General features: G+C 41.3%; 7 protein-coding genes and 1 long non-coding RNA gene across 9 annotated transcripts; all 8 read right to left on the bottom strand.

Moving 5' to 3' along the window:
- Nucleotides 1–2,740: 2,740 nt before the first annotated feature.
- Nucleotides 2,741–10,592, bottom strand: LOC111845382 (uncharacterized). The gene is made up of 19 exons (XM_072702189.1): nucleotides 10,505–10,592; nucleotides 7,654–7,793; nucleotides 7,333–7,537; nucleotides 7,152–7,256; nucleotides 6,869–7,062; nucleotides 6,657–6,798; nucleotides 5,916–6,572; nucleotides 5,752–5,814; nucleotides 5,431–5,594; nucleotides 5,207–5,326; nucleotides 5,042–5,089; nucleotides 4,873–4,956; nucleotides 4,447–4,544; nucleotides 3,822–3,882; nucleotides 3,674–3,724; nucleotides 3,542–3,586; nucleotides 3,386–3,450; nucleotides 3,166–3,274; nucleotides 2,741–3,059 (listed from the first exon to the last, which is right to left on the bottom strand). Exons 2-19 carry the CDS (start codon nucleotides 7,753–7,755, stop codon nucleotides 2,784–2,786), a joined length of 2,589 nt encoding a protein of 862 aa, XP_072558290.1. The 5' UTR covers nucleotides 7,756–7,793; nucleotides 10,505–10,592; the 3' UTR covers nucleotides 2,741–2,783.
- A 12,119-nt stretch (nucleotides 10,593–22,711) lies between these two features.
- On the bottom strand, nucleotides 22,712–22,946 carry LOC140579511 (uncharacterized). Its single transcript, XR_011983505.1, has 2 exons — nucleotides 22,825–22,946; nucleotides 22,712–22,755 (listed from the first exon to the last, which is right to left on the bottom strand). It is a non-coding gene; the product is annotated as an uncharacterized lncRNA (long non-coding RNA).
- Nucleotides 22,947–30,382: 7,436 nt separating this feature from the next.
- Nucleotides 30,383–32,340, bottom strand: LOC140579597 (tryptase beta-2-like). Its single transcript, XM_072702266.1, has 5 exons — nucleotides 32,199–32,340; nucleotides 31,834–32,005; nucleotides 31,421–31,680; nucleotides 31,052–31,185; nucleotides 30,383–30,757 (listed from the first exon to the last, which is right to left on the bottom strand). Exons 1-5 carry the CDS (start codon nucleotides 32,248–32,250, stop codon nucleotides 30,554–30,556), a joined length of 822 nt encoding a protein of 273 aa, XP_072558367.1. The 5' UTR covers nucleotides 32,251–32,340; the 3' UTR covers nucleotides 30,383–30,553.
- A 2,728-nt stretch (nucleotides 32,341–35,068) lies between these two features.
- On the bottom strand, nucleotides 35,069–37,037 carry LOC140579585 (serine protease 27-like). The gene is made up of 5 exons (XM_072702252.1): nucleotides 36,899–37,037; nucleotides 36,520–36,691; nucleotides 36,107–36,366; nucleotides 35,738–35,871; nucleotides 35,069–35,443 (listed from the first exon to the last, which is right to left on the bottom strand). The coding sequence occupies exons 1-5, from the start codon at nucleotides 36,948–36,950 to the stop codon at nucleotides 35,240–35,242; spliced, it is 822 nt and encodes a 273-aa protein (XP_072558353.1). The 5' UTR covers nucleotides 36,951–37,037; the 3' UTR covers nucleotides 35,069–35,239.
- A 2,767-nt stretch (nucleotides 37,038–39,804) lies between these two features.
- Nucleotides 39,805–41,354, bottom strand: LOC140579704 (tryptase-2-like). Its single transcript, XM_072702378.1, has 4 exons — nucleotides 41,330–41,354; nucleotides 40,802–40,876; nucleotides 40,433–40,566; nucleotides 39,805–40,138 (listed from the first exon to the last, which is right to left on the bottom strand). Exons 1-4 carry the CDS (start codon nucleotides 41,352–41,354, stop codon nucleotides 39,935–39,937), a joined length of 438 nt encoding a protein of 145 aa, XP_072558479.1. The 3' UTR covers nucleotides 39,805–39,934.
- A 370-nt stretch (nucleotides 41,355–41,724) lies between these two features.
- Nucleotides 41,725–51,439, bottom strand: LOC140579583 (uncharacterized). 2 transcript variants are annotated; one of them, XM_072702251.1, is made up of 5 exons: nucleotides 50,216–51,439; nucleotides 49,125–50,126; nucleotides 47,516–47,674; nucleotides 42,361–42,456; nucleotides 41,725–42,283 (listed from the first exon to the last, which is right to left on the bottom strand). In XM_072702251.1, exons 1-5 carry the CDS (start codon nucleotides 50,237–50,239, stop codon nucleotides 41,963–41,965), a joined length of 1,602 nt encoding a protein of 533 aa, XP_072558352.1. In that variant the 5' UTR covers nucleotides 50,240–51,439; the 3' UTR covers nucleotides 41,725–41,962. The 2 variants fall into 2 exon arrangements, with proteins under 2 accessions (XP_072558352.1, XP_072558351.1); XM_072702250.1 differs by having other exon boundaries at nucleotides 41,725–42,456.
- A 2,249-nt stretch (nucleotides 51,440–53,688) lies between these two features.
- Nucleotides 53,689–54,575, bottom strand: LOC140579703 (serine protease 27-like). Its single transcript, XM_072702377.1, has 3 exons — nucleotides 54,433–54,575; nucleotides 54,062–54,233; nucleotides 53,689–53,908 (listed from the first exon to the last, which is right to left on the bottom strand). The coding sequence occupies exons 1-3, from the start codon at nucleotides 54,482–54,484 to the stop codon at nucleotides 53,689–53,691; spliced, it is 444 nt and encodes a 147-aa protein (XP_072558478.1). The 5' UTR covers nucleotides 54,485–54,575.
- Nucleotides 54,576–57,615: 3,040 nt separating this feature from the next.
- On the bottom strand, nucleotides 57,616–59,543 carry LOC111852912 (trypsin-3-like). Its single transcript, XM_072702142.1, has 5 exons — nucleotides 59,401–59,543; nucleotides 59,046–59,217; nucleotides 58,633–58,892; nucleotides 58,284–58,417; nucleotides 57,616–57,989 (listed from the first exon to the last, which is right to left on the bottom strand). The coding sequence occupies exons 1-5, from the start codon at nucleotides 59,450–59,452 to the stop codon at nucleotides 57,786–57,788; spliced, it is 822 nt and encodes a 273-aa protein (XP_072558243.1). The 5' UTR covers nucleotides 59,453–59,543; the 3' UTR covers nucleotides 57,616–57,785.
- Between the last annotated feature and the right edge of the window lie 1,405 nt (nucleotides 59,544–60,948).

Here is a 60,948-nt window from a genome sequence, read left to right as displayed (position 1 = left end):
ATACGGTTTCAGCATTCGTGCCGGAGCACGCTTACGTCATTATGGTGCGACGGTTTCAGGGTAAACAGGAAGAGCGGCGCTCCCGCTGAACGCAATGTAATCCATCGCTCTGGTTACTTTGCAGGGTTCCAAGTACGATTTTCAACTTGATTAGAAGTTTTGCTAATCAAAATTTTCAAAAGTTGCAATTTGATTAGCAGTTTTGAAATTTGATCAGCAAGTTTTAAAAATGACCATCGGAAGCCAACTACTACATGAGCGTCGTAAAGTACTCACACACGTTTAATTTTTTGTATTAAAATGAATTAGATAACACTTTGTTGTTCAGTTTCAGAACTTTTTTTCAAATGTAATGCTCTGGATAGTCAATTTTATGAATAAAGAATAAAAAGTTAAAATTAAACATTTCTTTATGTTTCTTTACCCCGACTGAGAATAGCGAGTAGAGCGTAACCCCTGATTTACACTGGATGCGTATCCGCTGCGGTGCGACTGCGCTGCATTCGCATTCCGTCCGAGGCCGTCCGCCAATTCACACTGGACGCGTTTGTGGTCCGTATCTGATCCGGCGCGCCGCTGGTTTGCGAGATCACATGACCACGGGAGAATAACATTTAACATAACATGTATCTATGTTTCTATGGATAAAATAATGTGTCACTCCCATATAGGTTACTGAACACTTTATTAGGAGTTTACAAGTACTTCAAAGTACAGGTTACTTTCATTAAAAATCAAGTATATACATAGTTAATTGGAAGATTCAACTTCTGAAGTTTCACTCCACGCCTTCTCCTTTCTACTATTATCCTTGTAAAAAGGATGTCTGGGGTCGTACACAATTCCGTGTTTCTCCACCTCCAAAATTAATTTTTCCTCGTCCATGATGTGACGGAGAATTGGCGCATGCGCTCTGTGTTGCGTTCTTGATCCGTATCCAAAAATAGGAGCAGGTGTCACTACCGAAAATGTTACACCTACCGAAAATGTAACTTCCGCTACTACGCATGCGCACGCTTGCGACTTCTGGAAGGAGGCGTGCTATTTTTACGGCATCGCGTCACATTTCATCGTCTGTTGATTTTTGATAAGAATGTCGACAACGAGAAGAAAGAGAAGATTTAACCGGATAATGATGGAGTCCTTCGACTTTAAAAGATTTTATTTCGCATAGGCCTTTAATGCCCAATGTGCTTCAGAAGGAGCAACGTAAAATACAGGGTATGGCCATCAATTTTACAGTCAAAGGTGACATTACTTTAATGTTACCATTATGTACTTCTCCCAGTTCGATGTGCTGTGAAGTTACTTAAACTAAGCCTGCTTTTTTTCTCCTTAGTTTTCATTTCTTAATTGTATCAGTGTAATTACCACACACTCGTGTCAGTTATGGCAGCTGTGTCTTGTGGTGCTAAATAAAGCAAATTATATTTGTTTCTGACAGACGACCGATTGTTTTTTCTTGGGCCAAACCGCACAACATAAACATTGTTTATGTTGTGCAAATAGAAGTTCTTAACTATTATTTTGGTGTGATTTTTTTTTTTTAGAAAATGCTGTACATATATCACAGCCCCTTGATAAGCAATATGGGTACACAAGATTGATATACACCACAATTTTATTACGTTTTCTAAAGAAAAGGCATCTATTCAGCAATACCCTTGGGAAAAACCTTATGTAAGATTACTGTCAGGCACTACAAACAACGCACACACAGATGCAAATATTACAATCGGCAAAGCAATATGGTTTAAATACCACACTAAAGTGACGGCTGAACTACAAATATAAACATCAATGACCCATCTCACAATACAGTACGTGACTAATGAATGATGATACACGACGTCCACGCCCTGAATCACGCAATCACGGTCTGCCGCAAAATGTGAATACATGCGCAGTATCGGGCCTGTGGAAGTGTACATTACGCATGCGTAATAAAGAAGTGCCAGAAAATGTGGTTTCGTGGACGCATGCGTGATGAATGTGCGCATGCGTAGTAGCGGAAGTTACATTTTCGGTAGGTGTAACATTTTCGGTAGTGACAAGGTGTAACATTTTCGGTAGTGACAGACGTAAAGTGGATCTCATCTTTACGGACGTAAAGTGGAGCTCCACAGGAAACACGTGACCAAACTGTGTGTTACAGCGGAATTTCAGTTGTAAAATTCTCAAAAGTTATGTTTTTGTTCATTTATACGCTAGAGAAATTATATATATATATATCTCTGGTCTGATCTAGTTTGTGGAATATATATATTGGTCATAAGATGAGCAGTTATAAACATACCATACATACGCAATTGCTATTATGTTACTTTCCATACGCATTACTAATATATATATTGGTCTTGCCTTAACTGTTATAAACATATACTATATACGATTGCTGGAACAGCGCAAATGCGTACGTATTTTATGTGCATTTGCGCTGATATGACAAGAAATTATTGTGCATTTTAACCTGTATATGCTAATTCGTACTTCATTTGCGGTATATAGGTTGAAATGCACGGTATTTTCTTGTCATATCAGCGCAAATGCACATAAAATACGTACGCATTTACACTGTCACGGCAATCGATTGCCGCACGTATCGCTTTTAAAGGTGAATGCGTACTTGCGTACCAGTTATATGCAGCCCTGTATGTGTGTGTGTACACACACTAGTTGTATAAATGATCAACATGTAACAATTATATTCAATCAACTGCTAAATTTATTTAGACAGCAACAAACAGAATGAAGAAGAAAAAAAAATCAATCAACACAGTAATTTAATCTTTCTTGTAACAGACAGCATTAACCCGGAGGCCCCGCTGGTCAACACAGGCCTGTAAAAATATTTCCATGTCCTCTTGAATCTGAAAACCAAAGAGGAATGGCTCCTTGAACTCTATGTTGTCTCCATCAAGCACATCCCTTAGGGCCTCCTGGCGGTGCTCTTCCGTCATGGTCAAATATTTGGGAAAGGTTATTTGCCCACTGAATAGAGCCTCATTCCCCTCAATCCACTCCATAGCGACATGTAAATCAGAGATGATTGCTGGTTTCTGTCAGAAGCATAGGAAGAAACGTTATTATATGTATATTATTATAACACTTTTTCAGAAATAAAACAATTTACTGTTAAAAGTAAGGTTTAATGTGTACACTGACCAGACTGAGTTCCACAGACTTGCGCTTTCTTAGTCTGAATACAGGTGCATGTTCACCTTTCAGCACAGCCTCTGATTCTTTTGTCCAGTGTGCAAAAACCTTCCCATAACTTATAATGGAGAAATACTGATATTGTTAATGTGTCTTAAATTTGTTTGAAACATGAAATCAAACAGATACACACACACACACACACACACACACACACACACACACAGACCTTCGGAGATCGAAGTTTTCCATTAGCAGCAGGCACCACCACTTCCGCAATGTCGGCATGTCTAACTATTAAAAATAAATTTTGTGTATTTAGTGACATTAGTGACTTCTTTGCACACATACTTTATTGCTCTCTAAAAAAAAAAAAGCTACTTACTATGGTGTAATCAAAGGGAGCATCCAGCACCACATATAAAGCAGACTGTTAATAAAAAATAAATGTCAATGTTCATTACTTATCTTCAAAAGCATGTTGACAGTCCAAAAATATCTGAATGACGAATCTTACCATCAACATGAAGATGCCACAGTCAACCCCGAACTCTTGGCTTGGAAACCCCTTTATTATCACAATGGGATAAAACACTCTTTAATCACATTTCATCAATATAACTATATAAGTAAATCACGATATAAGCACACACATGATCACATACCTCCAACTCAAAGCCATTAATTTCAGACCACTCCCCTGGACTGATGTTCTCTGCAAGCTTCCTATTATTTTAAGATATAACATACAGAAATTACAGCTAGTACAAATAAAATATTCATTGTTAACAACTGTTCTTAACAACAGCACTCTCTTTACAAACAGGCTTAGAAACACAGCCTGCACACAATTAACAAAATCTGAAAGTATATTCATATGCTTAGTGTTGATCAACCTGTATCTTATAAAGTTCTGTAATTTCTGATTGATCATATTGTAACGTTTACAGCATTCAGCTGACACGTTTATTCAGACTGAACTGCATTGCCTAATTATAATAACAATATAATGACATAATTTGGAGACTATATCGGATAAACCAATTCTATTGTCAGAACTCATCTTCCAGGAATTTTAATACTATTATTTAAATATCTGATTTAACATCTGATGTATCACCTTTTAATCAAAAGGCTGTACTCCACATTACAGGTCTTACAAGTAAGCATGTGAATACACTGAATAAACAACGCATGCTGAACACAAAACAGATCAGAACGTGATCCGAAACGTACTTAACCTGGAACACCGAACAGGTTCCTGAACACTAACATAAACATAAAATTGACCTCAAAAGTGACACATATTGGTGGCCACCAAATCCCGTCCTTTTCTTAGCACATCGTGAGTCGAGAAAGAACATTTCTTTTTTACCTGGCTTCATCACCTAAGAGACAGTTACTCAAGGTGCTAAGCAATTCCATTGCAATAACAGTCAGTTAATGATTCACAGTAGTTGCCCATAGCTTAAATTGAATAAATTAAAGCTGTACCAAGATGTAACTGACACAATTACAAAAAAAATCTTAAAATGACATCCTCAGACTTTTGGGCTTTTATTGGGTTAAGTGTACTGTATGTTATTGATGTGCTCCTACATACACAAAGCTGAAAATGCATCTCTGCATCATTCTGAAATGGAGAACAGTATTTTACATGAGGTACTCTTACACTAGTTCTAAATAATATTGACACCCAGGAAAATTTGTACTTACAGGAAGGGACTGCAGTGGCTCACAGTTGTAGGGAGGAAGCCAAGTCCGGGTGACATAAAGATTACCAATGTATATGCTGATCCTCTATAAAATGGTACATAGCACATTTGTATAAACCATTCAAAAACTCAAAAAGGTAAAAAAAGTAAGGTCAAATTGTACATGATACCTTTGATTCTGCAATTGCCTGAATAATCTCAAAACAGGCATTTCCAATCTGAGATGAAAGGGATGAATATATTAGGCAAATTTAAATTACACGCACACACACACACATATATATATATATATATATATATGGATGAAAAACAAACCTATTAGAAAACAAACTTACTGTAGATTCCATTTCTTCATTCAAACCTAATGTCCAAAAATCTGCCCGTGTGAGACATCCTTTAGATGTTTCAACAATCAGCTCATTTTGTGGCCTGCTGATGTCCAGTACATAGGTGAGCTGACCGAAATACAAAGAAAGCTTTCATTTCACATACTGTATGTCAGCTGTTCAAACCGATGCATATTTAAGAATAGTATGGTGAGAGGTGAAAACAAACGTACAAGCTGTCGTTGACTAAGGTGAGGTTCAAAAGACCATGATGATCGGCTAGGCCAAATGTTCTGAGGGTTGGTCACATCTTCACACAGTGGTCCACATACATCAGACAACATTACAGCCGATGAGCTTGATGGTCGGATCTGGTGGTCGGATGTTTCCATTTGCTCTATATTAATATAGACAATATTTGTTTTTTGACAAATGACACTTTACAGGAAGCATAATGAAGAATACATGCACAAGAAAAAACATTAGCAATAATAAGGAATTAATTTTTAGCCTATAGGGGAGAAAACACTTGAATTCTGAATAAGAAACCATACCAGAGTCACTTGACATTGAAGATGCTTGTTTTAGTGTCATCTCTGTGTTTTCCAATTTGGGAGCTGGGGTACAAAATAACAGAAATAAGTCCCCCCAATATGAACTGCTTTAGATACAAACAGTAATTAATGTCTGCAGGCATGGTAATAAATGTTTTATTTACCTATAACAGCTTGTCCCAATGCAGATAAGGTGATGTTACTCGACTCTCTGAGCCGGTGACCATGTCTTAACTGCTTGTTCAAGAGCTGCTTGTTGGAATGAGTGTTATGGTGATGCAGTATAGTTCTCATCAAAAACACATGCGTGGATGGACTCATATTATTTAAAAAGTAGTTACTTTTGCGCATGTTTGCAAAAAACTGCTCAGCTACTTGACTATTAAGCCATCCTTTTAACTCGGGAACAAGCTGGATCCTGCGAAGTATTTCCTTGGGGTCTTTTGTATTCCCTTCATGAAAGCGATCATAAAGGACGTAATGGTCTGATGATCCAGTGTTTGGATGAGCATTTTCTTTTGCACATTCCATCCTTTCGTGCAGCCATGGAAGACACACCTGCATTTTTCCATCTTGTGCTGCCTTGATATTTTCTTCTGTGGGTTCAGCCAGTCTACCCTCATGTGGTTGGAACGGCAAGGTGTGGGGAACTCCTAAGTTGGTGTGTGCTGCTAAACCTCTTGCAAAGTCATAAACACAGATGTTGGGTATGTGCTTCCAGCAGAGGAGGAGGTCTGCAAAGTCTCGAGGACTTTCAGCACGAAGATTAAATTTAATGCTGTATACAATCCCATGTGGACATAGTATAACTGACCATCCGCCTGGGGAAAAAAAAAATGTGATAAACTGTAAAATGCGTTCAATTACAAAATCCATACAAACTACTAAGAGACACTGTAACTCACCAGAGGCTCCCCAAATGCTTTGAAAAACCTTATCATACACCATGTTTGCTTTCATCCTCTCCCGTAGTCTGGTGATGAGGTCAAACCGAGACCCCTTGGAATCAATTTTACAGGCCCTGCACAGTCTTCTCACAACTCCAACCTATATTTACAAAAACTGTAAACAAAACATTCTTACATACAGTATTCTGACAACTTTAAAGCTATGTTACCTTTTGTTTTGTCAGCTCGTCAATCAGTCGGTCTTCTGTGACACTGCCAAGCTGTGCTTCATCTGAAGAAAGACAGGTCCTCACTTTTTTAAATTCAGTGTTGAGCACAATGTCACTTTTCCGCGTTTCACTGCCAATCCATGGTGCCCAGTGTTCGTAGCTTGGCAAAACAGCAAATGGGTTTTTTGCACTGCCTAGAGATCAATATCACATTTAATTATAATCAAAACTCTATCAAAATGAAAGGTAATTAAATTAACAAAACAGGGTTTCTGTTACTTACTTGAGAAAAAACCACGACTTATCATCTCTAGATGAACAGAGTTCCAAAATTCTTCAATATTATGTTCACCTTCAAAGTCTTCAGGTGGTGCTTTGAGGTCACTCACTAAAATTATTTGCTATATTAGTTAACATACTGATATTCAACAGATGTAACACAAACATACACACAAATAACTTACCTTTCAAGTTGAAAACCCCCTTTCGGTGCAAATCCATGACTACCACAGGGGGGTGAAATCCACAATTAATGCAGGAGAAGGTGTACTCTGTGTCAGTCAAAGCCTCAAAGTGGCAATAAGCATGGAAAATGGCATCCCTGGAAGGAAACTTCTCTTGTCTTAACCCCTCCAATGAGTCGATGACTCTTGACACAGACACGTGGTTCTAAAATACAAATCAAGGATAAAGAAACAATTATGCATAAAACATTCAAATAAGGCAATATTCATAAAAAAGAAGAAACTCAACAACTAAGGAGAACAAACTTGTGACACCCTGACCTGTATATTTTCCCTGAGAAAAAGGCACAGTTCAAGACATAGGAAAATATGGTCATCAAAGTTGTGAAGGCCATCTTTCCACTCCTGGTACCTGTACACCATAGTGCACTGAGGACACCTCCTACAAAAGGATGTAACATCTAAAAGACAAATTACATTTAATTTGTTAGTATGAGTATAGCATTTGTATTAGTGACAAATCATAATAGGAATAAATACATAATGGGCATCTGATTCCCCAGACTTACTCTCAGTAACGCCCATCATGCTGACAATTCGAGCTTTATTAGTGACCTGCACTGCCTTATCGAGTACAGGATTTCCTGGGCATAATTGACACAATGTCTCAACAGGAACAAACTTTTTCAGGTTCCATTTTATTTTTTTGTTCAGTGATCTCTTTTGGCAGTGTCTGAGGAATTTTTTTTTCTTTAAATATGTAGCGCACACTTCGCTCCACAGCAGTATTGTGTAGAGATCCAGACGCATTCCCTGATATCAGCAAAGGTGATCCTGGTGAAGGTGGAACCTTTGTCCTGAAGAGATCTCTTTGTGTTTGAAAGAGAACCCACTTTGAAATGCTTTTGTGAGGACACAATGTTCGTGGCTTGGCACAGGCACAATGCCAGGTGTTCTTCTGTTTGTTGTATGTCACAAATATTCTGCCAAGACGGCAAAAACTGTGTATTTTAGGCTCATGAATGGAAAGACATATCTGTGATGCTGATTCCCCAAACTCCACCATCACTGCAACTGGAACAGGTGCCACCTGAGCAACTTTTTGCCTGTTTATACACGTTACAACCTTTGGCTCGCCAAAGAATTTCAGAGACATCATTTCCCTCAGGATGTCTTCCTTGAGAAATATTTCTGGAACAGTTTTTCTGCAGTAATCTATAGAGCGGACATGCTCACATAAACTATAGCTAAGTCCACTCCTCTGAGCCAGCAAATGATACTGGTGGCATTCCTCTAACTCACATCTGACCTGATGAGTTTTACCCCAGATTTTTCTTTGTACATGTACTGGCACTGAAAACCCATGTCTAGTTTTTTGTACAGCAAATATGCCATTTTTTTCATCAACACATACACTTTGTAAATGATTCACTTGTGTAATATCTTGTGGCATATCTACATGCTTCCTCAGCAAGTGTGTTTTTAAGTTTTTCCGAAGAACAGTAAGGTTACATTGAGTGCATCTGACCAAATTTGTGTTTTTTTCCGCTTCAGTCAGCACAGTTGGAGAAGGCAGCGCATATGAGTGTTCCACCACAACTGCAGAGGGTACAGCGGGTGGCAGGCTCACTGCTGCAGAGGGTACAGCGGGTGGAAGACTCTGACACAGCACTAAATGCCTTTCCATGTCAACCCGGCGAATAACTGTCCTTTTGCACAAAGGGCAGTGATAATGTCCCTTGTCCCGGCATGGTAGTGTGCACCGGCGTATAATTTTGTCTGTAAGCAAAAAATATACTAGTATAAACCAATTGAATGAAATTATATTTAAGCAATTTATTCCACATCATGCATATGAAAAATGTCTAATGAAATATTACAAATCTCTAAAATAAATTGAAAGCCTGTGACTACAGACAAACTACAGCGATCAACAAGCGATCTTTATTAAAAACAATGCTTATTACTATCTGCCTGTCATGCTGGTGAAATTAATAAAAGAATTTGTTATAAAGTTTATCCAAAAAATGTAATAAAAATCAACAAACTTACTGTAACATGAAAACGGACACAACATACCTTGAAAAAGTAAAGGCGTTTTTAAACGTGGATCCATATTTATAATCAGAAGTTCACAAATCAATGTGATCCTGTTAATGTAATGACAAATGTAATCTCAAAAAAACACAATACACAGTGTGAGGATTACTGCACCTACGGCTTCCAACTGAATACACTTAACTGTTAGATGGCTAATAAGACTTTGCAGCATGTCCGAAGAACCGCGAACAAAAAAAAAAGTTTTTAAAGTAAACGTTAAATGTTTTCATGGAAAGCCTGTTCTATATGACAACTAGTGATGTTAAGCTTGACACCGAAGCTCCGAGGCATGTGTCAAAAAAAACGATACAGTGCGTTCTGAAGCAGAGCTTCGATGCTTCTTCCGTTCTACCCTAAACACGTGACCATGGTGATCCGAAGCTTCGTTCTGGGCTCAACCACGTGACTGCTTCAGAAAAGTGAAAATGAGACGCGAACCTCAGTGGCCCCAATATACCACATACTGAAGACCCTTTGAGGTTCTGGGATATGCACCAGGCTGTGTATCCACACTTATACGAACTTGCAGTACAGTTTTTATGCACTACAGCGTCCTCCGTTCCATATTCTCCAAAGCAGGAGAAGTGGTGAATAAAAAACGTAACCAACTTAGCCCCCGCAATGTTGAACAAATACTGTTCCTGAATAAAAATCTGTAGACTAATGGCCCCTCTTCCGTTACAGAAGCACCCCTTCCCAGTTAAGTCAATGGTTTCCCAGTCCACAAGAAGTCACATTCAATTTCACCAGGTCATTAATGTTCATAACGCACTACAGACCGTTTGAATTTTTGCCAATTTATAAATATTCAGATTCACTGCACTCTCAAAATTAAGTGTCATTTCCTTATTTGACCACTTGGTGTCACTAATGGACACCATTTCGGAAGGCTTCGAGTACTGAACCATTTTTCGACACACTTGAAAAGGAAGCTTCAGTGCTTTGGAAAGCTTCGTTTTGCCATCACTAATGACAACAAATGCTAAAACAGCTCATCAAGCAACATAACGTTAGACTCAAATATTGTGTGCACACGAGATTGTTTTAATGTTTGTCGCTTCGCTTAACTTACTTCAGATTCGCAGACTTGCTCCAGACTCTCTTTTCGCTAAGAGTGGTAGTTTCCGGTAGAGGTCACGTGTTTCCTGTGGAGCTCCACTTTACGTCCGTAAAGATGAGATCCACTTTACGCCCCTTAAAATCACGTATTTCCTGTGGAGGTGACGTATTTCCGGTGGAGCTCCACTCTACAGGCGTCTGCAGCTGGACACTCTTGGTACTCTACAGGCGTCTGCAGCTGGACACTCTTGTGAAAAATAGACTTGATGCGCATCTCGACGGACTGCCGGACGTGTGACGGAACAGAGACGTAGCGGAGACGCAACGCAGCGGAACTGGTGTAAACTGATGCGGTGTCGGAAACGCACCGCAGCGAATACGCATCCAGTGTAAGTCAGGGGTTAGCCTGAAAAACAAATTCGGCAGCACCGTTATTTGGACAAGATCGTCAATAGCGCTACCAGCGAGTATCGGGGGATCGGGGCTGGATTTTTTCACTTTTATGATTAAAATTCTAATAAAATGTAAAACTGGATATTGATTAGCAATGGCTGTGAATCATTTTAACGGGAATTAGGCAATTGTTTCGCAGGTGGGTGTTTTTACATCGCAAACTGCGATGCGATACCGGCTATTTCGAACCCTGCTTTGTTGATAGTAATTTTGAGTCGTTTGGTCTGCGATGGTCCACAGCCCTCTCACAGCCTGTTGCTAAACGGGTCTATCGCTTTTGTGGCACGAAAATTTTCACGTTATCTTGCTGCTCGTATGAGGAGGTTTGCAAGGTACCAGCTGAAGTGCAGCAAGGACTTTGCAGCTTTGATTACCGACTACAGTTCCCGACAAGGCAAAAAATAATATACTGAAATGTCATTGAATACAATTGAAAAGTGTATTATGAAATTTGAAATACAATGTTTATAATATTTTTTGTAATGATGACAGTAGCGTTCTATAGTTAATAATCATGTAACTTACTATCACTTGCTGGTTAATATTAGCTACATTAGCTCTTGTATTAAGACACCTGTATTCAATGGGACACATCGCTATTATGTGTGCACTTGAAAACTACTTTGTTGACAGCCGTCACGCGTCCTGTTTCGCGCTCCAGCACGGTTAGCGCTCACACTACATGCGAACCGCGCCCGAGTCCAACTGAACCGCGCTCTGGCACACCTCTTCCAAGCGGGCCAGGGACGGCTAAACGAACCGCGCCCGGGCGCGATTCGGAGCACTCACACTAGTCAAACAAACTGCGCTTTGGTGGTCAATCGCACTCGGGCTGGGTCAAACTGCCTAGGGTGAGTACACCCTAACACGCCAAAGCCGTTTCCCATACATTGTTTTATTTGTGACGACTTGGCATAATGTTAACTTAACATTAACGGCCACAATTAGCATATTGTTTAGCTGTGCATTTACTAAATGAGCACTGTGCTACGTCCGAACTGACCCCACTGTATTTTTTTGTATAATCAATTTCTATTATGCATTTAAAGTCATGTTTAAATTTTATTGTATGTTGATGGAGAAAACCTTTGAAAATAACCATAATGACGCAGTCTCCATGCTACAATGATAATGATAGAAGCAAAGTTTTTCATTGTGGGGACATATCTTCATAAGTACAATTTGATTGTATTATTTGTGTCCCCTTCAAAAATTGCTCATGAGAAATTTTATATTTATTGTCCCCCCCTACTGTTAAATGAAATTTACGCCCATGACTTTGTCTCTAATGCAGAATTCACTATTGTGTCCTTAAAGGCTCCCCGTCTTTGTGTGTTTTCTTAATCTTTAATCTCGTTATTTGTTTTACTGCTGGCTGTTTAAGGACACGCAGTAAAGGTCAGTTAAAGGATGAATTTTCCGGGTACGCAGATGGTTTGTACAAGATAGCACGTCCCACATTCGCTAAGGTTATGGGAACTATTTTTTGCGGAGGCCCGTAAATGTTTCAATAAATAAACAAATTATGCTGTATCTTATTACTGTTGCCTTATAAATGGTACTCGATGAGCTGTTGTATAAAAGCAATAACATACTCGAAACCGTGTGGTTCTACTCGGCCTGTGACCTCGTGCCTGCGACCGAATCAAAGCCGTGATATACTGGAATACATCCGCAGTCCTTCTCATATGTTATTGCGAAAATATTTAAAACGTAGCAGATAGCGAAAAAAATCGCCATACTGAATGAACGACAGAAAACGCTATTGGTACCACAGTGGACTTCCGATCTGTCATTTTACCTGCCTGACAGTTTATCTGCAGCCATGCAGACACAAGGCTAAAGTAGGCTCCTTATTCGCAGCCCCTTATTCGGATTTTCTGGTGTTACGAACCCCAGTGTAGGGTTGGGGCGTAACAGAAAGGAAAGGGAAAGGGGAATGGGAACGAGGGGAACACAAGGTATGATACGAGGGAACACACGTGGACAAAGGGGTATTTTTTTATAGTTTTTATGTTTTTATTCACGCAAGACAGACACAGAACAGCAAACCTGGTGCAAGAGCTTCAGGAGTGATAAAGGCCAAAATAATAAACAAAACCCCAACTACCGAACGAAACCCAAATCTAACTGAACTACCAAAGAACACAGAAACAACAAAACCTATACCTAACTCCCTAACCAAATCAGTGGACACAAAGTATATCAAAACAAAACGGCAACCACTCCCTACGAACCAGATACATACACAAACACACATACAGGCCAAAGCGTAAAGTCCGAGGGGCGCGCGAAGTCGTAAACCAAAAACCGGGCGAAAGATCGAAAACCAGAAAGCAAACAAAACCAGGGCAGAAGTACAGAGAAGGGGCAAAGCGAGAAATCGTAAACCGAGAAACCAAAACCGTCATACACAATAATCAATCAAATAAGCAAACCAAAACACAATCCAAAATATGAGCAGAGCTCTCGAAGACTCTTGCTTCCGGGCTTTTCAGTCCGGGAACCGGAAATGAGCAGGCGAAGGGTCGAGGGGGCGGAGCGAGCAGCAGCAGAACGTAACACCCCCCCCCCCCCCACAAGTGTGAACCTCATAGGTTCCCCAAAACACAGTTAATTACCAACAGGGTATATTACCCCAGTATATACAAAAAGGTCACATACGTGAGAGGGCGTCAGCCACCAAGTTACTGGCACCTTTCTTATGGATAATCCGTAAGTTGAACGCTTGTACAATGAGGGACCAGCGCATTAGTCGTTGGTTGGAATTACACATTTTGTTCAAAAACACAAGGGGGTTGTGATCAGTAAAAACGGTCACAGGCTGGGGACTATCACCTACGTACACTTCGAAGTGCTGCAAAGCGAGTAACATCGCGAGGGCTTCCTTCTCTATCGTGCTGTATCCCAACTGGTGCTTAACGAATTTCTTTGACTAATAGGAGACTGGATGATCTAAACCCGCGGCGTCCTCTTGGAGAAGGACAGCGCCGGCTCCAGTACCACTGGCATCTACCTCCAATTTGAAGGGTTTACCAAAGTCAGGGGCAGCCAACACGGGGGAACTAGTAAGCAGAGATTTTACCGAGTCGAAAGCAGATTGGCATTCAGCAGACCAAACAACTTGGGCATCTTTACGGAGTAGGCTGGTTAGGGGTAACACAACATCCGAAAAATTTCGGCAGAAACAGCGGTAATAACCCGCCATCCCCAGGAAGCGTCGAAGGTCTTTCTTTGTCTTTGGAATGGGGAACGACGTAATAGCTTGGACTTTTGCGTCCATAGGCTTGACTATTCCGTGTCCCACCAGTTTACCCAAGTAAGTGACAGTGCCCTGTCCGAATTCACACTTCTCCAAGTTTAACACTAACAAAGCCTCCTTTAATCTAGTAAAAACTAGGTCTAACACTGTCATATGGTGTTCCCACGAGTCAGAGTAGACAACCACATCATCTAAGTAAGCTTCACAATTTCTAACATCGCCGAGTACTATATTCATTAGTCGCTGAAATGTGGCTGGGGCATTACGTAATCCGAAGGACATAACCGTGTATTGTAGGAAGGTGTCTGGGGTAGCGAAGGCGGAGATCTCCGAAGCACGAGGGGTTAACGGTACCTGCCAATATCCTTTCAGGAGGTCGAGCTTGGTTACGAACCGAGCGGACCCAATGCGGTCCACACAATCTTCCATTCTAGGAAGCGGAAAGGCGTCGGGTTTGGTTACCGCGTTTACTTTCCTATAGTCGGTGCAGAAATGAGACATACCATCGGGTTTTGGGACAAGCAAACAGGGTGAACTCCAGGGACTGGAACTGGGAACGGCGAGACCCGTTTCCAGCAGGTAATCAGTCTCCTTCTTTAATAGCTCCTGCTTATGAGGACTAACGCGATAGGGGTGCTGTTTAATGGGGATATGATCTCCAACATCAATGTCATGCTCTAACACAGGGGTCTGCGAAGGGGTGTCGGAGAATAGAGACGGAAACTTGCGCACTAGGGCCTGGATATCCGATTGGGTGGCTCTGGGTAAGTGAGCAAGCCTTTTCTCGAGGGTTTTAAGGGCTTCTGAATTTGGTAGGCGAGCGCATGGCAAACAATTTCTCCCGAGGTGCAGCTCATCGAGTTCAGGCGAGTACTCGCGCACCGGCACAGTAACCACAGCAGAGGGGAGCAGAACAGGAGCTGGCGAAGGAGCGGGGTCAGCACGATCAACTTAAGGTTTTAGCATGTTTATATGACACAGACGAGTTTTCCGCTTGCGGTTTGGGGTCTCAATGATATAATTTGTGGGACCTACTTTTTCCTGTATACTATAGGGACCTGAAAACCGGGCTTGAAGAGACGAGCCAGGCAAGGGCAAAAGGACCAACACGCAATCTCCCTCTTGGAACGACCGTTCTCTAGCTGTTTTATCGAAACGAGTTTTCATCACCTCCTGTGACGAACCTAACGAGCGCTTGGCCAAGTCCCTGACTGCACCAAGGCGCTCACGCAGAGACTTAACATAGCTTAACACATTCCTAGTCTGAGGAGGTGGATTCGGGGACAACCACTGCTCTTGCAGTACCTTCAAGGGACCACGTAGCGTATGCCCAAAAACAAGCTTGGCTGGGCTGAACCCAGTGGATTCCTGTACTGTATCCCGAATTGCGAATAAAAGCAAAGGAACTCCCTCATCCCTATCTTTTCCTGCCTCTGAACAGTAAGTTCACAACATTGTCTTAAACGTTTGGTGAAAACGCTCGAGGGCACCCTGGGACTCCGGGTGATAAGCACTGGAGACCTGATGTCTAATATTCAATTCACGTAATACCTGCGAAAACAACCGAGAAGTAAAGTTCGACCCTTGGTCGGACTGTACATATCTCGGTAAACCAAATGTGGTACAAAATTTTATTAGCGCTTTCACCACCCCTTTTGTTTTTAAGCTCCGCATGGGTATTGCTTCGGGATAACGGGTGGTGGCACACATTAATGTAAAGAGATAACTGTTACCTGAACAGGTTTTGGGTAATGGACCCACACAATCAACAAAGATGTGTTCGAAGGGCTCCCCAATCGCTGGGACGGGGCGCAGGGGAGCCGGGGGAATCGTTTGGTTGGGCTTTCCGATTAACTGGCAAGTGTGGCACGAACGACAGTATCTCTTTATGTCCGAATTTATCCCTGGCCAATAGAAACACTTTGTTATGCGGGCGAGCGTCTTCCTAACCCCTAGGTGTCCTGAGCACGGATGATCGTGAGCTAAGGCTAATACTTGAGGTCTGAGGGGACATGGAACAACCACCTGAAATACCGTAGCCCATTCCTTGGGAGACTGAGGAGGTGTCCACTTCCTCATTAGCACACTATGATCCAAGAAGTAAGCTACTGAGTGGTCTGCTAAGTCTGCTTTCTCCACGGCCGAATCAAAGTACTCCTTCAGGGAGGGGTCAGCTCCCTGAGCGGAGATTAACTCTCCCCGTGTACACATGCTACCAGTGGCTTGGGGTGGAACAAGTTCTTCTAGTTCAGGTTCTGGACCAGAGCACGGGGCCAAAATGGTGATCTCCTGATCAGCCATAAAGGTGTCAGCTAGCTCAATGTCTGCAAATTTTCGAGCCTGGGACCGAGTGAGAACACAAGTGGGGAATACAGCAGGATATTCAACATCCAAATTGTCAGAGCAGCACCCTGGATCTGACGCTACCTCAGGTAGTGGAACTACCTTTCCTCCCGCTATGTCGTTCCCCAAAATGAATGTAACACCCGAAACAGGGAGACGAGGTCGAACAGCCACTTTAACAACACCACAGAAATCATTGGTTTTCAAATACACTTGGTGCAGAGGCACTCTCACCGTTCCTAACTCTATACCTTGCACAAGAACATCACAACCAGTGTATGTCGAGTCAGTAAAGGGCAACACATTATCCAGTATAAATGACTGAGCAGCCCCAGTGTCACGCAAAAAAGTCACAGGGGTATTTACATCGGCATCATCGAACGAAACAAAACCAGGAAATACAAACGGTTGGAAGGCAGGTTCAACAGAGTGGGCTGGTGGCAGAACATCAACACGATCGGCAACATGTACCTTCCTAACAGCCACACGAGTATTCTTGCGCCGAAGCGCAGGACAAACAGATATAAGATGACCAACTTCATGACAGTAGAAACATTCCCTGGTTTCTACGCGTGGGGTAGAAACAGCCGTTTCAGGAGTCGGCACCGATCTAGGGTGGAGTTTACGAGGCATAGGGGTAGGAATAAACACGGTTCGATGGGTCAGTATGAATTCATCAGCTAGGGTGGCGGCTTCCGCAAGAGACGTCACCTTTTGTTCATTCAAGTAAATAACCACACGATCAGGTACACAGTTTTTAAACTCCTCTAACAAAAGCAGCTCTTTTAGCTGGTCAAAGTTAGTCACACCACTAGCGGTACACCATTTATCAAAGAGGAGTGACTTCTCCCAAGCGAATTCCACGTGGGTTTGCTGGGCGGATTTACAAAGTTTCCGAAAGTTCTGCCGGTATGCTTCGGGCACTAACTCATAAGCCCTTAAGACAGTGGCCTTCACCACATCATAATCTAGACTCTGTTCTAATCCAAGAGCCGAACATACCTCCTGAGCTTTCCCTACGAGTTTGCATTGAAGCAGAAGCGACCAAAGGTGCCTGGGCTAATTCAAAGTGGTCGCGATACGCTCGAAGATAGGGAAATATGCATCCACTTCATTTTCTCTAAATATGGGCACGAGTCCAATATGGCGTCTCACGTCAAATCCAATGTTCTCCCTTTCAGGAGATCGAGTTAAACCCAGCGGAGATTGAGGATTAGGACGCACGTTCTCGTCCGGCGAACCTACACCGGCACGAGCGGTGGAGCGAGCAGTTTCAAGGGGCGAGCTTACCTTCCGCGGCGGAGGAACAGGCTGTGGCTGGCCTACCCTCGCCCTTTGCACGGCAGCGTCCCGCTCTGCTTCCATCTCCAAAGCCCTAACCCGTAAGAGTTGGGCCTGGCAGTCCTGTCTCTTAATCTCCAGCTCGGTTTCTCTAAGCCGAATAGTAAGGAGGAGATCCTCCTTAGACGAACCGGGATCCCTGGGATCCATGCGAGGCCGAGACCCCGGGCCTCCTGCTTCCGCCGTCGTAGGTGACCGGGCTGGGCAAGGTGCAACACCCGAGAGATCTCCAGGCTCTGGCAGGATTCCTTGCATGACCAACTCGTTCTGCAGGACCTGCTTAATCACCTGCTTCGAGGCACCGACAGGGATCACCACGTTGAAGAATCCCGCTATGGCTACCAGGTCAGACTTCCTGCAAGCCTCAAATTGTTCCGCTGTGGGGTTCAGCGTAAACTCAAGTAGGTTGAACGTAGCCAAACTAAACCTAGTTACACAAACTATCCCTACCACAGGTAAACCGCCAAGCAAAGCCGAAAAACACACAGCAACCGAGTGACACAGACAACACAGAGGGATGATGCAAAAAGTTTACACTTAACAGTGAAATCCCAGACAATGGGATCCCGGACGAGCCCCCAATTTCTGTTACGAACCCCAGTGTAGGGTTGGGGCGTAACAGAAAGGAAAGGGAAAGGGGAATGGGAACGAGGGGAACACAAGGTATGATACGAGGGAACACACGTGGACAAAGGGGTATTTTTTTTATAGTTTTTATGTTTTTATTCACGCAAGACAGACACAGAACAGCAAACCTGGGGGGTATTCCAGAAAGCAGGTTATGTGACATACCCGGGTAAGTTTAAGGGTAAGTTAGTGGATAACCTCAACTTTCGGTTCCAAAAACGGAGGTTAACTTTCTGGGTATGTACGTAACCATAGCAGCTTACTCTCTGAAGATAACCTGCTACTGAGCAGGTTATGTTCCAGGGTCAGTTTGTTGCAGAAGGTTACTGAGCATGGTGTGCCCTTTTGATGACGATCCTGTGGACGTGGAGGCATAAATTATACGAGGTTTTTTTCGCCGGGAGAGAGTTATAAGACCGCGTATTGATATCTTTTCATTTCCTAATGATTATTTGAAAAAGCGTTATCAGTTTTCAAAAGAATCGTTCATTTACTTAACATCTCTTGAAACCGCATATTGCAAATGTCACAAACCCAAACCGCGGGTCTGCGCTTAGCACAGAAAACATTCTGTACATAGCGCTTCAGTTTTTTGCGTCAGGGCATTTTTTGTACAATATGGGCGACACAGAGCATGTAGGAAAGGCAACTGTGTGTAGAGCCCTTCGCACAGTATGTCTGGTACTTAAGGCTTCTTACACACGTTTGTACAGTTCCCTGTCCATAAAGCTCTGCGTGTTATTAAAGAGGAATTCCACAGAGTGGTAGGTTTGTCCTTTGTAGTAAAATCTATGATGCATATTTAATATGTAGTCATACTATTTATATCTATAGCCTACATGTATTCATCCTGCACACACACACACTTGATACTTCCATATATGACTTTCTATTTCAGGGTTTCCAAATGTAATTTGGAATACATGTAATACATGTATAGTGACAATAAAAGGCATTCATTCATTCATTCATTCATAATTGGGTGCATTGATGGCACCTACATTCCTATTAAAGTTCCTTCAATAAATGAGGGAGACTATGTTAATAGGAAATCTATTCATAGTATCAATGTGCAGGTAACTTGATTTTGTATCCTTAATTTTTTGCCTTGTTAAAATCATCAAACTCATTACTTTTTTCCACTAACTATAGGTAATCATTACAGGACAGTACAATGCTGGTTACCACTGGTTGCCCTCAGATGGGGTGAGGGGAGGTGGTGGTGAGCCACCGCCAGTTAGACGGGCTTCAGCCTTTTTTCTATTAGCTACATGACAGAAAGAATATACTAAATCGTGTTTAATAAATAGTTCAGTGATCGTGTAATCAAATATTACCTTTTTGCAGAATGTTTTTGTGTTTCATTTTGACTTGGCTCAAAGTTCTTCTGGCTCCAGAAGGATTACACCTTATTAAATAAGAAACCATATATTCCTAGTCGATACACATTGTTATTTTAACCTAAAGAAATGAATGGCAGGACAAGTAAATGCTTTCATAGTGATTTAACAGTCAAAAGGATGCGGAAGGGTTATGTGTTTAATTATTTTGCATTATAATAAAAGGGGAGGCGATGTCAAATTTGCAATTTAATACACACGCATTTACTCTGTCCGTTATTTTTTGCCAAGCCAACTCTTTCTTTAGCCGATGCAGCCGTATTGCTTTTTTTCATTATTATTGGCTTGAATTCCTCATATGCGTGCATTAAAACTTCCAACTCCGCCTCTGTGAAGTATGCCGCTCTCTTTTTTTCACTTTGATTTTCCATTCTGACTCGTGAAATCGGCGATCAATTGAAAACGTCTTTATGTATGCACGGTGCACGCGCATTAACTCTGGGTAACCAATAGGAGGTTGATTGAACTTACTCTTCTCAGGTGTTTTGGAACCGACATACTCATGGTATGCGGGTTTGGGGTATATCAACCCAGAGGTTAAGATTTACCTAGGGTGACCAGATAATCCATGTCAGGGAGGACACTTTGAGCTACTTCGGGTTTTACAAACTACTTCCAAATTAAAAGGCTCCTGTGCTCGGCTAAAGAGTTCAGCTCTTCTTGTGCTTTGACTGGTTTGTTTCCTTGACTGAAAGACTCATCCAGCTGTTTTACATTAGCATTAGTGACACATGCATGCTTATAGGAGACTGACCAATCAACACACAGCAAGAACTCGGTGCTCAAGTGAAATCCAAGTCCGTTTAATTGAAATGGTAATTTACAATTCCTGTCCTAGCTCAGAGTGTCCTCCCTGACATGGATTATCTGGTCACCCTAGATTTACCAAATGGTAAGTTAACCAAGCTTTCTGGAATACCCCCCGTGGCCTGTACTACGAAGCGGGGTAACTGGCTTATCGGGGTAACTTTGCGAGTAACTTGATGACGTGTGGTGTAACTTCGCGATTAACCCGTACTACGAAAGGTGGGTAGGTTTTAGTCGAGACATGTTGCTATGGCAATTTACCCTAAGTCTCAAAACTGCTCCGAGCAGTTTTTGTTCTTGTTTAAGTCGAGGTTTCTGCGTAAGCCAGCCCTATATGAGCACCGCCCCTCCCACTACAATTTCTCCGAAAACAATGCCGGCGTACCTGGATGATCCGTACGACATTGGCGCGCGAATCGTGAGGGGCTCTCTCCGCAGGGCGAGGGTTTTTAGAGATCGCCAGAATCCGCTGGCATACCCAGACGATATTCTCCATGAAAGGTACAGATTTTCATCTGAGGGAATTCGTTACCTTTGCCAGTTGCTCGGTCCAGAGGTCTCTAATTCCACTCGCCGCAGCAATGCCCTCACAATCGAGCATACAGTATGCCTCGCACTGCGATATTTTGCCAGTGGCCAGTTTATGTATTCCATCGGTGATGCTGAACATCTGAGCAAGAATACTGTTTGTCGTACGGTTAGCAAAGTGGTGCTTGCTCTATCTAAACTGTTGGATGCATTTGTGGTTTTCCCTGGTCATTTAAGTGCTCTGCGGAATAAAGAAGGGTTTCATGCAATCGCAGGTAAATCGCAGTATGAAATTATTCTATTGTCATAGGGAAATTGCTTCTGCTGACACAATTTCTCATAGGATTCCCAAGGGTCATAGGCATCATCGATTGCACACACATCCCAATCAGTGCACCCCTGGGAGAGCACGAGGGCGATTATGTGAATCGCAAATCTATTCACAGCATCAATGTACAGGTATTTTTCTCATAATATGCTTTTAGATTTGATATATGGGCTAGTGACTACAAGTGTACCTTAGGTTCACCTTCTCCTCACATAAGGTGGTGATTTGGAATTTGTTGGCTTCTTCTCTAACGTATATTTGTCATGACTGATGCACTATTTTGATAGTACAGTGCTACCTCGGAACACATCCTGTTAGGTATAAGTCCAAGGATATGGAACATACTAAGGATGCATACCGAGGTATCACTGTATTTCTCTTTAAGGAAAAGTTAGACAGGTCCTATAGTTGTTTCCTCACTACACATATGCCTATGTTTAGTCCTGTTGTACATTTGCTTGTGAAACACTGGCTCAACTTGTATTATGTGTCATATGAACATGACTTTAGAATAGCAGAATAAGCTTTGGAATGGCTTTCAATCCTTAGATGACATGTGATCACCAGTTAATGGTCACAAGCCTGGACGCACGGTGGCCAGGCTCAGTACATGACTCTCGCATTTTCAGGGAGTCCATTCTCTCTCAAAGATTTGAAGAAGGTAAGGCAATCAGTATTCTATAGATTTTGTTGCACAAACTTGCATGTGACAGTTGCTCAATTTCTTCAAAGGGCATTTTGATGGCCTGTTGCTGGGGGACTGGGGATACCCATGCCTGAAGCACTTGGTAACTCCTTATCCTGACACTCTAACAAGGCCCCAAATACAATTCAATGCTGCCCACAGCCTAACAAGGGTCAGGATAGAAATGACATTTGGCATTCTAAAGGCACGTTTTACTTGCCTCAAAGGCCTACGAGTACGGCCAGAGAGGGCCTGTCAGGTGGTGTCAGCATGTGTGGTGCTACATAATATTGCAACTATTAGGAAAGAAAAGACCCCTACTCTACTGCCCATGCCTCCAGACATTGTTGACCCTGTGACCCTCGACTACCCCACAGGACGTGCAGTGAGAGATGCAATCACAAACCAGTGTTTCACTCATTAAAATAAAAAACTCAGATCATGACTACATTGAAGTCTGATTGTTTTATTGGTTGCCACTCTCCCTCTCCTACAAAGTAAAAAAGTGATAAATCATGGTACATATATAGATGTAATACTGATGAATATATAGCAATACCCTCTTTTCATGCTCGAGCTGTTGAATTTCAAGCTTCAGTTTCTTTATTTGCAGTTGTTTCCTCCTGCAGTCCAACTCAAGCATGCGCTTGTAAAGGGAACGCACATTGTCTGTTCTAGCCTACACAGGGGGGAAAAAAAACGCATGAAGTGGTGAAGCAGTGCGCATGCAGCTTATGAACCCGAAGAGTCAAAGACAAAGCAAAGGTGCACTTTCCGTGTGGGAGGTCCGAGTGGAGGAAGCCGCAGGAAGGGAAGGGGGTTGCTGAAACGCCTCCTAAGGGAGAATGCAAATTACAACTTAAGGACAGTAGAATGACAGAATCTGTGCAGAGGTCTAAATGCCATGCTATACTGTATTATCCTGGGGGAATCACACATGTGATGCAATGCATCTACCTGGATGTGCGTGTCAGACAATGCCGACAAAGTGTCCTCACCCAAGTCCTCCTGAACAATAAAGGAATATAGGTAAAGATGCATCAACATTGGGCACACCTAGTCATTTCTGCACTTACCTGTACCTGAGGATCACAGGAGGTGCTGGGCTCTGCAGGTGGCTGGAGCACTTGCATATTACCCCCCTCCACTGCACATAACACATGAATTTAAATTTCATGATTGTACAGCATGATAATTTGTTTAATGTTATTGCAATATTACCCTGCACATAAAGGGTGCACATATCTGAGGCACCAGGGTCTGACCGGACACCACCCTCAACCCCCTCCATGATGGGCCGTCCTACGTTGTTGGCTACTGCCAACTCTTCAGCACGACTGAAGGCTTCCGGAGGTGGCCCTCCACCCGTTGCCTTTATAGAGAGCTTTTTCTTATTAGCTGTGACACATAGAAACACACTATTATCTGGAGGCTACACACAAATATTTCATAATGAGTATAAATACATAGCCGTACCACTTGTCATGATGTTTTTATATTTCATCCTGACTTGCTGCCAAGTACGCTGTGCAGTATTACTGCATCTGGAATCATATCAGTTAAGTTACCATTAGGTTTAAATTCTGAGTAACATCACAGTAATGGAACTTTAGAGAGCGTTACATTACTTAGCAGCAAATACTGTAATAGGCTTACTTCTGAATTGTGACGCATTTGTGAGCCTCTGCATTTATTAACAGTATTTCAGTTCTTTTCAGACAACACTTCATAGTCTAATCAGCGATCGTGAGATATTTTAGACCAAGAATTATTGATCATAGAAATGTACTTACGCATTTACGCGGTCGGCAATTCGTTGCCAATAAGCCTGCCTGCTTTTGTTGGCTGCAGAGGTGTTGGACTTCCCTTGTATCGTTGATTTGAACTCCTCGTAACCTTGCATGATTATCACGCACTCTGCCTCCGTAAAGTACGGAGCTCGCGCCATGACTCAAACAGTGCCTTGCACTGCCGATCGTGCTCCATTTATGTGAACGCGCACAAGCACCAATTAAGTTAACACCGATTGAACAAAGCAACTTCTTAACTGGCTTCGTAGTACTGATTAGCCCCGATTGATTCAACCTGATTTTGTCAACCTCGCGTTCGCAAATTACCTTGGGGTTAAGTCTGATTTGGTTAAACCCCCTTCGTAGTACAGGGGGGTATTCCAGAAAGCAGGTTATGTGACATACCCGGGTAAGTTTAAGGGTAAGTTAGTGGATAACCTCAACTTTCGGTTCCAAAAACGGAGGTTAACTTTCTGGGTATGTACGTAACCATAGCAGCTTACTCTCTGAAGATAACCTGCTACTGAGCAGGTTATGTTCCAGGGTAAGTTTGTTGCAGAAGGTTACTGAGCATGGCGTGCCCTTTTGATGACGATCCTGTGAACGTGGAGGCATAAATTATACAAGGTTTTTTTCGCCGGGAGAGAGTTATAAGACCGCGTATTGATGTCTTTTCATTTCCTAATGATTATTTGAAAAAGCGTTATCAGTTTTCAAAAGAATCGTTCATTTACTTAACATCTCTTGAAACCGCATATTGCAAATGTCACAAACCCAAACCGCGGGTCTGCGCTTAGCACAGAAAACATTCTGTGCATAGCACTTCGGTTTTTTGCGTCAGGGCATTTTTTGTACAATATGGGCGACGCAGAGCATATAGGAAAGGCAACTGTGTGTAGAGCCGTTCGCACAGTATGTCTGGTACTTAACGCTTCTTACACACGTTTATACAGTTCCCTGTCCATAAAGCTCTGCGTGTTATTAAAGAGGAATTCCACAGAGTGGTAGGTTTGTCCTTTGTAGTAAAATCTATGATGCATATTTAATATATAGTCATACTATTTATATCTATAGCCTACATGTATTCATCCTGCACACACACACACTTGATACTTCCCTACAGTAGGCCTATATGACTTTCTATTTCAGGGTTTCCAAATGTAATTTGGAATACATGTAATACATGTATAGTGACAATAAAAGGCATTCATTCATTCATAATTGGGTGCATTGATGGCACCTACATTCCTATTAAAGCTCCTTTAATAAATGAGGGAGACTATGTTGATAGATAGATAGATAGATAGATAGATAGATAGATAGATAGATAGATGTCTTTATTGTCACTATACAAGTACAGCGAGATAGCGGAGGAAATCTATTCATAGTATCAATGTGCAGGTAACTTGATTTTGTATCCTTAATTTCTTGCCTTGTTAAAATCATCAAACTCATTACTTTTTTCCACTAACTATAGGTAATCATTACAGGACAGTACAATGCTGGTTACCACTGGTTGCCCTCAGATGGGGTGAGGGGAGGTGGTGGTGGGCTCCCGCCAGTTAGACGGGCTTCAGCCTTTTTTCTATTAGCTACATGACAGAAAGAATATACTAAATCGTGTTTAATAAATAGTTAAGTGATCGTGTAATCAATTACCTTTTTGCAGAATGTTTTTGTGTTTCATTTTGACTTGGCTCAAAGTTCTTCTGTCTCCAGAAGGATTACACCTTATTAAATAAGAAACCATATATTCCTAGTCGATATACACATTGTTATTTTAACCTAAAGAAATGAATGGCAGGAAAAGTAAATGCTTTCATAGTGATTTAACAGTAAAAAGGATGCGGAAGGGTTATGTGTTTAATTATTTTGCATTATAATAAAAGGGGAGGCGATGTCAAATTTGCAATTTAATACACACGCATTTATTCTGTCCTTTATTTTTTGCCAAGCCAACTCTTTCTTTAGCCGATGCAGCCGTATTGCTTTTTTTCATTATTATTGGCTTGAATTCCTCATATGCGTGCATTAAAACTTCCAACTCCGCCTCTCTGAAGTATGCCGCTCTCTTTTTTTCACTTTGATTTTCCATTCTGACTCGTGAAATCGGCGATCAATTGAAAACGTCTTTATGTATGCACGGTGCACGCGCATTAACTCTGGGTAAGCAATAGGAGGTTGATTGAACTTACTCTTCTCAGGTGTTTTGGAACCGACATACTCATGGTATGCGGGTTTGGGGTATATCAACCCAGAGGTTAAGATTTACCAAATGGTAAGTTAACCAAGCTTTCTGGAATACCCCCCAGGCCACTGGAGTGATAAAGGCCAAAATAATAAACAAAACCCCAACTACCGAACGAAACCCAAATCTAACTGAACTACCAAAGAACACAGAAACAACAAAACCTATACCTAACTCCCTAACCAAATCGGTGGACACAAAGTATATCAAAACAAAACGGCAACCACTCCCTACGAACCAGATACATACACAAACACACATACAGGCCAAAGCGTAAAGTCCGAGGGGCGCGCGAAGTCGTAACCAAAAACCGGGCGAAAGATCGAAAACCAGAAAGCAAACAAAACCAGGGCAGAAGTACAGAGAAGGGGCAAAGCGAGAAATCGTAAACCGAGAAACCAAAACCGTCATACACAATAATCAATCAAATAAGCAAACCAAAACACAATCCAAAATATGAGCAGAGCTCTCAAAGGCCCAATCCCAAATTATACCCTCGATACTCCGCCTTCATTTCGAGTCACACTCCCGCCGAGTCACCCTCACAACACGCCCTATGCACTTAAACTGAAGGAAACTGTCACAAGAAAGATTTGAGACAGACTTGCCCTCGCAGCGCGTTTTTACAGTCTTCTTTACCGGAAAGAGGAAATGCATTACGTAGTGATTTGACGAAATGGATCCATCAAGAAGCTGTATTGTATTTTCTTTAATGACATATCAGTTATTTTAAAAAAGCACAAAGTTTATCTAATGCGAGAAGACGACGGCTACATCGTCTTATTGCAACGAGCAATTTTAAGTATGTACACATGTCATATTGACGATTGTACAATTTCTACCATGAGTGTAAACTTAATTAGTTTACACGCATAAAACATTACGCATTACTTCTGTACCAAATACCAGATCCAGATCTGTAGAGGAAAAAACAGGCAAATATGAAACATAAATTGTTATTGCTGGTGTGATGTTGATCGAGTTTGCGTACGAATGTTTCTTCGCGTGGTTTCTAGTTTGAAAAGTACACAAAATCTCTCGTAATCGGATCACGATAAAATCTATCTGTACTGACCAGCTATAAATAACTGCTTTCCTAATTTTTTTTCTGCAGCGATGAATTATAACATGTAACATAGACTTTCTATATGTTTTTCACAGTGCTGTTAGAATCCAATTATTAAATTATCGCGCTGTTCTGTTTCCTGTGCGCTAGGAATTGTGGGATATGGAAGTGGTAGTGGAATCGCGCGAGCCACCATCGTTGCTGACTCGCTAAAGGAGGGCATAATCGACCACTCCCCCATAGCCCTTGCTGCTTTGAGACACACTTCAACATGGCGACGGGTCTCGGGAACGCGCAAACGAAGGCGGAGTGGTGAGGCGGAGTGTGTAGGGACCAGTTTGGGATTGGGCCGAAGAGTCTTTTCAGTCCGGGAACCGGAAATGAGCAGGCGAAGCGATGTCTGGTGGGCGGGGTCCTGGTCGAGGGGGCGGAGCGAGCAGCAGCAGGACGTAACACTGGTCCACCTTAAATGCTGCGCAGCCCAGTGCAATGACGCAATTGCGCCTGTAGGGGTCTCATTTAGCAAGGCTTACCTTCAGAACTTCATTTGGCTTTCGATTCGTAATAACTGAACACCAGATATGTAATTTCTTCAAAGTGGTAACAAATCAGTACAATCGTGTTCAATTAATATGAATCGAAAGCCAAATTAAGTTCTGAAGGTAAGCCTTTTTCGTGACGTATCGTGACGTTTTCATCCGAGTTCCGACTTGGAGAGAAATAATCGAACGCACCATAAGCCTCGCTAAATGAGCCCCTTACAGGCGCAATCGCATCATTGCATTCGGCCGCGCAGCATTTAAGGTGGACCGGAAAATTCTTAATAAGGAGCTGCGAATAAAGAGGCAACTTCAGCCTCGTCAGCCAGACTTTATTGTGGACTAGACGTGACATTGTCTGAAGCAGAAACATTAATTGCATGTAATTTTTATTCATTAATAAAGCTGTTAACAGCTATCCAAATGAACGACGATGATGTCGTATTTGGTCACGGTTCTTCTGAACTGTGTTTTTCAGTGAATCCCATTTTTCAAATGTAAAAGAATCAAACGTTTTGTACATTCACGCATTGCACAGGTCAAAGTCTTGTATTGTCAGTGACAAATTATAATAGAAAAACAAATCAACAGTTTTGGATTCAATTTAAGTTGCCTTCAGTGCCCCTCCATATACTGTAATCCGTTGTTTTATGCTGTGTGCATGCCCGCTGCATTGGTGGCTATGGAGGGAAATCCCGGACATTTTTCAAAAGGAATTGCAAATTGCATTTGCAATTGCATTTTCCATATGTGCACGCATAAAGTGTGACATAATTCAAATGCAATTGCAAATTTTGCATTAACGTTTGCTTTTTCGCTTTCGCGAACGAACACTGACTGCCACATTTCAAATGAAAAAGCAAAGTCCATTTGCAATTGCATTTCCCATGTCTTACAAGAGAAATCCCGGACATTTTTCAAAAGGAATTGCAAATTGCATTTTCCATATGTGGACGCATAAAGTGTGACATAATTCAAATGCAATTGCAAATTTTGCATTAACGTTTGCTTTTTCGCTTTCGTGAACGAACACTGACTGCCACATTTCAAATGAAAAAGTAAAGTCCATTTGCAATTCCAACTACATCTATAAAGTATGAGATCCGCTGGTCCCGTGCGCCTTTAAGAAAATGCAGACAAATCATCGGATATAGCGGACTCGCATATAACAGAATTTCGCTTATAACGGACAAACAATTTGGTCCCCAATGCCGCTTTTAGCTGTAGTTTTGTTCGGCTATAACGGACATGCAGGCTCCGCCTACAAGGCGCGTGGCGTGCCGGTGATGTCCAGCGCAGATACGTAGTCGGGATTATTAATAGTCACGCATTTGGTCAGGTATAGTACAATATAATAATCTATATTGGCATGAGTAAATGATGTCCTGTAGTTGTGTTCTGAGCGTACAGCAACTTTGGATATAATGGACTTTGGAAATAATGGACTGTTTTGCCAGGTCACTTGAAGTCCGTTATAAGTGGATTTTACTGTATATGGTGCTATCTGTTCAAAAAAGGAGTCAAAGCACCATCTAGTGGGATCAGATAATATAGCAAATGGTTCAATCGTTCAGGAGATGTTAATAATATAATTTATTAATATATTCAATTCATCCATTATCGTAACTGCTTAATCCCCACTGGGGTCACGGGGGGCCAGATCGAGCCTATCCTGGGAACAACGGGCGCAGGTGGGATTGTTAATATATTATGATTTCTTATTTAAAATGCATATAATGACATTATTGGCCACTGCTATCACTTGTTTTATTATTTAATTAATTTTGTTTGGCATGCAATACATAACTGCGCCATCATAAAGCCTTTGAAATGTATTCATACAACATTCAGTGCACCTTCATGATGCTTTTATTTTTCATTTGTGCAACATTCAGTGCACATTCATAATGCATTCATAGAACATTCATAAGCAGCAAATAAGTATAACTTAACATCCTAACATACCTAAAGAGCATTGATTTACATTAATAACAAGCATTATGTGATTATACAATTATAATGCTCATTAATATATATATTACAGCTGTCGTTTTGTTCATTGAAAGTATTATTAATGCAATGCTATAAGACTTGTTAAGGTATACTTGTATACTGTTCATTAATATATTATGAATGCATCATGAATTGTGAAGTGTGTTTAGGCAAACAGAATTTTTGAAAGGATCAATAATGTTTGGAATCTGAGGTGTATGTGGTAATGTGCTGGTGGAAACCCTGGTATATTTCATGATGGACAGCCGAAAAAGTTCGATAATTACACTGTTGTGTGCTTGAGGAATAAGCCACAGGAAAGAAAATGGAGGGTTGTTAGCTCACAGTGAGTTTTAAATTAATCCAGTTAAAACTGGATTGGAACTGAAATTATCAATGTGAATTACAGGCAACCCCAGGGATCAGCTTACAGGAGTAGAGACCCAGACTCTGCATCAAGGCTTCCAAGTGAAATGATAGTCTTATTACTTGCTATACTTATATTTATTGATTATGCGTACAAGGACAGCGTTACGTAAACTCAAAGTAACACAAAGTAACACAAATTAACAGGGAAACATCAGGGGGAGCAAAGACAGGTGGAGAGCGTGAGATATGATGATAACTGGAAGAACTGCAGTGCAGTTAACTTTCTAGGCCTTTCTAGACTTCCTGATTCCCTTCCTAAAGCCTTTTATGTTATTGCTGATGAAGTCCCTGTAGCTGGAGACACGGGTGTAGACCCCCGGGAATGCCGCTCGGCCACACCCCCTTCCGTAGCTGACGATTCCAGCCAACTTCCAGATTTCATCACTTCCATCTTTAGAGATGCACATGAGAGGACCTCCTGTGTCTCCCTGTGTGCAGATGTTTGGAGAAACAGACAAGAAAATCAAAGGGCCATTTCTGTCGACACTTTTATTCCTTTGAAACATTGTTACTGGCTGTTTTTACTGAGCTCTAAGATGGTTCTCCATCAGCATTCATGCTGTCTACATGAAACAGATACATCTCAAAATACTGAAAGTGTATAATTATTAAAAGTTTGACTTATAACTTTAATGTATGTTATTACATAATGTGTGTAATGTAGGTCTGTCTTTTGAATGCAATAATTTCACTACAACTAATAGATCAACAAGCAGACTTACCTGGCAGGAATCTTTGCCGGATTTGCCAGCGCAAATCATCTCAGGTTTGAGGTGTGGGTAGCTTTTCTTGCAGGCATCGTTGGGAACAATTGGGACAGCAACTTCCTGCAGGGTCCTTGGTACTGGCAAAGGATCTGCCGAAATAGATAGAGCGGGGATGCAGAATTAATGATTAAGTTAAGTAAGCCACTTAAGTCAGTTACTAGGGACAGTTATGCAGGTTATAGACATAACTGAGCTGTCTGCGTCATTGGCCAAACGTGTCTGATAAATGCAAATTTTAAAAATGAAGAGATTAGGTTGTATGCTTGACATTTTACATTGTAAATGTTAGGTACCTGAAGATTGCAGCCAAAAAGGCAAACTTACCATTTTCTGTAATTTGACCCCAGCCAGCCACATAACAGGGATCGTCATAGTTATCTTTGGAATCTCCCAAGTAGGGATATCGCCCTACGCCGAGGACTCGGACTGGTCTGTCCAGCCGCACCAGTGCAATGTCATAGCCTTTTATGGCATTGTTGTATTTAGGGTGGATGACACTTTTGACGATCTTGAACTTTTTTTCTGCTGTAACATCTTCGGTCAGGCGGTGCACACCCAGCAGAACAGAGTATCGTGATCTTTTCCTGAAAAGCAGAGGGGCATCATTAACCTCTGTGACTCCCTTTACCAGTACTGACTCGCACTGTCAAATACTCTATAACCTGTATTATGACATGTGGATATACATACAAATGTATGCTACTGTGCATAAGCACTGCCCCGCCTGTTATACCTACGTGTTAATGCAGTGCGCAGCTGTCAGCACCCATGTGTCAGCCACTAGGGTCCCACCGCAGTAAATCCTTGTTGGATAGTCATTCATCACTAGGGCAGCAATCCACCACCAGACGCTGTCCTCAGCATCTTCCACTCCAACAATGGAGGAGCGGCTCTGGGGGTGACTGAACACTATGAGAGAGAGAGAGAGAGAGAGAGAGAGAGCAGAGCAACAAGCAGACAAAATGAACAAGAAAAGACTTAAAGAGGGAGGAATGGTCAGATGAACTTGCTCACATTAAATACTCACTAAATGAGAGTGAGTATTTAGTGACCATACTCACTAAATGAGAACGGGATAGAAAGCGGACGACTGCCCTCTTACCTATGGTAGCATCCAGCAGCAGGATCGCAGACAGTAACAGCAAACCTGCCATGTTCACCCTCTCACTCAGTCTCTAAACACAGGTGACTCTGCCTTACAAACAGTGTGAAAGAGGGAGTATTAGTCACAATCTCACCGACTGTCATTCACAGTCCTTGGCCAGAAGCAGGACATGAGCCTTCTTATATACCCATAGAGACACACCCAGCACCATGTTGCATGAGGAGATATCACACTGTGGTTTGTTTGAGATCCGGATATTTAATTAGTGTCTGACACCTCAGAATTTCCAAAATTCATTTATGTATATCATACCAGATGAAGAACATACACATTTATTGTTTTCTACCTACGGAGCCCCTAAAGGGACATAGGTCTGCCAGCTTGATCTTTTTACTATTTTAGTTTTTACTATAATCGGTCTTCTCTGTTTTAACTGCTTCCTTATTGTGTAGTGCAATGAATATGAGAGATGCATGTTACAAAACGATACATTATTATTATTATTTTTATTATTATTATTATTGCCCGTCTGCAGTAGATAATATTTACAAGGTGCTATCTAAATATGTCAGACAATTTATTTTACAATTTCCATATGAAATATAACATGTGTCACATTGACATCTTCATTAGTGTATTAACACTCTTAATTAGATTTCATCCTGATATTTCTTGGCTAATGCATAAAAGCTGTTGCATAATGCTAGAATTTCATGGGCTCGTTTCGACAGAGTGGTTTTTGTTGTTTCCTATTTCACAACCAAAGATAAACGCAAAAAACACTTTATGAAAAATTACTTAATTTTTTTTTTATAAATTCATAATGTAATAGACCATATAACTAAGATTAAGGGGCACCCAATTGAGCCCAGTGGGAAATTCTGGTGCATACAGCACCAAGAACAAAGTGCACAGCTGGCCTGCATATGGAGCCAAAGAGACAAGGTGCATAGACAGCACACATAGTGCAAACAGATTTAACGAGTACAACATACACAAATAAAATATCCTGAAATAAAACAGAATATTGTGATGCTATCCATTTCGTATACCAGTTTATCCTATTCAGGGTCATAGGGGGTCCAGAGCCTATGGGTACAAGGCAGTGAACAACCTAGGGTGGGGCACCAACCCATTGCACGGTACACACGTATTCCACGGATCTGCTGGATAAGCAGGCCCTTCTCCTGCTTGAGGTGCAGGCCATACTGTTCTAGGCTGCCCAAACCTGCATCCAGAGTTTTGAGTTGTGTCTGCTCGTCAGGACCAGTCACGAGGATGTCATCAAGATAACAGTGAGTATACGACAGTTCGAGAAGCACTTGGTCCATAGCCTTCTGAAATAAGGTGGGTGGTGACGCTATACCAAAAGGTATAAGCGATTAAAAGAGAATAGTCCTTTTTGTGTAGAGATAATCAGCACTTTCCTGGACTCCTCTTCTACCTCCATCTGTAGAAAGGCATTTGATAAGTTCAACTAACTGAAATGTTGACCTTCTGCTAGAGAGGCAAAAAGGTCCTCAATGCGTGGAACTGGGTATTTTTCCACACAGAGAGCTGGGTTGAGGGTGACCTTGAAACCCCCACAGAGTCTCACTCTGCCATCCTTTTTATTGACGGGTACCACGGGTGTGGCCCAGTCACTATGCTCCACTGGTGAGATCACGCTAAGCTCAGTCAGGAGTTTCAGCTCGGCCTCCGCTCGTGGTCGAAGAGCATAAGGCACGTTGCGTGGTGGACAGAATTTGGGTACACTGTTGGGTCTAAGATTCAGTTTGGCTTTAATCCCTTTCATTGTGCCTAACGTTTTAGATTCAAGATTCAAGAGGTTTATTCGTCACGTACACAGTTGTACACATACAACATGTAGTGGAATGTAACCCTGGTCACTCCGAGCAGCTGTGCATGATAACTATAGAGAAAAAATAAGGAAAAATAATAATATAACATAAACAATATAAATATGAACTGTTCAGCTGTACATAATCTATACATAAGCGATAGGTAAGAGGTATTTTGCTGTGCAAAATTAAGGCAATGTGCAAGAGGCCTGAGGTATGTGCCAACGATTTGGACAGTGTGAAGCAGCACCTAGAGGCATTGAGTATTGTCCTGGTTTAGGAGCCTTATGACCTGGGGGGAAAAGCTCCTCCTTAACCTTTCCATTCTGATCATAAGGCTGCAGAAGTGTTTGCCTGAGTTCAGCAGGCAAAACAGAGAGTTATTAGGGTGGGATGGATCCTTGGAGATTTTTATTGCTCTGGTCCTAAAGCGGCTGTTGAAGATGTTTTGTAGGGAGGGCAAGGCAGATCTGGTGCAGTGCTCAGCTGCTCTAACCACCTTCTGCAGGGCTTTCTGGTCCTGGGCAGAGCAGTTCCCGAACCACGAGAGAAATCAGCTGAGTGTCTCCACCAAACCGTGAGGGTGTATCCACTTCCACTACGTACAAAGGCAACTCAGCACACTGGTTATTTAATCTAACTTCCATTTTTGACTATTGATCAACCCAACACCATAAGCAGGAATATGATCAAAATATGGCTGAAGTGTGTTTAGGCCCATAGAATTTTCGAAAGGATCAATAACGTTTTGAATCTGAGGTGCATGTGGTAATGTGCTGGTGGAAACCCTGATATATTTCATGATGAACAGCCGAAAAAGTTTGATAAATATATTGTTGCGTGCTTGGGAATAAGCCACTGGAAAGAAAATGGAGGGTTGTTCGCTCACAGTGAGTTTTAAGTTAATGCAGTTAAAACTGGATTGGAACTGAAATTGTCAATGTGAATTACAGGCAACCCCAGGGATCAGCTTACAGGAGTAGAGACCCAGACTCTGCATCAAGGCTTCCAAGTGAAATGATAGTCTTATTACTTGCTATACTTATATTTATTGATTATGCGTACAAGGACAGCGTTACGTAAACTCAAAGTAACACAAAGTAACACAAATTAACAGGGAAACATCAGGGGGAGCAAAGACAGGTGGAGAGCGTGAGATATGACGATAACTGGAAGAACTGCAGTGCAGTTAACTTTCTAGGCCTTTCTAGACTTCCTGATTCCCTTCCTAAAGCCTTTTATGTTATTGCTGATGAAGTCCCTGTAGCTGGAGACACGGGTGTAGACCCCCGGGAATGCCGCTCGGCCACACCCCCTTCCGTAGCTGACGATTCCAGCCAACTTCCAGATTTCATCACTTCCATCTTTAGAGATGCACATGAGAGGACCTCCTGAGTCTCCCTGTGTGCAGATGTTTGGAGAAACAGACAAGAAAATCAAAGGGCCATTTCTGTCGACACTTTTATTCCTTTGAAACATTGTTACTGGCTGTTTTTACTGAGCTCTGAGATGGTTCTCCACCAGCATTCATGCTGTCTACATGAAACAGATACATCTCAAAATACTGAAAGTGTATAATTATTAAAAGTTTGACTTATAACTTTAATGTATGTTATTACATAATGTGTGTAATGTAGGTCTGACTTTTGAATGCAATAATTTCACTACAACTAATAGATCAACAAGCAGACTTACCTTGCAGGAATCTTTGCCGGATTCGCCAGCGCAAATCGTCTCAGGTTTGAGGTTTGGGTAGCTTTTCTTGCAGGAATCGTTGGGAACAATTGGGATAGCAACTTCCTGCAGAGTCCTTGGTACTGGCAAAGGATCTGCGGAAATAGATAGAGCGGGGATGCAAAATTAATGATTAAGTTAAGTAAGCCACTTAAGTCAGTTACTAGGGACAGTTATGCAGGTTATAGACATAACTGAGCTGTCTGCGTCATTGGCCAAACGTGTCTGATAAATGCAAATTTTAAAAATGAAGAGATTCAGTTGTATGCTAGACATTTTACATTGTAAATGTTAGGTACCTGAAGATTGCAGCCAAAAAGGCAAACTTACCGTTTTCTGTAATTCGACCCCAGCCAGCCACACGGCAGGGACCTTCATAGTTATCTTTGGAATCTCCCAAGTAGGGATATGGCACTACGCCGAGGACTCGGACTGGTCTGTCCAGCTGCACCAGTGCAATGTCAAAGCTGAGGTCTTCATCGTTGTATTTATGGTGGATGACACTTTTGACGATGTTGAACTTTTTTTCTGCTGTAACATCTTCGGTCAGGCGGTGCACACCCAGCAGAACAGAGTATCGTGACATTCTCCTGAAAAGCAGAGGGGCATCATTAACCTCTGTGACTCCCTTTACCAGTACTGACTCGCACTGTCAAATACTCTATAACCTCTATTATGACATGTGGATACACATACAAATGTATGCTACTGTGCATAAGTACTGCCCCGCCTGTTGTACCTACGTGTCAATGCAGTGCGCAGCTGTCAGCACCCATGTGTCAGCCACTAGGGTCCCACCGCAGTAAATCGTTGTTGGATAGTCATTCCGCACTATGGCAGCAATCCACCACCAGAGGCTCTCCTTAGCATCTTCCCCTCCAACAATGGAGGAACGGCTCTGGGGGTGACTGAACACTAGGAGAGAGAGAGATAGAGAGAGAGAGAGAGAGAGAGAGAGCAGAGCAACAAGCAGATGAAATGAACAAGAAAAGATACACTTAAAGAGGGAGGAATGGTCAGATGAACTTGCTCACATTAAATACTCACTAAATGAGAGTGAGTATTTAGTGACCATACTCACTAAATATGAGCGGGATGGAAAGCGGACGACTGCCCTCTTACCTACGGTAGCATCCAGCAGCAGGATCGCAGACAGTAACAGCAAACCTGCCATGTTCACCCTCTCACTCAGTCTCTAAACACAGGTGACTCTGCCTTACAAACAGTGTGAGAGAGGGAGTATTAGTCACAATCTCACCGACTGTCATCCAAGTCCTTGGCCAGAAGCAGGACATGAGCCTTCTTATATACCCATAGAGACACACCCAGCACCATGTTGCATGAGGAGATATCACACTGTGGTTTGTTTGAGATCCGGATATTAATTAGTGTCTGACACCTCAGAATTTCCAAAATTCATTTATGTATATCATACCAGATGAAGAACATAAAAATTTATTGTTTTCTACCTACGGAGCCCCTAAAGGGACATAGGTCTGCCAGCTTGATCTTTTTACTATTTTAGTTTTTACTATAATCGGTCTTCTCTGTTTTAACTGCTTTCTTATTGTGCAGTGCAATGAATATGAGAGATGCATGTTACAAAACGATACATTATTATTATTATTATTATTATTATTATTATTGCCCTCTGCAGTAGATAGTATTTACAAGGTGCTATCTAAATATGTCAAACAATTTATTTTACAATTTCCATATGAAATATAACATGTGTCACATTGACATCTTCATTAGTGTATTAACACTCTTAATTAGATTTCATCCTGATATTTCTTGGCTAATGCATAAAAGCTGTTGCATAATGCTAGAATTTCATGGGCTCGTTTCGACAGAGTGGTTTTTGTTGTTTCCTATTTCACAACCAAAGATAAACGCAAAAAACACTTTATGAAAAATTACTTAAAATTTTTTGAATAAATTCATAATGTAATACACCATATAACTAAGATTAAGGGGCACCCAATTGAGCCCAAGGGGAAATTCTGGTGCATACAGCACCAAGAACAAAGTGCACAGCTGGCCTGCATATGGAGCCAAAGAGACAAGGTGCATAGACAGCACACATAGTGCAAACAGATTTAACGAGTACAACATACACAAATAAAATATAATGAAATAAAACAGAATATTGTGATACTATCCATTTCGTATACCAGTTTATCCTATTCAGGGTCATAGGGGGTCCAGAGCCTATGGGTACAAGGCAGTGAACAACCTAGGATGGGGCACCAACCCATTGCAGGGTACACAAGTATTCCACGGATCTGCTGGATAAGCAGGCCCTTCTCCTGCTTGAGGTGCAGGCCATACTGTTCTAGGCTGCCCAATCCTGCATCCAGAGTTTTGAGTTGTGTCTGCTCGTCAGGACCAGTCACGAGGATGTCATCAAGATAACAGTGAGTATACGACAGTTCGAGAAGCACTTGGTCCATAGCCTTCTGAAATAAGGTGGGTGGTGACGCTATACAAAAAGGTATAAGCGATTAAAAGAGAATAGTCCTTTTTGTGTAGAGATAGTCAGCACTTTCCTGGACTCCTCTTCTACCTCCATCTGTAGAAAGGCATTTGATAAGTCCAACTAACTGAAATGTTGACCTTCTGCTAGAGAGGCAAAAAGGTCCTCAATGCGTGGAACTGGGTATTTTTCCACACAGAGAGCTGGGTTGAGGGTGACCTTGAAACCCCCACAGAGTCTCACTCTGCCATCCTTTTTATTGACGGGCACCACTGGTGTGGCCCAGTCACTATGCTCCACTGGTGAGATCACGCCAAGCTCAGTCAGGCGTTTCAGCTCGGCCTCCGCTCGTGGTCGAAGAGCATAAGGCACGTTGCGTGGTGCACAGAATTTGGGTACACTGTTGGGTCTAAGGTTCAGTTTGGCTTTAATCCCTTTCATTGTGCCTAACGTTTTAGATTCAAGATTCAAGAGGTTTATTTGTCACATACACAGTTGTACACATACAACATGTAGTGGAATGTAACCCTGGTCACTCCGAGCAGCTGTGCATGATAACTATAGAGAAAAAATAAGGAAAAATAATAATATAACATAAACAATATAAATATGAACTGTTCAGCTGTACATAATCTATACATAAGCGATAGGTAAGAGGTATTTTGGTGTGCAAAATTAAGGCAATGTGCAAGAGGCCTGAGGTATGTGCCAACGATTTGGACAGTGTGAAGCAGCACCTAGAGGCATTGAGTATTGTCCTGGTTTAGGAGCCTTATGACCTGGGGGGAAAAGCTCCTCCTTAACCTTTCCGTTCTGATCATAAGGCTGCAGAAGCGTTTGCCTGAGTTCAGCAGGCAAAACAGAGAGTTATTAGGGTGGGATGGATCCTTGGAGATTTTTATTGCTCTGGTCCTACAGCGGCTGTTGAAGATGTTTTGCAGGGAGGGCAAGGCAGATCTGGTGCAGTGCTCAGCTGCTCTAACCACCTTCTGCAGGGCTTTCTGGTCCTGGGCAGAGCAGTTCCCAAACCACGAGAGAAATCAGCTGAGTGTCTCCACCAAACCGTGAGGGTGTATCCACTTCCACTACGTACAAAGGCAACTCAGCACACTGGTTATTTAATCTAACTTCCATTTTTGACTATTGTTCAACCCAACACCATAGGCAGAAATTTAATCAAAGTATGGCTGAAGTGTGTTTAGGCCCATAGAATTTTTGAAAGGATCAATAACGTTTTGAATCTGAGGTGCATGTGGTAATGTGCTGGTGGAAACCCCGATATATTTCATGATGAACAGCCGAAAAAGTTTGATAAATATATTGTTGTGTGCTTGGGAATAAGCCACTGGAAAGAAAATGGAGGGTTGTTAGCTCACAGTGAGTTTTAAGTTAATACAGTTAAAACTGGATTGGAACTGAAATTGTCAATGTGAATTACAGGCAACCCCAAGGATCAGTTTACAGGAGTAGAGACCCAGACTCTGCATCAAGGCTTCCAAGTGAAATCAAGTCTTATTACTTGCTATACTCATATTTATTCATTATGCGTACAAGGACAGCGTTACGTAAAATCAAAGTAAACAAAGTAACACAAAGTAACAGGGAAACAGCAGGGGGAGCAAAGACAGGTGGAGAGCGTGAGATATGATGACAACTGGAAGAACTGCAGTGCAGTTAACTTTCTAGGCCTTTCTAGACTTCCTGATTCCCTTCCTAAAGCCTTTTATGTTATTGCTGATGAAGTCCCTGTAGCTGGAGACACGGGTGTAGACCCCCGGGAATGCCGCTCGGCCACACCCTATTCCGTAGCTGACGATTCCAGCCAACTTCCAGATTTCCTTACTTCCATCTTTAGAGATGCACATGAGAGGACCTCCTGAGTCTCCCTGTGTGCAGATGTTTGGAGAAACAGACAAGAAGATCAAAGGGCCATTTCTGTCGACACTTTTATTCCTTTGAAACATTGTTACTGGCTGTTTTTACTGAGCTCTGAGATGGTTCTCCATCAGCATTCATGCTGTCTACATGAAACAGATACATCTCAAAATACTGAAAGTGTATAATTATTAAAAGTTTGACTTATAACTTTAATGTATGTTATTACATAATGTGTGTAATGTAGGTCTGTCTTTTGAATGCAATAATTTCACTACAACTAATAGATCAACAAGCAGACTTACCTGGCAGGAATCTTTGCCGGATTCGCCAGCGCAAATCGTCTCAGGTTTGAGGTCTGGGTAGCTTATCTTGCAGGCATCGTTGAGAACAATTGGGACAGCAACTTCCTGCAGGGTCCTTGGTACTGGCAAAGGATCTGCGGAAATAGATAGAGCGGGGATGCAGAATTAATGATTAAGTTAAGTAAGCCACTTAAGTCAGTTACTAGGGACAGTTATGCAGGTTATAGACATAACTGAGCTGTCTGCGTCATTGGCCAAACGTGTCTGATAAATGCAAATTTTAAAAATGAAGAGATTCAGTTGTATGCTAGACATTTTACATTGTAAATGTTAGGTACCTGAAGATTGCAGCCAAAAAGGCAAACTTACCGTTTTCTGTAATTCGACCCCAGCCAGCCACACGGCAGGGACCTTCATAGTTATCTTTGGAATCTCCCAAGTACACTGAAAAAAAAAAAACATTGCGAAAACTTAAAAACTCAAGGCAACCCACTGCATTTATGTTTTTAGGTTCTGATGGATAACTTATAATTTCAAGTTTAGGAGAAAAGTTGTTTCAGCTGATGTTTTTGTGTTTACAAAATTAATAATTGTGCTTTTTCTTAACTCATATTTTATTGTTTTTGCAATGTATTTCCTAAAGTTTACACAAGGTATTCGTTTTAGTTTTGGCAACGTATTTCCTAAAGTTTACACAAGGTATTCGTTTTAGTTTTGGCAACGTATTTCCTAAAGTTTACACAACATATTTTTTTTTGTTTTGCCAATCAATTTCCTAAAGTTTAGAAAAAGTATCTTTTATAGTTTTCATGAGGTGCTCCCTGTTGTACCAATGAATGTTTACACAGTTGATTTTCAAATAACTTTATTGTGTTCAAACACAACTGCACCACTGACAATGTTGACTTTTGAGATCAGCCATTTTAAACATACTGACAACATTCAGCCACAAATAAAGTCCTTCCAAAAACACAAAAAAAGTCAAATTTTTGTAACAAATGTTACTCATCCAATTTTAAAGGTGTGGTATTGTCAGACAGAATATCAAACCTATCTTGATAGATAGTCACTAACAAACAGATTCAAAACATCAGATGGCAGGATGTGAACAACTTCTATCTGGTTTCCATACAAATTTTTCCACCACTTGTCTTTTAATAGTAATAGTATCAACACTAATTTCCTCTGAAGTTCAGTATCGTGCCACATTTGTTATAAAACTAGTACAAATGTACCTAAAACCAGATTATAAAAATTGTTTAAAACAGTTCAAGTTAGAATAAACCCTTTCAACATTTTATAAAAACTTGTTATACATGAAATCTGCAATCAGCCATGCAAGCTACATTAAGTAAAGTTAGAACAGAAGAGATTGATTCAGAACTTTCTGCACCTTACCGTTTTCTTAAAGCCAGAAATTAACTTTTTTCAGAGCAACTTACCACGAAACCCAAAAACTGTAAATCAAAACAAATTGCTGCATTCTGTTTCACACAAGTTGCATTTGAGTTGAACATGTTGTCAAATAGGTTAGACTTTGGTTAAGAGCTTGGTTTTGAAGCTTCTTACCCTCTGGGAACAGGTAGATGTCAACTCCATAAAAATGTGTTGCACAGCTTCAAATGTGTACTTGAGTTCTTTGGGAAACTCCATGTTGAGCCCATAAAGTAGGCCAAACAGGTAGGCAAAGGCAGTGGGAAGGTCTGGCAGGTCATCAAGAATAATGTCCTCTTCCAAAACAATGGCAGTGTTGACCACTGTGGACTGCGAGTTGGGTCCCACGTAGTCCTCCAGAACAGTGAGGATTCCCACCGTAACACCTCGGGTTGCCCTCTCAACTGGATCTGTATCCTATGCAAATAAAAAACAACAGTACATATAAGTCTCTGAAAACCAAAACTGAAGATTGAGTAGATTTGCATGCTCACCAGACATGTTAGGAAGAGTTTGGTCTCGTCGTCGCGAACTAATATCGGTAACCCTTCCAAACTGATGGTTCGTCGATGCTGGACTATGTTTGAGACCTAAAACAAGGAAATCAAATAAGACTCAGCCTCATTTATAAACCTACCATTTTGTTTTTAAAAACACATTAAGTGTTGTTGCTAAAAATACAGACTTAAGAAATAAGATGTTGAAATTAGTTATTCCAGATAATTGCTCATGGTTTTGTCAGTTTTTGTTTTTTTTTTTTTTTTTAAGTAATTTTGATGTGCAACAAATGTAGCACACTTATTACAACATTTATAACAAAAAGTGCCATGAATGGGATGAGAGTTGAACTGTCTGTCATGACCTGCCATCTGCCAAACACACAGCGCTGCTTGTTATAGCGCAGGGATTGCTGGGATTGCTGCGAGGATTGCTGGGATTGCTGCGAGAGAGTGGTGTTGAGCTGCAGCGATTGTTTGGGATTGTTTTTTTGGAGTGTTTTGAGTGTTTGTGTGCTTTACCTGTTTACGTGGGTGGCTGTTTATTTCTATTTATTGTTCTTATTTCGGTCAGCGTGAGTGCTTGTCTGTCCTGTCTGTTAATCAACAGCGCGATTATTACCGACGGAGAGCTGCGGGTGTCGCGTGCGCGGCGTTTTTCTGTCCGCGTTTAAACTCCGTAACGAACACCCGCGGGGCGATTATAACTAACAACATCTAACGTCGGTATCGCTACCAAGCGTCGGAAAAGGACAGTTGCTCCTGAGCTTTGCTCGGTCGCCAGTCGGGGCCGGGAGGACATTTTCCACTTTTTTCCCGCTCCGGCAGTAGCCTGCTGTGAGGGGGTTTTTGTGGTTTTTCGACCTCCCAAGAGCAACTTCGATTTCGCCTTGTTTTTAGTTCATACTTGGTTCAGGCAGAAGTTCTTCTGGTAAGTAGTAGTAAGTTTATCAGGTTTAAAATTTTTAATAAAATAATAATTAAGTTCCGTTTTAACACAAGTAATAACTTATTTTAGTGTACTCCGCACGTTACTGCATTTATTGTTACGCAAATTAATCTTTATAGTTAAATACACTATATAAATTTACTGGGCTGGGAGTACGGGGTCATAGTGAGTTAGTTAATTATGGGGCCAGCTCAGTGTTGCGTTTGCAAGATGTTTGCCCTTCTGGACGTTAGTGTCCAGTCGGACTTCATCTGCGAGCGATGTAAGCTAGTGGACTCACTCATGGTCAAGGTTCGCGACCTTGAGGAGCAACTGGCTCGCATCCAATGCAACAGTGAGTTAGATGAGCTAGTTGATACGCCGTTTAGGGAGACGGTGTGTACGCCACTAACGGGGGGGAGGGAGAATGAAGAGCAGAGAGGTCGAGAGAGCTGGGTGACCGTAGGTCGTAGACGCAGGAAAAGGCGTACACACGTTACAGAGGCGGCATCACCTGAGGTGTCTGTGTCTAACAGGTTTCAGGTGCTTCCAGCTTTAGAGCCGGAAGGGACTGGGGAAGCAGGTGGGCCCTTGGGCACTGAGGAGCCCCCTCCCCCCAGAAAGAGGGAGGTTGTGGTAGTGGGGGATTCAATTATTAGGGGAGTAGACAGTTATGTGTGCACGCGTGATAGAGGGTCCCGTACGGTGTCTTGCCTGCCTGGTGCCCAGGTAGGAGACCTTCCAGATCGTGTGGACAAGCTTTTGGCCCCAGCTGGGGTGGATCCAGTTGTCGTGGTGCATGTTGGCACCAACGACATAGGCAAGGGTAGAAGGGCTGTTCTGCAGGATAAATTTATAGAAGTCGCCAATAAGCTTAGAAGCAGAACGTCCATGGTGGTATTTTCCGAAATACTCCCCGTGCCACGCGCAAGTGAGGCTAAGTTAGCTGAGATAAGGAGATTAAATGCGTGGCTAAAAGGATGGTGTAGGAAAGAGGGGTTTAGGTTTATGGGGCACTGGAGGACCTTCTGGAACAGGTGGGACCTGTTCAAGCCGGATGGGTTGCATCTGAACCGGAGGGGAACCAGTGTACTGGGAAGGCGTATTTGTAGAGTAGTTGAGGAATGTTTAAACTAGGGACTGGGGGGGCAGGGAGGTTAGTTAAGTATGTAACTGGGGGGAAACGGAAAGCCCAAAAAAATCATATTATAAGTAGGCACTGTAATAAGCCTACCCTTTGTTGTCTGTATTTAAACGCCAGGAGTATTAGGAATAAAATTCATGATTTAGAGGCTCTTATCTCATTGGACTCTTATGATATTATAGCAATAACTGAAACGTGGTTGAGTGATAAGGATGGACAAGAATATAATATGGATGGTTACACATTGTTCCGTAAAGACCGTATAGGTAAGAAGGGAGGTGGTGTTGCAGTATATGTAAAGGAAATCTTGCAGGCAAGGGAGCTTACTGATATAAGTAAAAGTACGGAAGCTATATGGGTAAAATTAGATGCTAAAAACTCAAATAGCCTAATTGTCGGTGTTTGTTACAGAGCACCCAATGTAGCTGCTGAGGAAAGCAGATTGTTATACAGTGATATTAGGATTATGAGCAATAAAAATGATGTGGTAGTTATGGGTGATTTTAATCTACCGGGGATACAGTGGGACATTGTTGCTGGCTCTTCTGAAAATGAACTTGAGATGGTGGAATTAGTACAGGATTGTTTTTTTACTCAGTTTGTTAACACCCCTACCAGGGGAGATGCCATTCTTGATCTTGTTTTGTCTAATAACCAGGACAGGATTGGTAAATTAGATGTTTTAGAACCACTTGACAGTAGCGATCATAACATGGTTAAATTTGAGGTTAAGTTTAGTGCCCGAAGAGCAAAGTCCAAATCAAAAATATATAATGTTAGGAAGGCTAACTTCAATTGTATGAGATTAAAACTAGAAACCGTGAACTGGATGGAGTTAAATAACAAAACTGTTGAAGAGGCATGGGAATTTTTTAAAAGCACATTATTGCAAGTACAAGAGGACTTCATACCTGTTTCTAGCAAGAATAAATCTAGGAAATTGCAACCTAGGTGGTTTAATAGGGACATAAAGTATAAAGTAAGGAGGAAAAGGGCTTTGTTCCAGAGATGGAAAATAACTGATGATGACATAATAAAGCAAGAGTATCTAAATCTACAGGCTGAATTAAAAAATGACATTAGACGAGCTAAAAGGAATGTCGAAAGGAAGATCGCATTGGAGGCTAAGGATGACGTTAAAAGTTTCTTCCAGTATTTTAACTCTAAAAGAGCTCTAAAAGCTGAAATTACTAATCTGCAGGATAGTAAGGGTCTTATAATTGAAAACGACATTGACATAGTAAATGAGTTCAATGATAGTTTTGCACGGGTATTCACTGTCGAGGACACTAGTAACTTACCAGTTCTTATTACTAATTCAACATCGTCTATAACTAATATATATATAACTGAAGCTGATGTTTTGCAAAGCCTAGCTAAGCTCAAAATAAATAAATCACAGGGCCCTGATGGCATCTTACCTATAGTGTTAAAAGAGATGAGGGATATTATTTGCCGACCCTTAACATTACTGTTTCAAAAATCCTTATCTGAAGGTGTGGTACCTTCTGATTGGAAGCATGCCAACATAACGCCCATTTTCAAAAAAGGGGATAGAAGTAATTTGTCAAACTATAGGCCAATCAGTCTAACTTGTATAACTGGTAAAGTTATGGAGGCTATAATCAAAGAGAAAATGGTAGATTACCTGGACTCAAATAACATTTTGAGGGATAGCCAGCATGGATTTAGGAGAGGTAGATCCTGTTTAACAAATCTGTTGGAGTTTTTTGAGGAAGCTACTCAGGAAGTTGATGATAAGAAGGCCTATGATGTCATCTATTTAGATTTCCAAAAGGCTTTTGATGTTGTTCCCCACAAGAGGCTCTCACTTAAACTCAAAGCGACAGGTATTTTAGGAACTGTAGCGACTTGGATTGATAACTGGTTAACGGATAGGAAGCAGCGAGTAGTTATAAGAGGCTCGATGTCACAGTGGGCCTGCGTTCATAGTGGGGTACCGCAGGGTTCAATTTTAGGACCACTTTTGTTCCTAATTTACATAAATGATATAGACACCAATATATACAGTAAACTGGTGAAATTTGCAGATGACACCAAGGTGGGTGGTGTAGCAGATACTGAACTAGCGGCTCAGCAGCTACAGCGGGATCTTAATTTAATTAGTGACTGGGCTGACACCTGGCAGATGAAATTTAACATAGACAAATGTAAGGTACTCCATGTAGGGAGCAGAAATATAAAGTACAGGTATTTTATGGGACCTACTGAAATAAAGGTAGCTGATTATGAGAAAGACCTTGGTGTGTATGTTGATGCTTCCATGTCTCATTCTCGCCAGTGTGGGGAAGCAATAAAAAAGGCCAATAGGATGTTGGGGTACATCTCCAGGTGTGTGGAGTTTAAGTCAAGGGAGGTAATGCTAAGATTATACAATTCCTTGGTGAGACCTCACCTAGAATATTGTGTACAGGTTTGGTCACCATATCTTAAAAAGGACATAGCGGCCTTAGAAAAGGTGCAGCGTAGGGCCACAAGAATGATTCCTGGTCTTAGAGGAATGTCATACGAGGAAAGGTTATTTGAGCTAAATCTGTTCAGCCTCAAGCAAAGGAGACTGAGGGGGGACATGATCCAGGTCTATAAGATTCTAACAGGTTTGGATGCTGTTCAACCGAATAGTTACTTCAGCATTAGTTCAAATACAAGAACTCGTGGCCATAGGTGGAAATTAGCGGGAGAACATTTCAAACTGGATTTAAGGAAGCACTTCTTTACACAGCGTGTAGTCAGAGTATGGAATAGTCTTCCTGATAACGTAGTGCAAGCTGAATCCTTGGGTTCCTTTAAATCAGAGCTAGATAAGATTTTAACAACTCTGAGCTATTAGTTAAGTTCTCCCCAAGCGAGCTCGATGGGCCGAATGGCCTCCTCTCGTTTGTATAGTTCTTATGTTCTTATGTTCTTATGTTCTTAGCTTATAATCCCATTCAGGACACACTTTTTGAAAACTAACAATTTTTACATCAATTTAGTAAATATTTAATAAAGTATCTTTCGTTACAGTGGGAACTTCAGGTTCCTCATAAACCAGACACAAATACATTTTTATATATTACCTGTTCATCAAACTTCTGCAACAGGGAATCCATGTCATTACGGAAAGCAGCTTTTCTAACTCGATACAGCTTAATCAGCCGAAGTGAGTAAGTGTCGAGGGCAGTCATGAAGGTCCCCATGAGATCTTTGGTGGTAATGCGTGAGAATTCCGCACAAATCTACAAAGCAACAAAAAAATATAGAAGAAAACTTTTAAAGGTACATTATATAAAAATGAGATTGTTTTCAAATTTGGTTAAAACAGCTTAATTTCAAAACATTTAGTTAGTCTCGGTTGATCTATTGGTCAGGTCTTGATTGGATTTTTTTTTCTTTTAGTGGTAGTGGTGGTACAAATTCTAACTGATGCATTTAAAAAAAAAAAAAAACAAGAAAAATCTGATCGGCAGATTTTACAGTAAGTCTATAGAATACCAAATCAAATGTTGATAAGACAAAAGAATGGTTACAATTGTTACAGGATGCATTGCAGAAAAGAAATAAATCAATAAATTGTATTTTAAATTCATTGCAAAAATGTCATTAATTTTATAGTTATGTAAGAATGAAGTAAGAATAACATCCTGTGGTCAAATTTGGATACTTTCATAACACGCAAGTGACTTTCTCAATCCTGTTCTGTGAGTTTCATGGCTGTTGCCTGCTAAGGGTCAGCACCAAAAGATTCTAGATGCCCAGTGAAGACAAGTCATTGCGGCGACCGTGGTTCAGGGGGTTGGGAAGCTCATCTGTAACCGGAAGGATGCTGGTTCTATCCCCCGGCTCTCTCTGTCCTGGTCGTTGTGTCCTTGGGCAAGACCCTTTACCCTACCGCCTACTGGTGTTGGCCAGAGGGGCCAATGGCGCAATATGGCAGCGTCGCTTCTGTCAGTCTACCCCAGGGCAGCTGTGGCTACAACTGTGGTTTCCCTGCACCGATGTGTGAATGTGAGAGCGAATGAGTAGTGGAATTGTAAAGCACTTTGGGTGCCCAGAAAAGAGCGAAATAAATGCAATCCATTATTATACACAGTAAGTTGACAAGTAAATAGATTTCACTTCAATAGAGTTGTTGGTAATACCAAAATTAGCTTCATATTTTTAGAGCCAACTACTTTTTTATATTTTACCATTAGCATTGTTAGCTCAACGGTAGCCTTCAACCTTTTCTACAAGATATTGGCGTGCTACAAACAGATGCTTATCAAGGGCACAAGAAATGGATCTCACGTTCATTTACTCACCCAGACAGGTTTCGAGGCATTTGGAGTTGTTCAGAAGAAATTTTAAAGGTCCTATATCATGTAAAATCAACTTTTTGGAGCTTTTAAACACATTTTAATATTATTTCCTTACTGTATGTTAAAAACCCTCCAGAGTGGTTTTTGGCTTAATTCAGGCATTTCTTAGTTGTCTCAGTGAATCCTTTCCCCATAACCGTGGCTCAGCTCTCTCCTGCAAAACGACTGACTCGTAACATTGGGATTAAAATTTCTTTCTAACAACTCCAAATGCCTTGAAATTTGTCTGGGTGAGTAAATGAACGTTTTCCATTCTAGAAATAAGACCACACTGAAAAAAAAATAAAAAACGGAAGTTTTCCTTTATAAATTTAAGAGATTATCTTACCTGTTCTTTCAAGAAGAGAGCTGGCCATCTGAGCTGCATTTCCTTGACCAAGGGCTGCATCTCCACAACTTCTTTCCTCCTGAGAGAGAATGTGATGTCCATCTTTTGGGTGATGAGTGCCATGTTCTTATCCCTCTTCTTCATTTCATCTTCCAAAATGCATCTTTCATTTTCAAGAGACTCATCATTGTAGTTTTCTGGGGCATCAGGGATAAAGTTGACTTCACCTCGCTTTGGTTTCTTTAAGGAAAATCTATTTGAACCACCGTCATCTTCTTCCCCTCTTCTTTTTCGATTGACTGCAACTTCACTACATCCAGCTTGACTTAGCTTGGAACGGTAGTTGCCAAGCTTGAACTTAATGCTTGTTGCCCAACCATCATATCCTGTGCCATTGCCGGGCTCTTTGAGGCAGGGATGTTTGGAAACTAGCTCCTGGGCAACAGATGTTATTTCATTCTTGTCAGGGTAGGCTTTGATTGCAAACATTTCTTGTGCCAGCTTATCTAGAATTTCCATCTTGATGTCTCTTGTTACACTTAAATTTGCCCCTGCTTTCTCATATACCTCATTGCCCTTGCGAAGTTTTAACTCTACATCATAGGAAAAGGTTGGGATAGGAAATGGATTTGGCCACTGTGAAGTGCTACGCATGTAGGTCTGGGTGGATGAGGATGGGCTGAAAGAAGATGCTGAACTCACACTGGCTGTATCAATAGATGAGATGGCGCTATGATCAGATGGAGTCTGTGGTGGCGAGGCTGATGCATTTTCCTCCCAAATGAGGTGCAACACTGCCCGTCCAGCAGGTAGCTCATTAATATCCATCAGGTTGCAAAGTGCGTTCCCAAAATCTGGGTCTTCATATTGTATTGCAAAGTCACCTTCAAGTCCAAGCTTTGCTTGTAGTTCATCTTGAAGCTGCTTCACAGATTCTGGAACAGTGGACAGTTGGATTTTTCTGATAAGTTTTGGACTGACGTGGACTCGCAGTAACAGGGCCTGTGAAGACAAACCAAAAAAGGGCGCAATTCTAAATAATTGACAAATTCAAAGTAATCAACTGAAAACTATTTAAGAATAATACATACCATCACTTTCAATGCAGGAGGCATGTAACAGGTGTCACCATCAGTTGTCCAGCTACGCAGTATTCAGCTAAAGGGTGGTAATCATTCAAATCTTCTGGGTCAAGTATTTCCAGATCTTTGTAGCTGCTGTCAAGCCGATATGATCTGTAATGTTCCATAAACCAAGAGGAGAGCTTTGTAGCAACAAATGACACTTTCCCAGAGTCTACCAAAATGTTCAGTATCTTGTAGAATTCAGGCAGTCCACTCAGTTGTCCTGATGAAATGATCATGCCTTTAACATACTGGGTCCCATACAGATAAACACATTTAGCAAATGACACAGCTTTTACCTGTGGATATTTCAGTTTCAAGCACTTCTGAAGATTTTCATTCAAGAAACAGATGTCAACTGTGTCAATATTATCAACATGCAGACTTGGTTTAAAAAGACTATGACCATCTAAGAAGTATGCCATCATTTGTTGATGCTTTGAAGAAAGTGTTAGTAGTATATTCTTAAAGCATTGGACATCATGCACAGTTTTCTTGAAAAAGTTGTGCTTAGATTCAAATCGAATAGTCCACAAATCAACTAAGGGACCAAAACAACGCACAAGATGACTATAATGTTCAATATAGTGGTGTTTTGGCTTCAAATTAAAATCAGGAAAAGTCTCTATCAGTAGTCGTCGATGATCCAATATTTTGGTGTCCAAGTATGACAATATTTCTTCTGATAGAGTTGTCGAGACAACAATCTCAACAAGCTCCTTAAGGTCCATCAATATTTCCCATGATGGCTCATGTTCTGGTATACGGGTCCCAATGATAAAAGGCAGCAAACGCAAAAGTGTCCAGTTTTCATGTCCATTGCCACTCACTCTTCCTGTTCCAAAACTGGCTTTTGTAATTTGTTGTGGCTTGTTGAGCTTATCAGAGAATTTATATGGAAATGATTTTATACGTTTGTTTAGTCCTTCAAATGTAATAAAACCCTTTCTGATTAAATCTTGAAGACACAAACACAATTCCACAGGGACAACACCTTCAAAGAAATCGTGTAATATATCTGGAGGAAATCCAGTGACTGGATGAAAATAGGACAACGCACTTAAGGCACAGGAACCTTTGACACCACACACACTTTGTCTTTGACCATCCTGAAGATCTTCTAGAAAAATGTTATGCTGTTCCACCGTTCTTAATGGAAATTCTGTAGGATCAAGAGCTGCAATCTGATGTTTATCAATACTACAAAGTCGACAAAACTTGTCGACATTAAATGACTCCAAAAAGCCTGCAAGGCTGTGAGCCCCAAGATTATCTGCACAGACACAAAATACAGTTCCCTTTAAAAAACTATTTAAAGATTCAACATACACCCCTGTGCTTTCAAGACATTTTAAATCCTCAATGAGTGGATAAAGAAAAGCATCATACCCAAACTGTTTAACGTCTACACTTTTACCAAGAAGAGCAAGCTGTATTGAGGGCAATGTAGAACGAAACCTTGCAGATAAGTTGAGTACAACCCAATAGACGGCAGTTATTTTGTGAATTTTTCGAGATGTTCCTAAAGGGTTGCATATTTCAAAGTCGTCAATATACAAAGCTAAACTAATGCAAGTATCTTGCAATCCTAAAAGCTTGTTGTTTTTGAAATACTGCCCATCTCTAAATGATCTGTAACCTTCACTAATTTCTTTATCAAATGCTAACTTTTCAAAGAAACTTTTCTCTTTCAATAAGTTCTCCAAGACCTGGTTTACTGAGACATAAACAAATTTATTTCTAGTTCTGGCTTTGTAGGTGTACTCTGTAGGCTCAATTACATGAAAATTATTCTTGAAATAAATATTTCTCTTGTAATCAGTAGATAATGCACCTTTTGGTTCTGTTGAGATAATTAATGGGTTGGTTTTGAAAAGTGCATCATTTATATTTTTAATTACATCATCATCTGCCTCAATGTTCTGTTCAGCAAGCACCTCTTTGATTCTTTGAAATGAATGAACCTGAGAAAATTTTAAAATGTCACTAATTTCCTCAATAATTCTCTGCAAAGCACTTTTAGAAACATGTAACAATGTTTGCATGCATAGAAAAAGTCTAGCTATTTTATGTTCAAGACATTGGTAATCTACAAACTCATTGTCCTCTTTATCACTTGATGCTACACCTGAACCACTTGGTAATGTCTCTGGCTCCTGAGAGGTATTTAAGGATTTATCAGGGGACCTACTTTCACTAGGACATGCATTTGCATGAGAAATCAGTCTAATACAGTTTTTTATATCTTTTGAGTTTTTGTGCTTTCTGCTTGTGTGTGACGTAAAGGTTGATACATTGTTGGTAGCATAGTCACATTTTTGGAAAGGACAGGATACAGTCTGATGGTTTTTTAAGTGCCTTAAAATATGTGAAATAAATGTATGCTGTGAGCAGTTTTCCTTAAATTCACAAAAATCACAAAAAAATGTTGAGATCTCCTGCCTTTTCTTAGCCCTGTTGTGTGATCTGCTGAGGTGAGACTTCAATGCCCCTCGTGTCCTAAACGAACAGACGCAGTCACTGTAAACACAGGGCAAATGAAATCCTCTGCTATGTCGTAGCTGGTGATGCCTTAAGAGTACTTCTTGGCTTGAACAGACAAAACAGCAGAACTGGCACTGCATACAAAAACTATAATGAGAAGAGAGGAGAGGACAGTGTCAACAATTCAAAAGAAACCTGAGTTAATTTCAAATTACCGCCATTATAAATTGGCGGTTATAAATTGGCGGTTGCTGCCATTGGTCATGAGCGAGCCAGCCTATTTTGTTTCGTTCGGTGGTATGGCGGCCACAGACTGCACTTCATGAAATACACATAGGGGGTGTCGCGGAGGCTTGTCAGATATGAGCGAGCCTCTTTAGTAGCGATGTTTGTCGGATTTTCATTGTTTTGTGACATGGCACATAGTTTGTGACATGGAATCTTAAATGATATAGTAAACACATACCCATAAGCCACAAGGCTTCTTAGCCTAGAAAGTAATGCTATGCTAAGTTTCGGAAAAATACGAAGAACTTCAGTTGTGATATTTCTAAAAGACAAATTGACACTGTTCAAACATATATTGTCTGATATAATAAAAGAAACATTACTTGCCTTTAGAAAGTTGAGATGAACGATCGATCCACCTCCTGGTATAAAAAGCCTCACGTTCGCATTAAGGCAGACGGCCAGGTGGCTTTCAGTCCTTGCAAAAGTGCAAACTAGACCCGTAGTATCCAAAAATATGAGATGCGCATGCGTGCTCAGGCACCGAAAGGCGCCAACCGCTTCAACTCATGTAAAACTTGAATTCGTTCATTTTGCCAGCTATAAATTTCATCTGAGACCAACTTTTGCTCCAAAACGTTAAAAGATTAGTTGAAACCCTTAATGTATTTGAGTTTATAGGGCAACTCAACTTTTATTGTTGAATTGTGAAAGAAATGACTGTAAGCTCAGCAATTGCAAGTTTGATTTTTTACAGTGTAGGGATATGGCCCTACGCCGAGGACTCGGACTGGTCTGTCCAGCTGCACCAGTGCAATGTCAAAGCTGAGGTCTTCATCGTTGTATTTATGGTGGATGACACTTTTGACGATGTTGAACTTTTTTTCTGCTGTAACATCTTCGGTCAGGCGGTGCACACCCAGCAGAACAGAGTATCGTGATATTCTCCTGAAAAGCAGAGGGGCATCATTAACCTCTGTGACTCCCTTTACCAGTACTGACTCGCACTGTCAAATACTCTATAACCTCTATTATGACATGTGAATACACATACAAATGTATGCTACTGTGCATAAGCACTGCCCCGCCTGTTGTACCTACGTGTCAATGCAGTGCGCAGCTGTCAGCACCCATGTGTCAGCCACTAGGGTCCCACCGCAGTAAATCGTTGTTGGATAGTCATTCCGCACTATGGCAGCAATCCACCACCAGACGCTCTCCTTAGCATCTTCCCCTCCAACAATGGAGGAACGGCTCTGGGGGTGACTGAACACTAGGAGAGAGAGAGATAGAGAGAGAGAGAGAGAGCAGAGCAACAAGCAGATGAAATGAACAAGAAAAGATACACTTAAAGAGGGAGGAATGGTCAGATGAACTTGCTCACATTAAATACTCACTAAATGAGAGTGAGTATTTAGTGACCATACTCACTAAATATGAGCGGGATGGAAAGCGGACGACTGCCCTCTTACCTACGGTAGCATCCAGCAGCAGGATCGCAGACAGTAACAGCAAACCTGCCATGTTCACCCTCTCACTCAGTCTCTAAACACAGGTGACTCTGCCTTACAAACAGTGTGAGAGAGGGAATATTAGTCACAATCTCACCGACTGTCATCCAAGTCCTTGGCCAGAAGCAGGACATGAGCCTTCTTATATACCCATAGAGACACACCCAGCACCATGTTGCAAGAGGACATATCACACTGTGGTTTGTTTAAGTTCAGGGTATTCAATCAGTTTCTGACACCTCAGAATTTCCATTATTCATTTATGTATATCATACCGCATGAAAAACATACACATTTATTGTTTTCTACCTACGGAGCCCCTAAAGGGACATAGGTGATTAAAAAAAAAATTACAGTATCTGGTGCGCACCAGATACTAACTGGAATCGCACCAAATACTTTAGTATCTGGTGAGCACCAATTAGTATCTGGTCAGTACCAGTTAGTATCTGGTCAACGTCATTGATATTGTTGATGAAATCACTCTAAATATATATAAAATATATAAATCACCTATGTCCCTTTTGGGGCTCCGTACTATACCTGTCCCTTAGTGTTGAATTGTATTTTTTCCCTTTTCTATGTCTATTATTTAATGTTTTTCTGACCCATAGTTTTATTGACTGAAGCTTCTATTGTATTCCTTCTGTATTGATTTACTGCCAGCTTGATCTTTTTACTATTTTAGTTTTTACTATAATCGGTCTTCTCTGTTTTAACTGCTTCCTTATTGTGTAGTGCAATGAATATGAGAGATGCATGTTACAAAACGATACATTATTATTATTATTATTATTATTATTGCCCTCTGCAGTAGATAGTATTTACAAGGTGCTATCTAAATATGTCAAACAATTTATTTTACAATTTCCATATGAAATATAACATGTGTCACACTGACATCTTCATTAGTGTATTAACACTCTTAATTAGATTTCATCCTGATATTTCTTGGCTAATGCATAAAAGCTGTTGCATAATGCTAGAATTTCATGGGCTCGTTTCGACAGAGTGGTTTTTGTTGTTTCCTATTTCACAACCAAAGATAAACGCAAAAAACACTTTATGAAAAATTACTTACATTTGTTTTAATAAATTCATAATGTAATGCACCATATAACTAAGATTTAGGGGCACCCAATTGAGCCCAGTGGGAAATTCTGGTGCATACAGCACCAAGAACAAAGTGCACAGCTGGCCTGCATATGGAGCCAAAGAGACAAGGTGCATAGACAGCACACATAGTGCAAACAGATTTAACGAGTACAACATACACAAATAAAATATCCTGAAATAAAACAGAATATTGTGATGCTATCCATTTCGTATACCAGTTTATCCTATTCAGGGTCATAGGGGGTCCAGAGCCTATGGGTACAAGGCAGTGAACAACCTAGGGTGGGGCACCAACCCATTGCAGGGTACACACGTATTCCATGGATCTCCTGGAAACCAGGCCCTTCTCCTGCTTGAGGTGCAGGCCATACTGTTCTAGGCTGCCCAATCCTGCATCCAGAGTTTTGAGTTGTGTCTGCTCGTCAGGACCAGTCACGAGGATGTCATCAAGATAACAGTGAGTATACGACAGTTCGAGAAGCACTTGGTCCATAGCCTTCTGAAATAAGGCGGGTGGTGACGCTATACCAAAAGGTATAAGCGATTAAAAGAGAATAGTCCTTTTTGTGTAGAGATAGTCAGCACTTTCCTGGACTCCTCTTCTACCTCCATCTGTAGATAGGCATTTGATAAGTTCAACTAACTGAAATGTTGACCTTTTGCTAGAGAGGCAAAAAGGTCCTCAATGCGTGGAACTGGGTATTTTTCCACACAGAGAGCTGGGTTGAGGGTGACCTTGAAACCCCCACAGAGTCTCACTCTGCCATCCTTTTTATTGACGGGTACCACTGGTGTGGCCCAGTCACTATGCTCCACTGGTGAGATCACGCCAAGCTCAGTCAGGCGTTTCAGCTCGGCCTCCGCTCATGGTCGAAGAGCATAAGGCACGTTGCGTGGTGGACAGAATTTGGGTACACTGTTGGGTCTAAGATTCAGTTTGGCTTTAATCCCTTTCATTGTGCCTAACGTTTTAGATTCAAGATTCAAGAGGTTTATTCGTCACATACACAGTTGTACACATACAACATGTAGTGGAATGTAACCCTGGTCACTCCGAGCAGCTGTGCATGATAACTATAGAGAAAAAATAAGGAAAAATAATAATATAATATAAACAATATAAATATGAACTGTTCAGCTGTACATAATCTATACATAAGCGATAGGTAAGAGGTATTTTGCTGTGCAAAATTAAGGCAATGTGCAAGAGGCCTGAGGTATGTGCCAACGATTTGGACAGTGTGAAGCAGCACCTAGAGGCATTGAGTATTGTCCTGGTTTAGGAGCCTTATGACCTGGGGGGAAAAGCTCCTCCTTAACCTTTCCGTTCTGATCATAAGGCTGCAGAAGCGTTTGCCTGAGTTCAGCAGGCAAAACAGAGAGTTATTAGGGTGGGATGGATCCTTGGAGATTTTTATTGCTCTGGTCCTAAAGCGGCTGTTGAAGATGTTTTGTAGGGAGGGCAAGGCAGATCTGGTGCAGTGCTCAGCTACTCTAACCACCTTCTGCAGGACTTTCTGGTCCTGGGCAGAGCAGTTCCCGAACCACGAGAGAAATCAGCTGAGTGTCTCCACCAAACCGTGAGGGTGTATCCACTTTCACTACGTACAAAGGCAACTCAGCACACTGGTTATTTAATCTAACTTCCATTTTTGACTATTGATCAACCCAACACCATAAGCAGGAATATGATCAAAATATGGCTGAAGTGTGTTTAGGCCCATAGAATTTTCAAAAGGATCAATAACGTTTTGAATCTGAGGTGCATGTGGTAATGTGCTGGTGGAAACCCTGATATATTTCATGATGAACAGCCGAAAAAGTTTGATAAATATATTGTTGTGTGCTTGGGAATAAGCCACTGGAAAGAAAATGGAGGGTTGTTAGCTCACAGTGAGTTTTAAGTTAATGCAGTTAAAACTGGATTGGAACTGAAATTGTCAATGTGAATTACAGGCAACCCCAGGGATCAGCTTACAGGAGTAGAGACCCAGACTCTGCATCAAGGCTTCCAAGTGAAATCAAGTCTTATTATTTGCTATACTCATATTTATTCATTATGCGTACAAGGACAGCGTTACGTAAACTCAAAGTAAACAAAGTAACACAAAGTAACAGGGAAACAGCAGGGGGAGCGAAGACAGGTGGAGAGCGTGAGATATGATGACAACTGGAAGAACTGCAGTGCAGTTAACTTTCTAGGCCTTTCTAGACTTCCTGATTCCCTTCCTAAAGCCTTTTATGTTATTGCTGATGAAATCCCTGTAGCTGGAGACACGGGTGTAGACCCCCGGGAATGCCGCTTGGCCACACCCTATTCCGTAGCTGACGATTCCAGCCAACTTCCAGATTTCCTTACTTCCATCTTTAGAGATGCACATGAGAGGACCTCCTGAGTCTCCCTGTGTGCAGATGTTTGGAGAAACAGACAAGAAGATCAAAGGGCCATTTCTGTCGACACTTTTATTCCTTTGAAACATTGTTACTGGCTGTTTTTACTGAGCTCTGAGATGGTTCTCCACCAGCATTCATGCTGTCTACATGAAACAGATACATCTCAAAATACTGAAAGTGTATAATTATTAAAAGTTTGACTTATAACTTTAATGTATGTTATTACATAATGTGTGTAATGTAGGTCTGTCTTTTGAATGCAATAATTTCACTACAACTAATAGATCAACAAGCAGACTTACCTGGCAGGAATCTTTGCCGGATTTGCCAGCGCAAATCATCTCAGGTTTGAGGTCTGGGTAGCTTTTCTTGCAGGAATCGTTGGGAACAATTGGGACAGTAACTTCCTGCAGGGTCCTTGGTACTGGCAAAGGATCTGCGGAAATAGATAGAGCGGGGATGCAGAATTAATGATTAAGTTAAGTAAGCCACTTAAGTCAGTTACTAGGGACAGTTATGCAGGTTATAGACATAACTGATCTGTCTGCGTCATTGGCCAAACGTGTCTGATGAGAGATTCAGTTGTATGCTAGACATTTTACATTGTAAATGTTAGGTACCTGAAGATTGCAGCCAAAAAGGCAAACTTACCGTTTTCTGTAATTTGACCCCAGCCAGCCACACAGCAGGGACCTTCATAGTTATCTTTGGAATCTCCCAAGTAGGGATATGGCCCTACGCCGGGGACTCGGACTGGTCTGTCCAGCCGCACCAGTGCAATGTCAAAGCTGAGGTCGTCATCGTTGTATTTATGGTGGATGACACTTTTGACGATGTTGAACTTTTTTTCTGCTGTAACATCTTCGGTCAGGCGGTGCACACCCAGCAGAACAGAGTATTGTGACATTCTCCTGAAAAGCAGAGGGGCATCATTAACCTCTGTGACTCCCTTTACCAGTACTGACTCGCACTGTCAAATACTCTTTAACCTGTATTATGACATGTGGATACACATACAAATGTATGCTACTGTGCATAAGCACTGCCCCGCCTGTTGTACCTACGTGTCAATGCAGTGCGCAGCTGTCAGCACCCATGTGTCAGCCACTAGGGTCCCACCGCAGTAAATCGTTGTTGGATCATCATTCCGCACTATGGCAGCAATCCACCACCAGTCACCCTTCTTAGCATCTTCCCCTCCAACAATGGAGGAACGGCTCTGGGGGTGACTGAACACTATGAGAGAGAGAGAGAGCAGAGCAACAAGCAGATGAAATGAACAAGAAAAGTTACACTTACAGAGGGAGGAATGGTCAAATGAACTTGCTCACATTAAATACTCACTAAATGAGAGTGAGTATTTAGTGACCATACTCACTAAATATGAGCGGGATGGAAAGCGGACAACTGCCCTCTTACCTACGGTAGCATCCAGCAGCAGGATCGCAGACAGTAACAGCAAACCTGCCATGTTCACCCTCTCACTCAGTCTCTAAACACAGGTGACTCTGCCTTACAAACAGTGTGAGAGAGGGAGTATTAGTCACAATCTCACCGACTGTCATCCAAGTCCTTGGCCAGAAGCAGGACATGAACCTTCTTATATACCCATAGAGACACACCCAGCACCATGTTGCAAGAAGACATATCACACTGTGGTTTGTTTAAGTTCAGGGTATTCAATCAGTTTCTGACACCTCAGAATTTCCATAATTCATTTATGTATATCATACCACATGAAGAACATACACATTTATTGTTTTCTACCTACGGAGCCCCTAAAGGGACATAGGTGATTAAAAAAAAAATTACAGTATCTGGTGCGCACCAATTAGTATCTGGTCAACACCATTGATGGTATTGTTGATGAAATCACTCTAAATATATATAAAATATATAAATCACCTATGTCCCTTTTGGGGCTCCGTACTATACTTGTCCCTTAGTGTTGAATTGTATTTTTTCCCTTTTCTATGTCTATTATTTAATGTTTTTCTGACCCATAGTTTTATTGACTGAAGCTTCTATTGTATTCCTTTTGTATTGATTTACTGCCAGCTTGATCTTTTTACTATTTTAGTTTTTACTATAATCGGTCTTCTCTGTTTTAACTGCTTCCTTATTGTGTAGTGCAATGAATATGAGAGATGCATGTTACAAAACGATACATTATTATTATTATTTTTATTATTATTATTATTGCCCGTCTGCAGTAGATAGTATTTACAAGGTGCTATCTAAATATGTCAGACAATTTATTTTACAATTTCCATTTGAAATATAACATGTGTCACATTGACATCTTCATTAGTGTATTAACACTCTTAATTAGATTTCATCCTGATATTTCTTGGCTAATGCATAAAAGCTGTTGCATAATGCTAGAATTTCATGGGCTCGTTTCGACAGAGTGGTTTTTGTTGTTTCCTATTTCACAACCAAAGATAAACGCAAAAAACACTTTATGAAAAATTACTTAAAATTTTTTGAATAAATTCATAATGTAATGCACCATATAACTAAGATTAAGGGGCACCCAATTGAGCCCAGTGGGAAATTCTGGTGCATACAGCACCAAGAACAAAGTGCACAGCTGGCCTGCATATGGAGCCAAAGAGACAAGGTGCATAGACAGCACACATAGTGCAAACAGATTTAACGAGTACAACATACACAAATAAAATATCCTGAAATAAAACAGAATATTGTGATGCTATCCATTTCGTATACCAGTTTATCCTATTCAGGGTCATAGGGGGTCCAGAGCCTATGGGTACAAGGCAGTGAACAACCTAGGAAGGGGTGCCAACCCATTGTAGGGTACACACACACACACACACCTATGGACAATTTGGTAATTCAAATTCATCTTAGCATGGATGGTGGGAGATACGGTGGGCATCAAGCTGCACTGTCCTGAGTTTGTTCGCAAATCAGAGAGACTGGATGGTGTTAATGGCCCTGGAG

Source organism: Paramormyrops kingsleyae, chromosome 18 (genome assembly GCF_048594095.1).
Source record: "Paramormyrops kingsleyae isolate MSU_618 chromosome 18, PKINGS_0.4, whole genome shotgun sequence".
NCBI classification, from domain to species: Eukaryota; Metazoa; Chordata; class Actinopteri; order Osteoglossiformes; family Mormyridae; genus Paramormyrops; species Paramormyrops kingsleyae.
The sequence above is the reverse complement of the archived record's forward strand: the minus strand, read 5'-3'. Positions and strand labels throughout refer to the sequence as shown.

Coding starts and splice junctions, on each gene's coding strand:
- LOC111845382 (XM_072702189.1), bottom strand. CDS start 7,755: ATGGTGTACAGGTACCAGGAGTGGAAAGATGGCCTTCACAACTTTGAT. Junction 6,573..6,656: donor AAGCATTTGGGGAGCCTCTG/GTGAGTTACAGT, acceptor TTTTTTCCCCAG/GCGGATGGTCAGTTATACTA. Junction 3,060..3,165: donor AGTCTGTGGAACTCAGTCTG/GTCAGTGTACAC, acceptor TGCTTCTGACAG/AAACCAGCAATCATCTCTGA.
- LOC140579597 (XM_072702266.1), bottom strand. CDS start 32,250: ATGGCAGGTTTGCTGTTACTGTCTGCGATCCTGCTGCTGGATGCTACC. Junction 31,681..31,833: donor GCTGCGCACTGCATTAACAC/GTAGGTATAACA, acceptor TCTGCTTTTCAG/GAAAAGATCACGATACTCTG. Junction 30,758..31,051: donor CCGGCAAAGATTCCTGCCAG/GTAAGTCTGCTT, acceptor ATCTGCACACAG/GGAGACACAGGAGGTCCTCT.
- LOC140579585 (XM_072702252.1), bottom strand. CDS start 36,950: ATGGCAGGTTTGCTGTTACTGTCTGCGATCCTGCTGCTGGATGCTACC. Junction 35,872..36,106: donor GGGTCGAATTACAGAAAACG/GTAAGTTTGCCT, acceptor CTATTTCCGCAG/ATCCTTTGCCAGTACCAAGG. Junction 35,444..35,737: donor CCGGCAAAGATTCCTGCAAG/GTAAGTCTGCTT, acceptor ATCTGCACACAG/GGAGACTCAGGAGGTCCTCT.
- LOC140579704 (XM_072702378.1), bottom strand. CDS start 41,354: ATGGCTGATCTCAAAAGTCAACATT. Junction 40,877..41,329: donor TGATCTCAAAAGTCAACATT/GTCAGTGGTGCA, acceptor TTTTTTTTTCAG/TGTACTTGGGAGATTCCAAA. Junction 40,139..40,432: donor CCGGCAAAGATTCCTGCCAG/GTAAGTCTGCTT, acceptor ATCTGCACACAG/GGAGACTCAGGAGGTCCTCT.
- LOC140579583 (XM_072702250.1), bottom strand. CDS start 50,239: ATGCCTCCTGCATTGAAAGTGATG. Junction 50,127..50,215: donor CTCCTGCATTGAAAGTGATG/GTATGTATTATT, acceptor TTGTCTTCACAG/GCCCTGTTACTGCGAGTCCA. Junction 47,675..49,124: donor CTCTCTTCTTGAAAGAACAG/GTAAGATAATCT, acceptor GTTGCTTTGTAG/ATTTGTGCGGAATTCTCACG.
- LOC140579703 (XM_072702377.1), bottom strand. CDS start 54,484: ATGGCAGGTTTGCTGTTACTGTCTGCGATCCTGCTGCTGGATGCTACC. Junction 54,234..54,432: donor GCTGCTGGATGCTACCGTAG/GTAAGAGGGCAG, acceptor TCTCTCTCCTAG/TGTTCAGTCACCCCCAGAGC. Junction 53,909..54,061: donor GCTGCGCACTGCATTGACAC/GTAGGTACAACA, acceptor TCTGCTTTTCAG/GAGAATATCACGATACTCTG.
- LOC111852912 (XM_072702142.1), bottom strand. CDS start 59,452: ATGGCAGGTTTGCTGTTACTGTCTGCGATCCTGCTGCTGGATGCTACC. Junction 58,893..59,045: donor GCTGCGCACTGCATTGACAC/GTAGGTACAACA, acceptor TCTGCTTTTCAG/GAGAATGTCACAATACTCTG. Junction 57,990..58,283: donor CCGGCAAAGATTCCTGCCAG/GTAAGTCTGCTT, acceptor ATCTGCACACAG/GGAGACTCAGGAGGTCCTCT.